The sequence below is a fragment of the Manis javanica genome, chromosome 1 (genome assembly GCF_040802235.1).
Source record: "Manis javanica isolate MJ-LG chromosome 1, MJ_LKY, whole genome shotgun sequence".
In the NCBI taxonomy this organism is placed as follows: Eukaryota; Metazoa; Chordata; class Mammalia; order Pholidota; family Manidae; genus Manis; species Manis javanica.
In genome coordinates, this window is record NC_133156.1 from 118,567,534 (window position 1) to 118,639,622 (window position 72,089).

Genomic DNA, 72,089 nt, shown 5'->3' on the forward strand with positions numbered 1-72,089 from the left:
GTGGTCAGACCCACTCTCAGAAGTATTGCTGTTGGCAGTTGCCTCTTCCTCACATGGAATCTTTGGTCTTGACTCCCACCTGCTGGAGAGATGAAACTGGGTTCTTTCATTTCTTCCTGCCCGCCCGTTACAAAGGGTAAAATTCACCCCAAGGGTACTAGTGGAAGAGGAGTATTTAGAATGAAGAGTCCAGTGTCACAGAATTTCTTTTTCCTACTGTTCAGATTTTATTTCTGCCAATTTTCTCAAAGATACACCTGGAAAAAGGTAGCCCCACATCTTTCCAGGCCCAAAGAAACCAACTGTTAGCCACCTGCTTTTCAGCTCCTAAGAGACCTGAGTGAGTTTGGGAGGTGGGGTAGAAAGGTCCATCACCCTGCCATCACTGCTTAATGGACAAATTCCTGTACTCACCCGCATCCTCCAAGTCAGCCAATTTTCTAGGCTCCTGTCAAATATCTCCTTCCTCTAACCCTTACTAGCAACCCAGGTCCCTCTTCCAGTCTTGCAGGGGCCATTAAATCATGACCTCCTGTAGTTTTCTTGGAGTCTTAGTACAGAAGGGAAGCCACCTTGACTGGGTCTGGGATGATAGATTTCACACTTTGCAAAAGCTGTTAAAAATATTATCTAAATACTTGTTTAATCCCTGTTTTTTTCTCCCATCAGAAGTTTAACGTGGCATCAGGGTTCTTAACATAGATTTTATAAATTAACTTCAGAAGCCTGTAGCCCTTAGAATTATGTGTGATAGTGCACGTGTAGCTCTATTTTTTTTTTCCTCCAGGAGAAGATTCAGATTCTCAAAGGGATTCAGAGACTCTCAGCCCCATGAATTGCTGATTTTTAATACTCGTAGATTTGACTTAAACAGAAAATTCTGTACCTTTTTCTGTCTTTTGGCTGTTGTCATGCATGATCCAGAGTCTATTTTCACAAAGATAGCCTTGGTAGAAACACACATGGAACTGCTACATTGGGTGCAGTATTATGGTATTAACACATATGTTTCAAATCATTAATATAACAGACTAAAAATTTCTTTTGGTATTTGTTATTTTTAAATAGTTCCCATGGATCACCAGATGATCCTTTGATGAATTTTAGTTCTATTGAAAAAAAAAAAGTATTTTCTTACCAGTATCCTTTGATAGGACTCCAGGCCTGTCACCAAGATGAAAAGTCTATCTGAAAGAGTCATTCGGGGAGAAGCTGACTCATTTTATAAGGATTTTTAGGGTATTTTCCAATAATCAAGTTTCTGTTTGGCTTTTCTTTCATTCTCTGCTTACAAAGCAACTGACCCTAGATTTTGTAGGGATTTTTTTTAAAGGATGTATATTTGTAATTTCTTCTGATGTGCATCATCACCAGACTCCCAGTTATTTTTAAACTGTACCGAACACTGACTACACAGCTCTGTATATTATTTTATTTTCTCAGAATTGTTCTAAGCACATGCATCTTGTCTAAATGAAACTAGCCATTATAATTTAGGTATAGCAAGGGGCAATGAGAAAATTACAGATGGCTGTTAGGACCTTGGCTGGCTTTCACGGAAGAAGATTCATCAAACTGTGTTGGTGGTAGCATCAAATGGAATAGCAGGTTACTTAATCAAACATTGTATCAGAACTATTGGCATCATTTATGGATCTCTGGTAACTTTCTTTGTTTTGGTTTGATTTCAAAGGTAAATGATTTTATTACTATAGTTATAATAAATCATGAGTTGAATGTTAAAGAGATTGGAATACAGTTTTAACCTTGGTCATCCCTCAAATTCAGTCTCTTTTCAGAAATACAAGCCTTGCTGTCCTTCACTTATATAGAGGAGGAAGTTGAGATGGATAAGGCAAGTAGAGCAGGGAATTTAGTGTGATTGGGTGCTCAGTGGGTTTTCTTAGTAAGCCCTTATTCTTTCCCAATCTACAAATATCCATTAGTTCAGGGATTGAGCAATCTCTTAGGGGAAGGAACTATGAGGAAATTGTAAGGGATGATCCTTGTCCTTCCCTTCATCTGGGATTAATCTCTCCAGACAGTGTGTTTAAATGAGCAACCCCAGAGAGTATGTTCAAATAGTTAACTGCTCTCTTTTGAGTCCTGTGAGAAGAGAGAAAGTGTTGTCTGGATGGAACCTCTTCTCTGTCTGACTGTGACTATGGATGGGAAGTGGATGGGCTAGAGAGGCAGGGAGAGGCTGTGGAGGAAACACACGCCTTGGTTCCTCTCGCCTGACCCAGACCAGGTGAGCCGCAGGTTTCAAGCATGCTGTCGAGGCCCCTCCACATGGCCACCCACAGCCCTTCTTTTTAAGAATGTCCCCAGGCCTCCCTATTTCTTCACTTAAACAGCAGAATCCAGGTATGTTCATACCATCTCTGTGGTTTTCTCTACTCCCTGTCCTCACCTCTGTTCTTCTAGAGTTCTCTTTTCTTAATTCTGACTCCTAATTCTTACCAGTTTTCCCGCCTTGCTGTTCTGAGTTTTCCCTTTTTGCAGCATCTATCACTTACTGGGAAAGTCCTGTAAAAGACTTAGGAACATCTGGGAGTTGGGCAGCAGGAATCCCAGCAGAGAGAGATTATATCTCCCAACTGTGTGAAGACAGATGAAAACCATCCCACTAACTGTGCAGCATTAACACAGACCGAACAGAACAAAGTGTCCCATCACTGTGTCAGCTGTATGAGTGGAGCCTGAGCTGGGCCAGCTTGGTTGGTTTTTAAAATTGACTTGACGTATCATGTTCATGAAGCCTTCTAGTTTAGCAAAACAAAATACAGAGAGAGATTATAAACTGTCATTCATGCATATATAGATTTTATTTTTCAATGTTGAAATAGGACTCCTTGAAGATTCCCATGTAAACATTACATTGTCTGAATGCCTGTTTGTTGTTTAGTGCTGAAATTTTAGATAAGATGTTGTTGAATTTTAGATAAGAGATTTGAATACTTAATAAAGATGGCAGATGTAAGGTGGGAATAAACAGCAACTGACTTGGCATAATTTAGGAGGAATTGGCCAAATCATATGTGTTCATCACAAGTCACTGAACAGGAGACCTGGATGGCATTCTGGCTGGTTTTGGGTAAATTTCCTCACTCTGGGCTTTAATTTCCTAACCATAAAAAGAGGGCTTAAGGGAGAGGTAAAAGCACCGGTTTCTAATTTGAGCTCTAAAATCCTGATTCTAGGACAATTTTGTCAAAATTCCTTCCTTCATTGGTGGTGATGAAGAGATCATTTTGTAAAACTTAAGCTGAAAACATTTTTCTCTGGGGAAGGACAATAAATTATGACAATATGAGATGTCATACTTAGCAAAATATTAATTTACTGTTAACTACTTAGCAAAATAATAATTTACCAGATAGCTAGCTAAGAATGCAGCAAGGTACAGGTGAAGCTTGTGAGAGAATTAGAGTTTATAGAGGACATTAGCAGGGATTCATTCCTCCATAATAACTTGGGCCTCAAGGTTCTGGGTCCTAAGGAAGGTAGAGAAGGCTGAGAGATATGATGGTCCCAAGAACAAACCTGCTTTATAGTTTTTCAAAAAGCTGACTGATGCTGGAAGAAAATGGTTCCTTCTCTGAAAGATTCGACATGATGGTTTGGCATAGATGATTCACTTCAGAAATACAATGATCAGTTTCAGCTGGGTTTATGTTACTTCCTGGAAGGGTGATATTTTTGTACAAGAAAGATGAGGATTTAAAGATGTGTGTTACAAATCCAATAAAGGAAGGAAGCAAAGATGCTAATGTCCCTGCAAAATGATCTTTTAAGTTCCAGAGATCTGAAATTCGAATCCACATTAAAGGGGCTGTAAATAAAAAAATTAATCAAGATAGATAAACAGATCATGCAGGACCTATGCCAGCAGCAACAGAAAATGAGGAACAATTCAAAGTGGAGCAGGGGAGGAAATTGCTTCAGTGGGAGTCAAACAGGAGAAGAGCCAAGTCCACTGTTAGACTGGAAGTTAGACTGGCTCTCTCCCTCCTAGCTGTGCATTTGGGCAGGTTGCTTAACTTCTGTGAGTCTCAGTTCATTCTCTGTAAAACTGGGGTCACCATCTACCTCTTAGAGCTGGGGAATGAAGTGAAACAACTTGTAAAAAATGAGACATCACTCATTGTCAGTACAGAGTTGTTATTAGTATCATTACCAGTAGAACTCTGTCCTTAGTGGACACATCAAATTTAAAAAAATAATAGCAAATTCTTCCCAATTATACTAGGTTAATAAGAGACTACCTTCTGAAGATCAGCTTTGCTAGTTCCAGTTTGATCTTCTTGCCCTCTTGCTGCTTGAATAGGTAGGTGATCCATGACTAAGATTTGCCAGTGTCTAGTCCCTGATAAGAACCCAGGGTCTGCAAGTTTCCAGAAAGATCAGGAAGATGTTTCACCATTTCACCAGACCCCTGAGAACAGGATTCTCTCTCCCTTTATGTGAATTAATGTATCTAAATTATGATCTAATGTCTGATACATAGGAAATTATTTCCTGTGATGTATTTAATTTGAAGCAGCAGAATTCTGAAGAACTTTATATTAGGCTGTGGACTGTTGGCTATGAGTGAGTCGTGTGTGACCAAGCAATAATGCATGACTTGCCATTTGTATCTTATAGTGACTTCCTGTGCATTGACATGTTTTTTTGGAAACAGTATTTCAGTGGCATCTTCTAAAGTTCCTTGTATCTTAGATGTAAAATAGATTGTGACTTCTTATATTTCTGAAGCAATTTACCCCACTCAAAAATAATCTATGCCAAGTGTTATTGTCTCATTGCAAATAGGACATAAGATTTGCACACTGAGATTTTACTGCCTGGCTTACATGATTTTAGTATGCTTTGTATGGAATACATTTTCCAAGACTAAAGGATTTGGCAAGTATAAGAGGTTGATGTTTTCAGTTTAGGTACTCCCCCAAGTGTCCCTGAGGATGAGGGAAATGGTTGGTACTCTGACAGATGGTTTGTTACTATGTGGACATCACATTTCCAGAACTCTTCTTACTCAGGCTAATAACACTGTATTTGATTAGTTGTACTTACCCTTTTCAGCATGTAATTTCCCTTTGACCAAATTATTACTGACCTCAAGAGGAGCTGAACTGTGGAACACAGAAGCATGCTAATGAAGAGGCAGGACAAAGAGAGATATTTTCTACCAACTTAAATTTCACTTTCTGTTGGCACCAGGGTATCACTGCAATCCAAGTACACACACACACACAGACACACACACACATACATGCACACACACCCCATCTTCCTGGATAAATATGCCTTGGGCAGGGAAGCACTGTCTTCTCTCCTGTTCCTTTCTCCCTCTTTGTTACTATAATAGCTAAAACGGAGTCTGCAAACACAAGTCCATGTCCTGATCCCCAGAACTTGTGAGTGTGACCTTATTTTAAAAAAGGACCTTTGCAGTTGTGATGAAGTTCAGGATCTTCAGAGGAGGATCTTGCCCTGGATGATTCAGGTGAACCCAAAGTTCAATCACAAGTATCCTCATAGAGAGAGGCACTAAGGATAAGACACACAGAGAAGAGGAGGAGGCGGTGTGACCACAGGGCAGAGACTAGAGCCATGTGCCTGTAAATCAGTGACTGACCAGAACCACCGGAAGCTCTAGAGAGCTGCTGGAGGGAACAGGCTCTGCAAGCACCTTGATTTGGTCATCTGGCTTCCAGAACTGTGAGAGAATAAATTTCTATTGTTTTAAGCCTCCCAGTTTGTGGTGATTTGTTACAGTGACTGCAGGAATCTACTACGGCTTCCTTGTGACTTTGTCTTTTGCCCCATTTTAATTCTTCTATCCTTTAGTGCACTTGACTGATTATGGCCTCCATCAAAATAATCTCAGCCTTTCTCTCTTGCTCTCTCTCTCATTGTTATATCATTGCCACAATAAAGTATATACCGAAAATCAATGCATATGGTTATTATTGCACTTTAGCAAAGTTGTTTTGACTGTTCAGCCAATTAATTGCATTTTAAACTTTAAAAGACATACAATCACTTGGGAATTCTGTTAAAAATAAAGATTCCTAAGCTCCACTCTAAGACATTTCTGATTTTATTGGTCTGGGATGGGACCTGGGAACCTTCTTTTTAAACAAGTGATCCTGAGGGATGCTTATATAGAAGGTCATCAGTTCACACTTTGGAAAACATTAAAGTAAGGCACTGCTCCCTTAATCTGCTACCAAAAACTGATGTAGATTTGTGGTATGGGATCGGTGGTCCAAAGGCCCATTACAATCTTGTAAGTGGTGTCTTGGTGTCTACAGTGTGCTGAACCTGAAGCCTCTGTGAAAATGTAGGTAAACATCAAAAGGATTTAGTTAGAGTCACATTTAACAATGCATAATGGGCAATTCAAGGAACCTTGAGTGTTTCCTTACCACTGAGTTGAAAGCCAAGAGCAATTGGCAGGACATTTTCTGACACATCCCTACTGCCTCTCCCAGGGGAGGGGACTGGGCAGGGCTGGGGGGGGCCATGTCCTCACACACTGGGCCAATCTTTGGTTCTGCCCCATGGCTGTGCCACTTGATGGGGGCTAGAGGGGGTGGCTTTGTTAGTTTTCTCCAACAGTAGGAACTTCTCCCCATCTGTTGAGGAACTCTAAACACAGTACAAAGGAAGCTTAGCTGTGGAATTCTCAAAGGGCCCTGAATGCAAGCAGCCTCAGCCTCCCCATAGTCCTCCTCAGGCCTGGCCATTTTCTGAGTTGACTTGGTTTTTCAGGCTGTTGCCTGAGACCACCCAGCCAGGAGGGTGCTCAGCTCCCATTCCTTGACTGGCAGTAAACTACACTGTACCTGAGACTGAAAGTGGAGGCTGAAGAGGGCCAGCAGTTTATGTCCAGTGGAGGGCATGGTCTGCCCCTTTTTCTGTGTTAGGGAGCAAGCACAGTCTCCCCCCACTCTCCCTCTCTCCCTCCCTTTCTCCCTTCCTCCTTTCCTCCCTTCTTTTTCTTGGATAAGTAGAACAAGCATTCAGTCATGAATTAGAAATGCTGGTCTATTAGGCAATCTCCTTCAAGGACCCTATCACCTCCGGTCTTTACTCTTTCTGAATGCCTCCAGCTCACACTGCCTTTACCTCCTTCTGGAGTCCTCACAGCACACCTCAGGCATTTGATTTGGTTCCCGATGACACCCTGGCTTGACCAGCTCTTTTTTTTCCTACGATGTTATGAAGGTTTCACATGAGCAACATTGTGGTTACTACATTCACCCATATTATCAAGTCCCCCCACTGACCCCACCACATAGCAGTCACTGTCCATTGGCATAGTAAGATGCTATAGAGTCAATAGCTGTCTTCACTGTGCTTACTGCCTTCCCTGTGCCACCCCCTACATTATGTGTGCTAATAATAATACCCCTTAATCCCCTTCTCCCTCCCTTCCTGCCAGCCCTCCAAACCCCCTTTCTCTTTAGTAACCATTACTCTCTTCTTGGAGTCTCTGTGTCTGCTGCTCTTTTATTCCTTTAGTTTTTGCTTTGTTCTTATAGTCCACAAATGAGTGAAATCATTTGGTACTTGTCTTTCTCTGTCTGGCTTATTTCCCTGAGCATAATACCCTCCAGCTCCATGCATGTTGTTGCAAATGGTAGGATTTGTTTCCATCATGTATATGTACCACATATTCTTTATCCATTCATCTATTGATGGACACTTAGTTTGCTTCCATGTCTTGGCTATTGTAAATAGTGCTGTGATAAATGTAGGGGTGCCTATGTCTTTTTGAATCTGGGACCTTGTTTTCTTTGGGTAAATTCCTAGGAGTGGAATTTCTGGGTCAAATTATATTTCTGTCTTTAGTTTTTTTGAAGAACCTCCATATTGCTTTCCACAATGGTTGAACTAATTTACATTCCTACCAACAGTGTAGGAGGGTTCCCCTTTCTCCACATCCTTGCCAGCATTTGTTGTTCCTTGTCTTTTGCATGTTGGTTATCCTAACTTGTGTGAGGTGATATCTCATTGCAGTTTTAATTTGCATTGCCCTGATGATTAGCGATGTGGAGAATCTGTTCATGTGCCTGTTGGCCATCTGAATTTCTTCTTTGGAGAAGTGTCTGTTCAGATCCTCTGCCCATTTTTTAATCAGGTTATTTGCTTTTTTGGTGGTTGAGGTGCATGAGCTCTTTATATATTGTGGATGTTAATCCCTTATTGGATAAGTTGTTTATGAATATATTCTTCCATACTATTGGGTGCCTATTCTACTGATGGTGTCCATTTGTCCGTTTTTGCTTTCGTTTCCCTTGCCCAAGGAGATGAATCCAGGAAAAAGTTGCTTATGTTTATATTTAAGAGATTTTTGCCTATGTTTTCTTCAAAGAGTTTTATGGTTCTGTGACTTGCATTCAGGTCTTTGATCCATTTTGAATTTACTTTTGTGTATAGAGTTAGACAGTTTCCTTCTTTTACATGTAGCTTTCCAGTTTTGCCAACACCAGTTGTTGAAGAGGCTATCATTGTATATCCATAGCTCCATTATTGTATATTAATTGACTATATATGCTTAGGTTTATATCTGGGCTTTCTGTTCTGTTCCTTTGATCTTTGGGTCTGTTCTTGTGCCAGTACCAAGTTGTCTTGATTACTGTGGCTTTGTAGTAGAGCTTGAAGTCAGGGTCCCACCTACTTCATTCTTCATTCTCAGAAATGCTTTGGCATTCGGGGTCTTTTGTGGTTCCATATGAATTTTAGGACTATTTGTTCCAGTTCATTGAAGGAAGAATGCTGCTGGTATTTTGATAGGGATTGCATTGAATCTGTAGATTGCTTTAGGCAGGGTGGCCATTTTGACAATATTAATTCTTCCTATCCATGAGCACGGGATGTGTTTTCATTTATTGGTGTCCTCTTTAATTTCTCTCATGAGTGTCTTGTAGTTTTCAGGGCATAGGTCTTTCACCTCCTTGGTTAGGTTTATTCCTAGGTATTTCATTCTTTTTGCTGCAATTGTGAATGGAATTGTTTTCCTGATTTCTCTTTCTGCTAGTTCATCATTAGTGTATAGGAATGCAGCAGATTTCTGTGTATTAATTTTGTATCCTGCAACTTTGCTGAATTCAGATATTACATCTAGTAGTTTTGGAGTGGATTCTTTAGGGTTTTTATGTACAATATCATGTCACCTGCAAACAGTGACAGTTTAACTCCTTCCTTACCCATCTGGATGCCTGTTATTTCTTTGTGTTGTCTGATTGCCGTGGCTAGGACCTCTAGTACTATGTTCAATAAAAGTGAGAAGAGTGGGCATCCTTGCCTTGTTCCCAATCTTAGAGGAAAAGCTTTTAGCTTTTCTCTGTTTAGTATGATGTTGACTGTGGGTTTGTCATATATGGCCTTCATTATGTTGAGGTACTTGCCCTCCATACCTATTTTGTTGCAAGTTTTTATCATGAATGGTTGTTGAATTTTGTCAAATGCTTTTTCAGCATCTATGGAGATGATCGTGTGGTTTTTGTCCTTCTTTTTGTTGATGTGGTGTATGATGCTGATGGATTTTTGAATATTATACCATCCTTGCATCCCTGGAATAAATCCTACTTGATCATGACGGATAATCTTTTTGATGTCTTTTTAAATTTGATTTGATAATATTTTGTTGAGTATTTTTGCACCTATGTTCATCATGGATCTTGGTTTGTAATCTTTTTTTGTGCTGTCTTTGACTGGCTTTGGTATTAGAGTAATGCTGGGTTCATAGAATGAATTTGGAAGTATTCCTTCCCTTTCTACTTTTTGGAAAACTTTAAGGAGAATGGGTATTAGATCTTCTCTAAATGTCTGATAAAATTCAGTGGTGAAGCCATATGGTCTGGGGGTGTTGTTCTCAGTTATTGTTTTTGATTACCAGTTCAATTTTATTGCTGGTAATAGGTCTGCTCAGATTTTCTGGTTCTTCCTGGGTCAGTCCTGGAAGGTTATATTTTTCTAGAAAGTTGTCCATTTCTTCTAGATTATCCAGTTTGTTAGCATATAATTTTTCATAGTATTCTCTAATAATTCTTTGTATTTCTATGGTGTCCCTAGTGAATTTTCATTTCTCATTATGATTCTGTTTATGTGTGTAGACTCTCTTTTTCTCTTGATAAGTCTGGCTAGGGGTTTATTTATTTTGATAATTTTCTCAAAGAACCAGCTCCTGATTTCATTAATTCTTTCTGTTATTTCATTCTTCTCATTTTTATTTGTTTCTTCTCTGATCTTTGTTATGTCCCTCCTACTACTGACTTTGGACCTTATTTGTTCTTTGTTTTCTAGTTTCATTAATTGTTAGTTTAGACTGTTCATTTGGAATTGCTCTTTCTTGAGATAAGCCTGATTGCTATATAGTTTCCTCTTTAGAACTGCCTTTGCTCTGTCCCACAGAAATTGGGATTTTTGGGTGTTATTTTCATTTGTATCCATATATTGCTTGATCTCTGTTTTAACTGGTCATTGATCCTTTGATTATTTAGGAAGGAACATGTTGTTAAGCCTCCATGTGTTTGTGGGCTTTTTTATTTTCCACAATTTATTTCTAGTTTCATACTTTTGTAGTCTGAGAAGTTAGTTGGTACAATTTCAATCCTTCTGAATTTACTGACACTCTTTTATTGTAGCCTAGTATGTGATCTATTCTGGAAAACATTCCATGTGCATTTGAGAAAAATGTGTATCAAGCTGCTTTTAGGTGGTGTGTTCTATAGATGTCTCTTAGGTTGTCTGCTTGAATGTGTTGTTCAGTGCCTCTGTCTCCTTACTTATTTTCTGTCTGGTTGATCCGTCCTTTTGAGTGAATGATGTGTTCAAGTCTTCTAAAATGAATGCGTTACCTTCTAGTTCCCCCATTAATTCTTTTAGTATTTGTTTCACATAATTAGGTGTTCATATGTTGGGTGCATAGGTATTTATAATAGTTATTTCCTCTTATTGCCTGACCCCATTATTATGTAATATCCTTCTTTGTCTCTTGTGACTTTCTTTGTTTTGAAGTCTATTTTGTCTGATATGAGTACTGCAACTCCTACTTTTTTCTCTCTATTATTTTTGTATGAAAAAATATCTTTTTCCATCCTTTCACTTTTAGTTTGTGTACTTCCTTGGGTTTAAAATTAATTTCTTGTAGGCAGCATATAGATGAGTCTTGCTTTTTAATCCATTCTGTAACTGTTTCTTTTGATTAGTCCATTCAGTCCATTTACATTTATTGTGATTATTGATAGATATGTATTTATTACCATTGCAGGCCTTAGGTTCGTGGTTACCAAATGTTGAAGGGCAGCTTTTTACTATATAACAGTCTAACTTAACTCACTTATGCCGTTCCAAACACAATCTAAAGCTTCTTTTTTTCCGCTCCCTTCTTTTTCTTCCTCCTCCACTCTCTGTATGTTACAGATCATGTTCTGTACTCTTTGTGTATCCATTGACTGACTTTGTGGGTAGTAGATTTAAGTTTGCATTTGCTAAGTAATTAATTGGTCCTCTTCCTTTACTGTGGTTTTATTTTCTCTGGTGACAGCTGTGTAATCTTAGGAGCACTTCCATCTAGAGCAGTTCTCTTTAAAATACACTGTAGAGATGGTTTGTGGGTGGTAAATTTCCTCAACTTTTGCTTTTCTGGAAATTGTTTAATCCCTGCTTCAATTTTAAATGATACTCTTGCTAGGTAAAATATTCTTGGTTAGGGGACCTTTTGTTTCATTGCATTAAATATATCATGTCACTTCCTTCTGTCCTGTAAGGTTTCTGCTGAGATGTCTGATGATAGCCTGATGGGTTTTCCTTTGTATGTGATCTTTTTTCTCTCTCTGGCTCCTTTTAATACTCTGTCCTTGTCCTTGGTCTTTGCCATTTTAATTATTATATGGAAAAATCTTGGTGTTGTCTTCCTTCATTCCCTTGTGTTGGGAGATTTGTATACTTCCATGGCCTGAGAGACTATTTCCTTCCCCAGATTGGGGATGTTTTCAGCAATTATTTCCTCAAAGACACTTTCTATCCCTTTTTCGCTCTCTTCTTCTGGTACCCCTATAATGCAAATATTTTTCTGTTTAGATTGGTCACAGTTCTCTTAATATTCTCTCATTCCTAGAGATCCTTTTTTCTCTTTGTGCCTTAGCTTCTGTGTATTCCTGTTCTCTACTTCCTGTTCCATTTACCATGTCCTCTACCTCTTCTAATCTGCTTTTAAAACCCTCCATTGTATGTTTCCTTTCAGATATTGTGTTTTTCAAAGTTTCTCTTCCTTGCAGTTGTCCTTGAGATCTTGTGTATTTTTCTGTAGCTTTGTCAGCATGTTTATGATTTTTATTTAGAAATCTTTATCATTAAGATTGGTGATTTCAGTTTCACTTAGCTCTCTTTCTGGTGTTTGAGGAATTTTGGTTTGAACAAGGTTCTTTTGCCACTTCATATTCCCTTTTCCATGAGGTCTTCTTTTTTCCCCAGATGCAGTCTGTCTATTTTAGTATTCTTTCTGGTCACTCTTTCAGGATTAGTTGTGTTTGCTCTATATTTACATTATACGTGGTTTTGGAAGGAGGTTTCTGCCTCACTTCTCATGCTGCCAGGTTTTTACCAACCATTCTTGACCTGTTCTTTAATTGTTTTGTATCCACTGCTGAAACTGTTCTTTTAAGCCAAGGTTTATGCTTTGTACAGCAAAAGAGTAAATGATCAGCAAATTCTTGCAAAGGGTTGATAAAATATTGGTTTCTTAAATGTTGAACTTTTAAGTATGCTGTCTTCTACCTCATTGAGCAATGAGTGATTCTCAAATCTTAGGTGAAGGGTTTGTTGTTGTAGAGGCTGTGGTCTCAACCCCAAAGTTTCTGCTTCTGACTGTTAAAATTTTCATTTTTAACATGTTCTCAGTTGACACTGCTGATGCAGGGACCACCCTTGGATAACCACTGCTCTTGAGAATATACCTTTTTTTCTTTGTTTCCTACTGTGATACGAAAGTCTGTATTTTGTACTTTTTGAGAGAAAAAGTGGTGTCTTTGTTGCAACCTAAGTACCTTACTTCAAAATTAGTTAGTAACTCAAGCAAATGTGATAAGAACTTCTGTGTTATGATGCTTTAAAAATAGGCAACCATGATAGAGTGCTAAGTTGTAAACTACCATCTCTGGTTTGTTTTAAACTTGGTAGGTTGCCTCATGTATCACACTCAGCTTTCCAACTTATGCTTTTGACCTACAACCATTTCCCTACATACAGCCTTTTAATCCCATCTTAGATATCCTGATCATGTTTCTCCTTGTTTCACTCCCATTTTCAGAGAGTTATCTTCAGGATTCCAGGTCCAAGAAATCTCATGGCTTTGGGAAAAAGTAAAAATGGCCTTCTTCTCACCCACTACCTGTTGTAAAGCACATCAGTATAATAGATATTGTCGTGGTTATTGTGCCCTTTAAGTTCAGTGGACTTTGAGGATGATGAGCTACACTGCACAACTTCTGTCATTTGTAAGCCCTTGCTCTTTGAAAGAGAAAAATGTATTCTATGCTGGGATAACACACCTTCATTTAAATAAATAGTGCAGAATTGGATCAGATAAAAAGTTGTGGTTAGTCTATTGTGGAACCTTCACACAGCTCTCAAAGTTTCAGGACTAACATTCTGAAGTCCTTTTTCCTTATTTGGCTTTCTGGGACAATCTTGATTTCATGATGAGTCTGTCCCCTGGACTTTAAAAATATCTGCATAATAGATCAGATATTGTGAGTTTTCTTTTTATCCCCTGCACTTCTATTGAACTTACTTTCTTTGCATGATGGAGGCTTACTGGCCCAGCTCTCTGCACATAGTAGGTTTCATAAGGATCAGTTGGCAGAATTTTCATTGTCCACCCCCATCATGAGACTAAAACCAGCAAATCATGAGACTAAAAGAAATCAAAGAAAATAAGAAAAATAGATAGCAGAGAAAAACTAATATTATAAATAGCAAGTAGAAAAGAAGCAAAACTCTTTTTTTTATTAAAGTATCATTGATATAAAATCTTATGAAGGTTTTACATGAACAACATTGTGGTTTCAACATTTACCCATGTCATCAAGTCCTCCCCACCTCCCCCCCCATTGCAGTCACTGTCTGTCAGTGTAGTCAGATGCTATAGAGTCATTACTTGTCTTCTCCGAAGAAGCAAAACTCTTTAAAGAAGAAAACTTGTTTGGCATAGGTTATGAAAACAGCCATTACAAAAACTATCACCCTTATACCCAGAACTAATAAAACAGTTCTGTGGCTGTTTTTCATTGAATAGATGAAAGGAAGAAATTGCAAAAGAAAAAAGGAAAAAGAGAAAACAAAAGCCAAAACTGTGTACAAGTAACTAGCACCGGACAAAGCTCCTGGCATTCTAAGTTCTTCAGAGCGGTATACTATGGAAGTGTTATAAACAGACAAAATCTCCTCTTCTTGCCCTTTCTCAAATGCTTTATACCTGAGGATGTGGTAATACGAATTTCAGGGTTCTATGCGGGTTTTTGTTTTTTTTTAAATTTTTAATTAGGCAGATTTCTTTGTTTACTATAATCTGTCCAGCTTGTAGTTTACATTTGCCAAGAGTAGCATGGCGTCCTTGGGTCTTGCAATAGGGAGTAGTAATTAGAACTGGATGAATCCCATTTAATACAGTGGTCTGATGTCAGGCCAACACCCTTGTTCTCCAAATTCAGAGAAAAGTTAAATTGGTACAAAAATAAATTCTCATGAAACATTGCTCCCCAAATTTGGCATTTTGGTGCTTTGGTTCTTTTGATGTTTAGCATTGAATACAGGAGTAAATAACAATGGGAGATTTTTTGAGAAGATCACATGAACATGGTAATTTTTAAAGGAGAAGCTGCCAGATTTCCAGGAGTCTCTATTTTAAGGCTCTTGGGCTGCAAATTCAACATCCATTACCCTGCTCTGTTAACCATAGGTTTCAATTGGTGAAGGTACATCCCATTAATTGTGAAGGTGTCTTCACATTTAGCAGTGGATGGACAGTCCACTAACAGAGAGATTGAAACTTTGTGTGTGTGTATATCACTGTGTGTGTGTGTGTGTGTGTGTGTGTGTGTGTGTGTGTGTGAGTGTGGTTTAAAAATAATTACAAATGGCAATGCACTTGAGAACTTTAGAGTAAAATCCCTGTACAATTAAAAGAAAAGATAAAATGTTGGACTAAAGGTGGTCTTACAGTTATTTTTTTCTTCCAGTCACTCATTATATGTTAAAAATGTCAAGAAAGGGGAACTGATTTGTTTAGGACCCCCGCAGTTTTCTGCCACTTTCTGTTTAGATTTCTCAGTGTGATTTCAATAACTTTCACTCAATGTACTATTATCAACACTTTTTAAAAATGCAAGCAGAAAGAGTGCTGGGAATCAGGCCGAAGAGTACAAATGAAGAAAATAAGTTCCTCCAGAAAGAGCTCCATTTTTCATGGAGAACACACATGGGAGCAGAAAGAATGCTCTTTAGCTGGTTGACCTCCACTTCCATCCTGTCTCTGCAGCTAGACTGCAGAAGTGACTGCTGGTAGAGACAGTCTCTACTGTGTCCAGGGAAGCAGTGCTTTTTGATCTGATCCTCATACTCATTCCCATTCATCAAGGGCACATGTTTTGTTTCCTCCCAAGGATCAGAAATGTTCACTCCCATTTAAGATTTTTTTTTTTTGAGGTTGGCAACTGCTTATCTGAGACTACCTAACAAAAATGCCTTTATAAGGGCCAACAAAGTAGAAAGGTGAACTTAACTGATGACACAGGGAGGAATTCTGACTGATTTTCCAATGACAGTGGACCAAGATAAAGTGGAGGTTGGAGTCATGAAAACCAAGTGTGTACATGAAGAAATAAAGACTGTCAGAAAGCATTCTGAACCTTGGCCTTCATTCAGCACTTTTCTCTATCTTTGGGACCTTTGACAAATAGTTCCCACCAAATGTAAGAAATTAAAGATAGTTTTTCAGAACAGAGAACAAAATATCACTTCCAAAACATTAGATTATGCAGACTGACTGGGGATCAAAGCAGTTTTTAATGGGACACTGGATCGATGATAAACCTCCCTAGTAATATTTGGGATTAGATAGCCAAAAGAACTTCTTTTTGGCTCCAAAATATCTAACTGAATTTCCACTTAGAGTTGAACTCAAGGTCAAGATAACCCAGCATCATCCTGGAATAAGTTAGTTTACTTCCTCAATCAGCTTTTATCTGGAAAGCTTTGGATAAACTAATAATAAATAATAGAGAGCATATAATTAGTAAATAGATCTTTTGGGAAATCTTAAAAGATTTGGGGGACATGAAGTTTCTTGAAAGTGGAAATTTAGGAAATGAAAATGAAATCAAATACTTTCACTTGTAAAGAACTATAATACTATTCAGTGGTGGGAAAATAAGAACTGTGTAGAAGAAATATTCTTAAATTTGGAAAATTATGGTATGATGGCAAAAGATAAATTAAGCTTGATAAGGCAATGGGAGAAACTATAATAAAAGAGAATATTTTTCTAGGATTACAGTGCACAAAATACAACAAGCATCTGGGAATATCTTCCAGAAAGAATTCAGGCCAACTATGTATGCAAAACTGAAGTTACAGTAGAAACTCTCATTTACTTGGTACCTGCTTTGGACCAGGTTATGGGTTAAGGGTTTGACAAATAATACCTAATTTCATCCTTAAAACAATCCAGTGAATCGGGTGTTTTTACTACTATTATACAGATAAAGGAAATGGAGGGTTAGAAAGGTTAAGTAACATGTCAAGTCTTAGAGTTAATAACTATAGAAACTAGAATTTTAGCCCATCTCTCTCCAATTCTAAACCTTTTACTTTAACCATTGGTGTGCTGTTTCTGTATCCACTGTCTCCTTTTACTGTCTTTTAAGGAAGTTCAATCAAAACACCTGCCAGAAATCTCTGTAAATCTTGGAAATTAAATCAGTTCTCCTTTTTCATTTGTGTGGGTTCAGCCCAATAGTTACTAATAAAAACACTGTAATCCTGAAATCAGACTGAGATTTAAAATCACTTTAAATTAGATGAAATTTTGCATATTATATATGAAAATAAGCATAGGTTACCTTTAAAAAATGCTCTCCATCTAAATTTTAGCATTTTCTATTAAGTATATTGTGGATGAGTGGGAATGGTGAGGAGGAGAGAGGGGTACAAAAATTCTCCATCATAATATAAGTTGGTTACAAGGATGGCCTAGTACAGCATGGAGAATATAGCCAGTGATTCTGTAACATCTTTCTGTGTTAACAGATAGCAACTGTACTAGTGGGGGTGAGGATTTAATAATGTGCATAACCAGTGAACCACTGTGTTGTATGCTTGAAACCAATAAAAGATTGTATATCAACTACAATAAAAAATGTGCTTTTCATCTAGATTTAGTGTTTGCTAGCATAAGCATATTTATATTAGATTAGCATTCCATTGGGTTCAAATATTTGCTTTTTGCTTCAATGAATTCCTGTTAGTCACATTAGAAATCTGTTTTTGACATTTTATATTTAACAAGCCATTATTTGGCACCTAATTTCTTCAAAGAGACCAGTTCAGAACTGAATGTGACTTGGGTAGTTCTTCTGAACAAATGAGGTTATTATATTCCCTGAAACTGGCTCAAAATGAAATTTATGTTTTATTTACAAGGTGGAGGTTGACACCAGTTGTTTGATAAATGTCAGTCTGATGAAAAAACAGCTGCCACCTGAAAAATATAGATCAACTCAAATGGAAGCACTGCTTTTTATGTGTCCCATAAGGAGGCTACAGCTTGAACCAGGGAGCTCCTTTAATTTCTGGTTATGAGGTTCATGGTTCACTTTTAAAAATGAGAAGGTCTTAACCAATTGCCCCTTCTTTAAGAAATCTTTTACAAATTTGCAAATTCATTGCCTACTCAAGCACACTGGTAAACAGACAGGCACACAAGTGTTATAGTGGAGTAAATGTTAGAAAGATGGGCGATGATTTGGGGGGGGTCCAGAGCAGAGGGTGACTGAGTCTTCTATCGAGGCACTTCGGGAAGGATCAAAAAAGAGTTGGTATTTGCTTTGGGTTTGATGACCCTGGTGAAACATTGGGAGAGCAAGGTTGCTCTGTAACAAAAGAAATTGCTATTGAGAAATTTGAATTGATAGCCATTTTATTTTTTAGTTTTCTAGTGGAAATTAACTTTTATTTTTCCTTTCTACATAGAGAGCAGTTGCATTTGCTTTTATCCAACTTATCCTCATTGAATGTATGTTAAGCATACACAGGGCTTGGCTCTTAGTTGTCTGTCATTCCACAGATATCCCAAGACCCCTGGGAATCAAATGAGGGGACCAGGGAGCATGAGCGCTCTGTGCCAGGGGCAACATCTCCTCTGCATGTGCTCATTATGGAAGAAAAGCAAGATATAGTGGGAAACTAACCTCAGAAGTCAGCATAATTCTAGTGAAAATGATATTAAGTCCACTGAGAACAATTTAGGTCTTTGCTAGCTCACTGATCATTCAGTAAGTCATTTCTTACTCCAAACCAGGCCACCTGCCTGGATTATAAAAAAAAAAAACAACTGTAATTTACCCCTTGGTCATCTGGGTCTCAGTGGGTTTAGAGCAAAGAAACTAGAACATGGGTACTAGGTTACCCCGTTTGTCTGGCTTAGCATCAAAATCAAGCGAGGACTGTCTGCTTTTACCCCAACATCTTGGCTAGGGGTGTCTTGTAGGCACACACTGTCCTCATTGCTTAGATTAGCACAGTAAATTCTGGCCTATGATTTAAAAGAGAGATTGCTTTATCTCAATAGCCATGAACTTCATTTTTTGAGGAATTGAGAGTTATATAACAGAGGGAAATAAGGCAGTTATTGGTAACCTATGTAATAAACTGATAATTTGACATTTTCTAAGATAGAGGGAGAAACATTTTACTGATGGGTCAACTTTTCCTGGTGGAACCACACCAAGAGATGTTTAGAAGCAATTGAAATGTACTTAATGACTCATTTTTCACCTCATTTATAATGTGGTACATATGCTTACATGTGAAAGCTTATGAGTAAATGTAGATTTGGAAGTTTAATTACTGCTTAGATACAATCAATTTTGGATAACACACTAATCATGTGCTTTAGTCTCTGCTCTTTTGTTAAAACTAATTTGCTACACACCTGTATATATCAGCATCCCAGTTAAGAGAACTGAAAGCTAAACAGTAAAGATTTTGTTCTTTGTCCCCCTAGTGTTTCTGGTCTAGATTAACAAGGTGAATTTAAAGATCTAAGAGATGTGTCCAATGGTATGAGTAGAAGGGATGGAGCAAGGAGCAAATAGTGGGACACAGTATGTGTTTTCTGCTTTTGCCATAAAAAAGTTCTTGAGAATTTTTAATTCATCTCATAAAATGTGAGATGGAGGGTATATCATGGTATGCCTCTTGTTAGGTGTATCCTTGGAAGTAATATTGTACATATTTACAATGAGTTATAGCAGAACACAAAAAAGGTAGAAAACCACCACCAAATGGGTTATCTGTAAAAAGATCATAGGCTAGGAATGTAATGGTGTATTAGATGAGACCTCTTTTCCAGCCATCATCTGTATATATAGTCATGCCCCAAATCTAGGGGTCAACTTGTCATCTCCCTACCCCCAACATAAATCCAATTTTATGCCCAGTTAATTTACAAATAGATGTTAATTCTGTAATATCTCTCTGTCCCAGTCTGTTTATATCATCAGAACCTTGGTTCAAATGGCTGTTTTTTCTTGCTTGTACTGCTATAGTTATGCCTCGCCATCATCACTAAATATATGTTTAACACGATGGGCAATGGGACTTTTCTAATGGTTTTGGGGTTTTTGCCAAAACCCCAAAGCTGAGATAAATAGGCGAAAGCTATTCGATAATTCTAGTATGCTGCTGGTTATCTCTGTAATTTGTTAGACATTCAACTACATGACACCATTCAGCTTACATAAGAGAACTTTCAAGTTTATTAAAGAAATTCAGAGATGAAGAGCATGTTTCTAGGATCTAGATACTCTCAGCATGAGGATATTTCCTTAATTTTCAGGGTTCATAAATTCTTTGTTATTCAATCTTGGAGTGATATTACAGATTATTGAACAATCTCATGGCTATTATAGACCTAATTTTATTTACTTCTCCCCTTAGACTCTTGCTCATCCCTTTGACTGTAGCCTTTATTGTCACTTTGATTGGAGGTTTTACTGCTTTTCCAGCTTCAGATTTGCTAGACATTTCTTTACAGAGATTAGCATATCTTTACAGGCAAAAATCTGCAGCTCTTCACTCTTTCTCTTGAGGTTCCCAAGCATATCTTTGCAGGCAAAAATCTGCAGCCCTTCACTCTTTATCTTGAGGTTCCCACACCTTCCAAAAATGATGTCAGGTATTCACCTTCTAACCATAATATGTATGTGAGCTCATGAAAGCAGCCAGTGGGGAAGATTTCCTCCTGAGATTTCAGTTCCTCTATTCATAAGCTACCTTTGGCACTTTGATCATAGGAAGTACCAATTCAGCTTTTTTTGTTGTAAACTAATTTCTCAGAATTATCCAATAATCATACAGTTTTAAAAGTCATGTAGAAATGCATCTCTTCTGTTCTTAATTGCATTTTTGTTTTGGTTACTGATTGTTGACAACATCAGGGCATTCTTTTGTCATCCACCTTCCCAGAATGGCCTTCATAGTGAAACTATGTTCTCAATTCCACAAAACTCACCTGGATAAAAGGAGAAAATGCAATACAGTGAGCAAGGACAAGAGATAGGAATTTAATGCTATCTTTGAGATAGCCTGATCTTTTTGCTCTTCTGTACTAGGCCAAATGGTATTTGGTAGCTGAATTTTTCAAAATGTGCTAGTATCAAAGACATCTGCAGATGTGGGAGGTTGTAAAATTACTGTTCATGTAATTTTTTCCAACTATAGATGGTTCATAAATTACAGTAAGATACATCATGGAGTGTATTTTCCTAAGATACATCACATTTATGAGGTTTATTTTTTTAATGAATTGGATTATATAGAGTGCATTGCAAGGGACAGTGGAGGGTATTTTGCAAGTGTTGCAATGGTTACATGAAGGTTTTGTAGGAGGGACACGAAAATTAAAACTCTTAAAGAATTATTTTTCTTTCCATTAAACTCACCATAAGATAGCTTTAAGTAGAATAGGGTAGGGAGGTAAAGAAGAGAAGGTACTGGTGCATTTCCTGGCATAAATGTTGCCAGAATAAGATGCATCAAATTATAACTTATTTAATTTAAAGTAATTCAAAGATAAGTCAGTATGAAATGTAGCATATTTATTATTTCAACAAATAATTTTATTGAGGTCTCATTACTTAAAAGTACCATTTAAAATCAGAATACTGGATTTTTTAGGACAAAGAAAACCATTCCATCAGTTAGGTTTTATTCCTATTGAAAAAAGAACTATATAGACAATTTCTATTAGTATTTTGAAATAATATTTATATTCTTGTTTTTGTAACTTCAAAGAAATTACATTTCAAATGCAATCTCAATAAACTATGTAACTTGTGCCAGGTGTACATTTAGCTATTAGAGATTTCAGGCAGCATAATCAATCAGAATAATCATATCTAGAAGGGTAGGAATAATCTTTTTATTGATCATCAAAGAAATTTACTGTGGGGCCATAATTTTTTACTAAATTATTTGGATAATTGGAGATTTTTAAATTGATTTGTAGGACTTGAATGAAAATGGCAGATTAAAGTCTTGAAATAAAGTCTTGGAAAATTCTCTTATCCGTAATAGCAATAAGAAAACTGCAAAATTTGCCACAATCATTCTTTTTCCAGAAATGTAGAAATTAATAAGAGGCTTGTAGAAATCTGGAGTGTATTTATTCAAGAAAAATAGCTGAATCTCAGTAAGAGAAGAGGTTTTGTGATGTTTTAATTTACCATAGTCTCATCCTCTAGTCTCCTTGTAGTAGCCTAAAAAATGAAGTGTTCAATTGCAGTGACAATCAGTAGCCTGGCAACGCTGGAAGGGGTAGAATGTGGTTGGAGCTCCTTTGAAGACCTGTTGTCAAAGTACTGTCATTATTTGTCTTGCTTGGTGGTTCATTGGGAGACCCCACTGGCATGATTGTCTTTATTTGAACTCAACTAGAGATCACCTGTTCAAAAAAAGCCTCTTCTAGAGGGTGTTTGTCAAAATAACTACAGGAAATTGCTTAACTTCACAGCTGCCTGAGGCAGTTGATACTTTTGGGGCAAATGATAGACTAACTACCAAAATGGAAGGGAAAATTGGGGAAATAAGATTTCCATAGGAGCTTTGAAAAGTGCTAACATATTCCTTGGCGTCTAGAAGGCCATGTACATACATAGGAGTATGAGCATGTTCAGAAAAGTCTCAAGGAGGCTCTAGCTGTCACCTTTGGTTCATTTTTGAGACTCTTTGCCAGCAGAAAATGAAGGTTAAGGTAGAGTTATCAACTGCCTGGCTAAGTGCTCTAAATGTTACTGGAGTCTGGTGAGACTGGAGCCATGTAGAAGTGGTCCTCCAGAGGAGCTTTCATCTCCCATTCTGCCAAGCCCAGCGGGAAACCAGTTGGTAAGGAGATTGAAGACAGGTTCAAATCTAAGACAATACAACCTGTGGAGGTAGATTTAGCTCTTGCCTGAGGGAATTTTTCAATTAAGAGGAAATAGTGCCAGTTCTTCTTTTGGAAGATACTAGAGGCCCACAGAAAAAGAAGAGTCCACAGAGAAACAAAATGATTAAATGGTCGTCAGAGACTGGAGAGAGGGTCAGGGATTGGCTGCAAATGGACACAAGGAATTTTTGGAATCAGGAAAATTTTATATGTTTTAATCGCTGGTTAAATAATTGCATAGATGTCAAAATTCATTGAAATGTCCACTTTAAAAACATGAATTTTCTTGTATGTAAATGTACCTACATAACCTAGACCTAAAAAGCAAGTGCCTCCTAAATAATAAGATGAAGGCAAAAAACCTAACTGAAAATGAGCAAAGAACATAAAATGGCAATTTACAGAGAACTTTATAGTCCTCCACACCCACCAGAAATAAGAAGGTGTTCAACTCTAGAAAAAATAATGAAATGTGACTTTATACAATACCCACATAACATTTCACATCCTATTGACAAAAGTTTTAAACAACACAGTGTGTATAAAATGTGGAGAAAGTAAGACCTCAGAGATCTTGAAAATTATATACATGCATTCCATATGACCCAACAATCCCATTTTTAGACATATGCTATGAAAACTTCTGTATCTTCACAGTATTAGCCTGAATAAAGAGCTTATATTAAGTTTGCAGTTTTTGTACTTTCTCTTTCCTGAATCTGCAAATATTTTCATATGGCTGGTTTTGTCACCAATGTTAATGAAAACATTGCATCTACTTTGGGGCCTTCCCTAAACTATCCATCTAAATTAGCCCTTCTTCCCATCCATAGTCCCTATCACATTAATGTTTCATTTGGCTCATAGTTACATCACTCTCTGCAATTACATTGCTTATTTATTTGTAGGTATTTGTTTTTCTCTTTCTTCTAAAGAGAATGAAACAGCAGAAGAGCAATAACTTTGTCTAAATTCCTCCATGTGTAAATAGGGCCTCAAACAGAGCCTGGCATATTAGACACTTAAATCCTTAATGAGTCACATTACTGCATGTTAAACTATTGGAAACACCCAAAATGCACACTAATATTGGATATTCTTATATCAAATATAAAAATAACTAGAAATTAAAGTGAATGTACTAGGTAAAAAACACTGCTAAGTAAAAAATAAAACCCTGTTAAATTGTATATTTAATATTAAGCCATGAATTTAATTAAAAACCAACATCCTCTGGACATTGTTACTCAAAGAATTTTCTGAGTATCAGTGTGGGCTTGTGAACTGTTCATCATGGTCCATTAGGAGAAATAACAAATATGTGCAGAAATTTTATAGCTATTTGATATTGCCATAACATTCAAGTGTGTGATCCATGCATTTATCTCAATGAACAATGTGGGTATAGAGTAGTGAGGTACATGTGGTTCAAGCTATGTTTGAGATGCATAATAGCATCGTACATGGTCTGCAACAGATTGTAGTAAACACAAAATTAAGCTTAAACACCTGTCCCTTTACTACTTGTCGATTGAGAACATGGTTTCAGACAATTTTTTTATATTGTTAATGCTAACATATGTATATATATATATATATGAGAAGTATGAACACTAATTGGAAAAATAGACACTAAATTCATTTCAATGGTTGTGGGTATGTGCAGGATGGGTAGAAGAATGGAATGAAGGATTGGAAACAAATGTGCTTTTATGTTTAGTATGCTTTAAACTATTTATCGAAAGTAGGAAAATGTGACAAATAGTTATTAATTCTGGGTGCAGGCGATGTGGGGGTTTTGTATTGTTACTTATACTTATGTGCATTTTTCTCAAAATAAAACCTAATTTAAAAAAAAGAATTCTTCCAAATTAGGACAGGAAGCCAGTTGGCTCCAAAAACAATGTCTTCAACAAGAGGAGTGGAATGGATCCTAGCAACAAAAAAATCAACAAAAAACTGGAAGACATTAATGATATGATGAAATAGCATCTGCTTCTTATCTCACAAAGTGACATGATCTTAAAGATCTGCTAATGTGTAAGGAAAGAGCAATGGTTTTACCAGTATGTTAGGAATATCTTTACATGGTGTAGAGATTGTGACATTTGAGACAAATTGGAAAAGGTTACTCAGAAAATTACTGAGTTCTGTAGTAAATATTTACATAGTTATGATAATGGATATACAACTTACTGGGTTTTAATGTTTACTGTCACCTATAAAATAAATATGGACTATTTAAATATGGTGACAAATAGAATGTAATATACAACCTATGTGACGTAAGAGTACAGATATGACCTGTTCTTTATGTAGTTCAGTGTTACAGATAGGTGGTCCAATAAGTCCCTGAAATATTTGGGGAACTAAGCTGGATGTCATTTGAATATGTATAAAAACTGTGACCCTACCATATATAGAAACCATTTGAAAATCAGCATAAAATTAGATAAAAAGTAGGTTAGCTAAATCCATTGAGTAAGAAAGCAATCTGAGAGGAGGATTAGAGACTGAAATAAAAAACCAAAGTAGTTAAGTTGTAAGTTGAATCCATGGTAAATGGGCTGTAAGACCACCTTAACTGGAGGACATGGTCTGAGAATCCCTACTGACTTAGTGACTATACAGTCAGGCTTTGTTGTTGACTAGCATGAGGAAAATCAACCTGCTTGTCTGAGCTCTATATCTAATGCTGTGTCAAAAATATCTTTTTGATGAACAATTATATCCAAATAAGAAAATTTCTCTATATGCATTTGGGAAGACCATTTTTCTTAAGTGGCTAGTAAATTTAACCCTGGAAAGATTTAACATTAAGGATGGAGATGATAAAATAAATTAAATCATTTTATTAATATTTTAAAAATTGGAAAATATTCTATTCATTATTTTTTTCAATTGCTTATATTTTAAGAATTAAGGCCTTAGGCAAGTATTGTTTGATGGCCACTCATTGACAGTCCTTAAAAAATAAAATTGAATCTATTAAATTAATTTAAAATTGTTTAGGGAAATTAACCAAATGCCAATAGCCTTCTTTAAAAAATTTTTTTAAATAGCTAGATTTATAAATGTAATAATGTGTCCTTGTATTGGGTTAAAAATCCATTAAGAACTGGGGCTTTTAATTTGTATTTTTGATAAATCAAGTATAATTTTTTAAAAAACTGCAGTGGTTGTGTTCAAATGCAGCAATTAGGGATATAAAAAATGCCTTGTGCCAAAGCTGATGTTGGATGGGAGGTAGAAGCAGAATAGGAGGTGTGGAAAGACAGGGTAGAAGCACTGATTTTCATATAATATATTGAAGCATTAAAAATACTGCATAAAAAGTTTGGAGACAAATATGCATAAAGGTGAGAGAATTAGAAATATACATCTATGAATATTATGTAAGGCAAAAAGATAACAATTTCTGGTACTGGTAATGGCAGACTAGGTAATTTGGAACAAACCTCCCACTGAGGACAGTGGGAAAATTTGGTCAAAACACATTTAAAAGTCTACTTGAAGTGATTAATATGCACAAGATGGAAGAATTGCCAGTCCAGTACTGGAACTGGATATTTGGAGGATAGGGGCCATACATGTGGGGATGTTTTTCTCCTGGGGATGGTTGCTTATTTTGTGGTGCGCAAACATAAGATTCAGCAGTACTTTTGACAGTGAAGTTAATAAGGGACACGTTGGAGTCCAGGTTTTCCAAGTGCGAGTGAAAACTGATGAATTTACCTTCAGTGGGTTGAGATTCTAAATATGCATCAAAGAAGTAAGATGGGGTGGGGGTTGGGGTGGGGGATGGACAGGAGGGTCTTGCAAAGATAGACAAGTAGACCAGTGGAATAGAACAGAGAGCATGGAAGCAGACCAGTGTACATAAGGACACTTGGCTTATGGTAAAGGCCCAAAGGATCAGTCTTCTCAACATGTATTACTGGGAAAATTGGATATTCATTAAAAAAAAACTCCAACATAGCAATCTGGTCCTTACCTCATACCGTACACAAAGCTTCCACATGGATTTTAAATCTAAACATAAAATTGTAAAGTGATAAAATTTTAGAAAATAGTATATTATTTTCATGAACTTGTAGTGGGAAAATACTAAGTAAAATATGAAACATCCTTAATGAACAAGATGATAAACTTGTCCACACTAAAAGGGAAAACTTCTGTTAATCAAGAGGCATTAATAAGTGAAAAAATCATGATACAGAATTGGAAAAGGTATTTTCAACACATGTAACTGACAAAACTTTAGATCCAATATATAGGCCTTTCGTGTTTACCCTGAAGGGAACCCTGAAAAGGATGAATTGTGAGTAGTTTATTTGTGGAGTAACCCTAAGAAGTACTTGTAAAGGTCTGAGGAAATGAGAGAGGGAAGGGAGGAAGGGCAATACAGGGCACATTAATACGCAGATTATTACTGTTTTGCACTGTCAACATTGTCATTTTCTATTGGAGTCCTTAAAGCTCAAAAGTAGGAGGACTGCCTGGGGTTGAGGGTCAGCAATTCATATTTCACAATTCTGCCAGTGCATCTATGTGCAAAGCAAGCATAAAGTAAAACATAAGTGATAAAAGTCAAGAAGGAAGAAATGAAAAACGAAAAGAGAAAAGCACTTATTTCAGGTTTGAAAATCAATGGTAGTGGGTGAAAGTATCTTGGTTTCTTGGTAGAAGCGAGAGCTCTGAAAGGTGATGTGTAATCCATTTCCTTCAATTTACGTGTAATCATTAACCACAAACATACCTTAGAACTACTGGGAATAACATTATTGTCAGGCATTGAGGAATTTTAATGTGCATCTCTAGATTTGGGGAAAAAGTTTCTCCTAGGTTTTACCATTATTATAAAATATTTTGCTGTGAATATTATATATAGCTAATTATAATATTGACTAGATGTACTTACAAGTTCAAGATCTTCAGCTGGGAATGCATGTTTATTGCCACTCAGACTCATATTTTCTGACAAGTCACAAGTTCCTAACAAAGGTTTTCATTACAAGAAGTCAAACAATGTAGATACTAGGTTTAGGTAGTTCAAGCATGATGCCATACCCAGCAGCTAAGAACAAACATGGTAAACATAAAAAGGGAGATTTTCTTTCTAATGTACAGTTATAAATAGGCAGTTGAATAGCATGGGAGGCTACTTTTTTGCCGCAGTTACAATTACAATCTTCCATCCTTGTGTGAAGCCGCAGGGACTCAAGAGTTGATGCAGAGAACGCTGCGTGGGTGGCTGGCTGATGTTCTGACCGATGACTCAGGCCCAGAGTCTAATGTACATTTAGCTAATAGATGCAACCCGACTCCCATTCACATTTGCAAAAAGGACTGTCTCATGAGTTATGCAGTGACTTCCAACCTGTTTAAAGAACTTTATAAAAGAGATTCTTGAAAAAAACATCATTTTTATCTGCTATTGTTTAAATGCCCTCAGGAACTGAATGCTCTAGAGGCATCAATGCTGAAAAAAAATGTTGTGAATGACATTTAAGTGAGTCATATGTGTGTATCATTGACCAATTAGCAGAAACTACTTCTTATGTGCCTGGACACAGTGAATCTTAGTTAAAGGACAATGAGTCTACTGCAAAGATTAGCTGTTCTAAAATAAATTTCCCAAGGGGCCTGTGAGCCCCAGCTGGAGAAACATGACAATCTCACTTTATTGTGAAATACTATCCTATTAATTAAGGACTGAACAAAAATCAGTGAACAGTCATCCAGCCATCTCCAAGCTAAACATATTGAATAAATCAGTAGACTAACTTGTCCAAAATGCAACACTTGTTTTTAAAATATTTTACTTTTACAAAGTTGTCAGGAAGTCAAAGCACGATCTGTGAGCAGAAGACAGTGGACACACGTCAGAAGGTCTGATTCTCAGAGCTAAGTCTGGCCACAAGTGACTGGGTGGCTTTGGCAAACTGTTTACCCTGATAAGCTTTAGCTTCCAATAGGAATTTGGTTGCACCATATACTTTCTAAAATCCCATTTAGCTTTCAAATTCTATTAAAGTGCATGGTATGAAATTGCAATGTTTGACTAATTTTGTCTCCAGAAATGGCTACATCATGTGGTTCAACCTGAATTATTCTGATCTTGAGAGGATTCATAAAGCCATTGGTTCTAGTCACTGCACTGACAGATTATGTGGTACAAAATATCTGACCCACATTATGTACTAAAAGATATGCATAGAGTAAGTCTCAATAGGTTATTTATCTACTCATTATATTGCTGTAGAAGTTGTATGTTTTATTGTTATACTTAAAAATGTGAAGAAACATTTTTAAATGAATATGTCATTTTTTTTCCTGACTGGACTAAAGACTAATATGTATTAATGGAGTTCTTTTTTTATCAATTTATAGCAAGTGGTGTTCCTCAAGGGAGCCTCAAGAGTAGCAGTGATTTGTCTGGAGTCTGTATTTTCCGCCCATTTAAAATCATCCTACCATCAGATTAAATATGTAAGCTTATTCCTAGAAGCATGTTTTAAAAATATATACTTTTGAGGGTTGAGAAAAGGTAATCCATTTAGTTCCTAAAGCCTTGGTCTGGTTTAGTTGTGGAAAAATGAGATCTATAAGGCACTACTGTGAGCCAAGCTTCACCCTAAGAATCAAAATCATCTTCCCCCACATTGCTTGTATAATCAGGACTGAAATTTACTCCCTTCCCCACCAAAAAAGCCTTTTTTGCCTTCATTACTAGATTATTCTTTGAATTCCTTGTGTTAAAATCCTCACCATGCTGATTCTACTGGTGCATGAGAGTTGCCCAGTTCCTACTCAGTTCTAATCAAGTCCTTCTTTTCACCATTCCTCTATTGAAAGATCCAACTTACACAAAATTTCCAATCCTTCATAAATTCTAATCTTGCCTTATCCCCACAAGATACTATGAAAGCTCTGTGGAGGCATTATTTTCCATTATGGCAGTAAACAATAAATTCAGCTTTGTCTTATCAACAGGTTGTATTGGTGATCTTTGTTTTCTTTTTTCTTTTGTTCTTGTTTTTACTGAAGTATAATTGATACACAATATTATATTGGTTTCAAGTATACACATAGTGATTTGACAGTTACCTACATTATTAATGCTTGTCCCAACTAGTGTAGTTATTATCTGTCAACATAGAAAGATGTTATAGAACTATTGACTATATTCTCTATGCTGTGCTTTCATCTCCATGACTAATTTATATTATGATTGAGATTTTGTGCTTCTTTATCTCCTTCACCTATTTCACCCACCCACCTCAAACCCTTCCCCCACAATAACCATCAGTCACTTCTCTGTGTCTATGAGTCTATTGTTGATTTGTTCATTTTGTTTGTTTGTTTTTAGATTCCACATGTAAGTGAAATCATACGGTATTTGCCTTTCACAACTTGGCTTATTTCACTTAGCATAATAGCCTCTAAATACATCCATGTTGTCAAAAATGGTGGGATTTCTTTCTTTTTTATGACTGAATAATATTCCATTGTCTATATGTACCACATTTTTTTTATCCATACATCTATTGATGGACACTTTGGTTGCTCAAACCATTTTTCCTGAAGTGTTCTCTAATTCTTACTTCTCCACTTCCAGACAGCTGTAATCTCTCACTGTTTAAATACCACCGCCTGTTCTCCTGTGGCACTAACATGCCTTACATTTGATTTTGATGATTTTGGTACATGTTTTACTCATTTTGTATTTCCCACCTTGCCTAACTCAATGCCTTGAACATGTTCAATATATGTTTATAGAATAAAACTATTGAGTCCAATGGTTCTCAACCATTTTAGGTCACAAACCTCTGTAAAAATCTGATTAAATCTTCTTAGAATAAAAAGAAAAGTACAATTTAAAAGTCCTACTACATTCCCAGATGTTTACAGTATTCTTTTCCATCATTACCACCTCCCCAAGTTCACAGATTATTTGCTTAAAATGTCTGGTTCACTCCATTTTCCTCAGAGTGACAATGAAAAGTTGCATGTCACTGAAGTCAGGTAATTTGCCCCAGGCTAATGGAAAAGGAAGGACAGGAGTGGAGCTGAAGTTTTGTGATTTCTAAGTTAGAGGTATTTCTGTGTGGATGCCTTACTCTGGACCATAGAGTATATTCCTGCTACCTCCAAATGGGGAAACAGTCACTTCAAGAAAATTTTGTTCACTTTTAGCATAGTGCTGGTGGATATCATTGATATCAACAGAGATGTAAGTACCTACAGACAGAAAGCAGTGACAAAGAGGCAGAAAACTGGTTAGAACCCCAAACCTGCCATTTATTATTTCTGGATCTTTAGCTCAGCCAAACATTCTGGGAACTCAAGAAGATAATCACTGCAGGGGACCTACACCTGTTCTTCACAGGAGGTCTAGGACCAAACACCAACCTAGCCGGTTTTATCCTGTAGCAGGAAATCTGGTGAAGTCATGAGGCTCAATATCTTGAGGTGCAGAATATTGAAGGCTTTTTGTATTTCAAATACTGACTCATTTTTACTTCCTTTGGAGAAAATTTTCAAATTTTGTACACCTGGTTTCTCTGTAGAAATATGATGAAGATTAGTTCTCTGGAAACTTTCATATTGCAAAATTCCCTGAGACTTTCAAGTGAACAAACGTTGTATAATATATTTAACAATAAATGTTCCTAATCCTGTCTGAAAGATTACAGAAAGCTGGTCTGTGCTTTGCTGTTCTTAAGCTGGTAGCAAGACTGAATTCTTCCTTAACTTACCATGTCAGCTGACCCTTGGTTCTCACCAAGTCTTTCTAAGAGATAAGTCATACCTGCCTCCCTTTCCAGGCTTTGCTGTGAGGACATGACATCTTTTCATCTCAATGAAAAGGATGAAATCTTGCCACTTGCAACAGCATGAATGGACCCTGAGGGCATCATGCTAAGTGAAATAAGAAAGATGAATACCATACGATCTCAGGCGGAATCTAAAAATCAAAAACAAACAAAAAACCAAGCTCATAGATACAGACAACAGATTGGTGGTTGCCGAAGGTGGAGAGTGGGTGGTAGGAAAATAGGTGAAGGGAGTCAAAAGCTACAAACTTTCAGTTATAAAATAAGTAAGTCTCAGGAATATAATGTACAGCATGGTGATCGCAGTAAATAATACTGTATTGAATATTTGAAAGTTGCTAAGCAAGAAAGCAATCTTTAAAAGTTCTCATCACAAGAAAATAATCTGTAGGTATGGAAAAAAATTATGTATGTATAGTGATGGATGTTAACTAGACTTATTGTGGTGGTCATTTTGCAATATATACAAATATTGAGTCATTATGTTATACACTTGAAATTTTTTTAAAAAGTAAATACATAATTGCACTTCTGAAAAAAGAATATAAATGTATATATTAGATGTTTCCTTATCAGCTTCAGAAAAAGAATAGATTCAAAGTGCTTAGCATAAGAGAACTTTTGTGATTTGTCTCTACTGTTTTACTGTCTTCTTTAGCCTTCTTTCATTCCCAAACTTCCCTCCTACCCTAATTCAACAGTAATGCTAAAGCCACTTGCTACTATCTAGAATGCCATGTTCCCCTCTATCTTCATTTGTGAGCTCTACCCCTTTGTCTAAATTCCTTCATGTGTTTTAGGAACCAGTTAGAGTCTGTCTCCACCAGGTATTCTCCCCTAACCTCACAGTCTGTTTCTACAGCACTTAGCATGCTATAGTGGAATTGTCTTCTTCATATCCTGTTTGCTGCACTAGACTGTGAGTTTCCTAAGGGTCTGGACAATGTTATTAATCTTTGTTTTTCTGGAAGCCAGTTCTCAATGACTGGTACAAGTTTCTATAAATGTTTTTTAAAAAGAGAAAGAAAAAAAGAAGGTACAGTTTTTTATGATCTGATCTTGGAGGTGACATACCATCACTTCTCCTAAATGCTATGGGTCACAGAGACTGATGCTAGAAAAATGTAGGAAGAGACTAAACAAGGGTGCAAACACCAGGAGGCAAGAATCATGGAGGAATTCTTGGAGGCTGGTTATAATAGGCATGTAGCTCAGGATCCAAACAGTAAAAGATAGACTTTCATTTTGCTTTTATGCCACATTTAAAGGCCCATCCATGCTCTCTTAAATTAAAAGAGGCAGTCCTTCTTGAGAAGATACATAGGCTCACAGGACAAACAGACTGACCACTGGCTGCACAAGTTCTGTGTCACATGCTGGATTCATGCCTATGGGTTAAGTGAAATCTATATGTGCCCTAAGCAACTACTCTCTTAAACACACCATGACTGGCAAATGTCCAATGTCCTGATCGGGAAGAGAAAATATAATGAAACTTGCAACAGTGTTCCAAAAAGTATTGCAGAAGTTATTTCATTATGTCCATGCAAAGAAAAGAAAGTAGATTGAAATGACACTTTTCATACATAACAAAAGTATCAGCTTATAAAAGATAGAAAAGTTAAAGAAAAGGGTGTATGTTATTGATAATTAGGTGTGGAAGGGACATTAAAGGATACAGAACAGTTCCATCACTTCCAAAATCCACTATGCTGCCTCTTTGTGGTTAAACTGTTTCCCACCCTCAAACCCCTGGCAATCATGGATCTCTTCTCTGTCCCTATAATTTTGCTTTTTTCAGAATGACGCATAAAAGAAATCTCACAATATACAGTATATTATGACTGGTTTCTTCTACTTTGAAAAACACATTTGAAATTCTTCAATTTTTTGGGTGAATGAATAGTTCCTTTTTGTTATCAATTAATGTTTCATTTTATCGATTTTCCATAAAGGACACCTAGTGGAAGAACATGTAGAGTGTTTCTAGTTTTTGATGCTTTTAACAAAACAGTTATAAATATTTGTGTATAGGTGTTTTTGTGAACATAAGCTTTTATGGAATGAGTTGCTGAGTCATATGCTAAATGTATGTTTAATAAGCCACCAAACTTCCCAAGTGGTTGTATCACTTTACATTCCTAACAATGCGTGACAGTTCCAGTTGTTTCATATTCTCATCAGCACTTGTTATAAGGTTTTTTTTTAAATTTTAGTCATTCTGATAGGTATGGTATCTCCACATTATCTTTTGTTGTGCAAAAACTTTATTTTAGTTGTTTGTTAATTTTTAAAATAGATTATGTTTTGTTATCATCCTTAAAAAATTGTTTGCCTACACCAAGGCCACAGAAATTTCTTATGTTTTCTTCTAGAAGTTATATGATTTTATGTTTTTAGATGTAGGTCTATGGTCTATTTAGAATTTCTTTTTGTAAAAGATGTGAGGTAAGAGCAAGGTCTAACCCCACTTTATACATGAATAATTGAGGAATGGACTTCAGAAAAATGTATTGATTTGCTGAGATTACAAGATTTCTGGTGGGCTGGGACTTTGGTCCTGGTCTCTGAGCCTCCACTGCATCTCATTGTGGCGTAAGTAGTTTTTAGTTTGCCTATTTTTAGTCATTTTGACATTTTTTAGTACATTTGTACTAAAAGCAGAGATGGATAGTTCCTGCCCTGGAAATTAGAAGCATGTGTTTTGTTTCAAAGCTACAGTTTATTGACCAGGTATTACCACAATAATGCTAATGTTGTTAATAAACCAATTGAAAAGAACGGTGGCTTTCTGCAATAGTGTGCCTTCTTACGCTCCAGGACCTGTGGGTCAGCTAGAGTTTGGCTGATCTAGACTCTATTCAGCGAGGTGGTTCTGCTTCAGGCTGAAGGCTGGATGGGTTTATGCCAGGCTATGGGTTGGGTTCAGTTCTGTTCCTCATATGTTTTCTTCTGTCTAGGCCATGCTCTACTCCAGGCTGGGCACTGAAAAGTCAAGCCAAGTTATGTAAACACATGCGAGGGCTCTGCTTGCACCCTGCCTCCTCGTGGTATTGGTTATGTAAGTAATTATTATGGTCAAGCCTAACATCACTATGGCAGAGAAGTGTAAGAGTGAAAAGGAGAGGTAGAACTAATTTCTATTGAACAATAACCCAGACTACTGTATGTGCTCAACAGTTTACCCAATCAAATTGACCGAAGACTGACATTAGAATTCTGTATTACTCCTTGAGAAAACTGGTCTTTTTCCAGATATACCATTGACTTGACAGGTCACATGGCAAATTCCTAACTGAAGACTGAAATATCACACAATTATATTCCAACAGATTTTGTTTGATCCAGTGGCTACTACCTCACACCAAAGCAGTGACTAGCAGACATGATGAGGCAGTATAAATAAGAGCTCAATCCTGAAACCAGTAGTGTCTGAGAACCATCCTTACGTATGTACTGGACTTCCACATGCTGCCTGACTCCAGTTAGGTGTTGTGATATATAATTTAGGTTGGGAGTCATTACTTCAGAGCAGATGAACATACTATTTAATCACATAGATTAAATATAAGTAGAAAATAGTAATGTAAAGCTGGAAGAAATTTAAAACACTACCCTCACTTTGAAGATCAGAAATCTCTGGTCCAAAAGGATTAAAAATTTTTCTAAAGGACATAAGAAGTTGGTGAAATATTCAAGTCTAGAATCCAGAATTCTTATTCATGGTCAGATGCTGAAAAGAGTACTCACAGATAGCAGAACTTATTGAAGGGGAGGGAGTTCCACATCCTTAGTTATTTTTCCTAGTAGAATAAAGTTTGCAGCAGCTAAAGTAGAATCTAGTGCAAAGATAGAATATGTCTGACAGGGGAGACACATTTGAACAATTCATAGGGCCATTTGCTGAATGGGGGATGGTTAGTCTGGAGCCATACTTTTAATCTCAATGCTAATCCCTGGGATATAGCTTGAAGGCAGATCACCTTTCATCACAGTCATAATAGAGAGAAATTGAGATCTGCAGTATTTGTTACAGGAATCAGACGTTTTTCCCCTGGTCATGAGGCATTCTTGGTTTACAGATATTTGTGATGAGCCTGGGGCACTGTCATCCTCAGTTGGATATGGTCAACACCCAGGTCCTTCCTTCTTCCTCGTTTCCGCTAACTGTGGGCCTGTGCAGAGGAACGACGGAGCAAAGCCAGAGTAACTTCACACTGAGAAAGACCAGGTGGAGAGACTGCGAAGCTACTCTCCTTAAGCTGGGTTGCACTTCATTCTGGATAAACTCCAGTCCAATCAGAAGGTCATAAATAAGTTCTGAAATCCACAGGGTAAAAAATTAAAAGTGATAAATAATTGCACACACTTTTGGGGGCTCTGTATCAGCTATTTATCATGGTAAATAGTTGCTTCAGTCTTGTTGCTGACCATTCACAGTCTGCTTTTTTAAAAAGCACCAGTCTCTTGTGTCATTTTTTCTGAAGAGAAAACTGTGTAGGAAATCATGAATGTGTAATAAATTAGTCATTTTCTCCTTGCTTTCCTCTTAGCATTTTCCCTGATGTTTTTATACATTGTAACTCACAAGTTTAGTTCTCTACTTCATCGGAGATAGGAATTCTGAAATTTACATATCAGAATTAAAAAGAGATTGTGCATTAAGTTAAAATGTTCTTAAGGAGCATTTATTCCTCATGTGTGCCCTTTTGCTTTTGTTGTTCATATGCTGCATTGGTGACTTGTTTCTGCTGTGAAATCTTTTACATATGATCTTTTAAATATTATGTGATCATGTCTTGATGTCTTGTGGTAGATATACGGAATACAGAAATGGAAGCATATACCAAATTGAATGAATGGTCCCTCACTTATTCACAGAAATTACTTCAGAGTGAAACTAACTGAGAGTTTGCTTGAAGTTTGGCTTGGCAAATCAAAAGACACTTTCAAAAAGAGGAGACAACAGGAGGGGTATGGAATCCTAAGAATGGAGAGAAACAGATGAGAGCCCCGGTTCAGGCATGTGCACATACACACACTGAAAAGAAGCCAAACCAAAATACAAGGACATAGAGTGATGACGACTTCCAACAAAACAATTACGTGACTATCAAAAACAATAGAATTCCCATTCTCAAATCCAAGGCTGTTCTTAACTATCTTAATAATAGCATCTGAATGCTGGTTAAAGTGAAATAAATACAAAGTTGTTTGGGAAGACTGTGAGGACAAACCCCAGGATGATTCATTTATGTTTACGTATGGGACTTCCCTCACCACAGCACAACTCCAGGATTTACCAGAAATGTTCTTAGTATTTTATAGTTTTTGGCTACTGTAATTTAAAAAAAGGCTTTGTTTTCAGCGTGGGATAGGCACTGTCTACCTTGCCACTTTGAAAGAATACTAACTTGATGATCATTGCTGATTTATCCAACTGAAGGAAATGTGTGTGGGCCTCTAGTAGATAAGCACCATGTGGTTTTGCAGAATTAGAACTGAGAGGGAAATGGTGGGCTTAGTCTGGCATTTCCTGTCTTGAACCCGTTGATCTAGGACTCCAAAGGTTAAGATAGAGGTCACTTGAGTTTAAATATCTTAATACAAAACTCAACCTAAGAAGCAATATATGCCCAAAGAAATCTAGGAAAATTATTGCACTGTTCCCTTAAGATCTAAGGTTAGTAAATGAAATTCCTAAGGCCGCATGGTTTAGACAACAATATGGCCTTTACTGCTGTAATGAACGCCATCAGAGAACCTCAGAGTCATAGAGCAACATACCAGAAAGTCTGTTCAGAGCTAAGGACATTGTTTGTTGTAAGTTCTTTATAGCTAATTTGTGTTGATCACTTGCCTTTCTGTGTCATTGAATATAAATAGGGAGGAATGTTCTAGGGATTTAGTTCTCAGTTTTCTGAAAGTACCAAAGGGAGTTGAGCAGAAATAACTATGCTTCAGCTACGGGTGAAAAGGAGAAGTTGCCTTCTGTGAGCACACATGCTGCAGACTTTACCTTTTGCCTGTCCTCTCCTTCTTCCATCAGATCTGGAAGTTAGTGGAAGGGTGTTGGGGTGGGGAGGGCACTGGGCTGCTCAGGCTCACTGGCCCTCAAGTGGGCAAGAGATTTGTTTCACGTAGGTTGGGGTGAGGGTGGGGGGCATCTAAGTTCAGACCTACCTCAGAATTGAATGATTCACTCTGTAGAAACTGGGATTTTTTAAATTTTTTGCCAAATTCTACAATAGTACTGTCTAATACAACTTGTTGCTCTGGTGGAAGAAATGTTCTAGAATCTTCTCTGTCCCATAAGGCAGTCACTAGTTACATGTAGCTATTGAATACTTGAAATGTGTGTCAACAGAACTGAATTTTAATTATATTTAACTTTAATTAATTTAAATTTTAAATGTCTATATTTGGCTATTGGTTCCCATATTGAAACAGGCAGAATTTTCATAGCATCTTGACATGCATATGACCCCGACTGAACTTATTGAATATCATATATGCTGAAACATTGTGTTTTTATTAAAAGTACTAGTGAGATAGCAAGATTTGTAGAGTGACTTGAGCATTGGTATGAAAAGATTATTTCTTTGGGAAACAAAACCTTACCAAGGACAAGAACAGATCTCAAACATTAATTAGTTAATTTAATATTTATTGGACGGTCATTAAACAGGTTGCAGTGGGCTATGTGTTAGGAATACAAAGATGAGAGAGTTTCTGCTATTAATAAGCTTAACATCTAGTGGGAGGAAGGGGACCAAGCAGTATGTAAAATATAATGTGATAAGTGCTTGGATGGAGGAATTAACTATACAGCTAAGGCATCATAAGGTACTTTTATGAGGTAGGATGTTCAAATCATTGTTTAATTGTTAACATTTTGGACATGCGGTATTAATAATGCAGGGTGTTAGGTACTATGAGGAATAAAAGGATGACTGAGAAAACCTCTGCCTTCAAGAATTTTTGTTCTAAACTTCTGCACTAATTGCCCCATTTGTCCTCCCCAAAATATAAATCTCTTTTGAAAATACCGGTGTGAGGTTCTTCGATTCCTCAGCTCTAAGTATCACTAGTGTTGTTTGTTGGGTTCTTTGTGTTGAGCAAACATTCCTAAAGAACATTTTGTCGTTGCTCCAGATCAAAGTCTTTGGCTCGTAACCTGTCGAGTGGGTCCTGTATTAGGTCTTGCGTACTATTCATTCACCTGTAAGTCAAGGGCATAGGAGGGAGAATGTGGAGGACAGGCAGAACGCTGTGTAGCTTATGCCTTGGGGGCCTTACCTCTGCATCGGTGACGGACACTCACATCTGATGATAGTCTGGCTCATGCGCCAGCTCTCCTACTCTGCCCCTGGGCCGTTTCTCAAGCTGGGGAGCACACACTCAGCTCACTGAGCATGTTAATATCCCTGGGAGCTATCCTCAGGAATGGCAGACAGAATCAGTGTCTAAATGCCCCAGTGCCCATCTTCTGGATCAACATTTCTGAGAAATACTTTGTTCACTTCTTCGAGGCCCTGTAAGATTTTCTAAACCAAAACCAAATGCAAAGCCGGAACAAACAAAAGAGAAAAGCAAAGGCAGAGGCGTGCCATCAGCCTGTCGCACGAGTTCTGACAACCCCCCTCACCTTGGGTTTTTTTCCTTCCTGTCTCACTCTCCTGGATTCCTCAGTCCTACTTTTTACTTTCTGAGATAACCTTGCAGTAAACTATCTGTACTCAAGTCCTTCTCTGTGAGTTGAGTAGGTTAGATAGTTTAAGCTCTGGTTCACAGTTAAATTGTAGGTGTGTCTGTGTGTCTGTGTGTGTGTGTGTGTGTGTGTGTTATCTATGCTCAGAAAGACTTAAGAATACATTATTTGTCAATTTCAGAATATGTCCTAAATTCTTTCACTTGTCAGTGTTCTAGGATGTTCATTGTTTTCCCCCAAGTCCATTGCATTTTTAAAAAAGCAAAAATCCCCTTCACTGGGTATTCCCTCTATCTGGGTTGATAGCATTCTAAGGCTGTTTAGACTGTTATCTTTGGAAACTAAAGAAAAAGTCAGTTAAGTGTGAATTTGTCATGACCTCATTTATTCATGAGAACAGCTGACCAGAAAGGAAAGCAGCAAAACTTACCTTTGTGGCCCCTTTTATTCTTTTTTAAAAGATTATCATGCTTTCATTTTGAAAGAACATGATGTTTCTCTCTCTCTTTTCCTTTATTATTATTATTTTTTGACACTATCCTCCCAGATTTTTGTTATTATTGTTCATACTGCTTTCTGGTGATTATAATACCCTCTTTCCTTTAAAAATTCTTAGTGACTCCCACACTGATAGGTAACCATGTTTCTACTTACTGACAGCAACCTGCATGTCACAGTTCAGAAACTCTGGCCAGGGCTCATTTTGTTCTTTTCCCGATTGGATTCCCGTTGCTTTTGAACAGGAAGGGGTGTTGGCCAAAGCTGAATGTAGTGATTCTAGTCATCATCCCCAGAAGGCAAGATCATGTAGGCTTTTCCTTCTGTCCACTTCTTATATTAAGCTGCTCAGAACTTATTTATTTCTGCTCAACTTGAAATTTGCATTTCAAAATAACTTTCTCTTGGGCAGGGTCAAGAGCTATCCACTGAGATAAAAACACTGTAGCAATAAGGTTTCTGGACCAGCTTTATTGCAATAATCCACAAATGCATAACATTTGTGTACATTTCTAACAGCAAATAATCCGCATACCTTTATTTTCCTTTCAAAAGCCATAATTCACTGGAATATTTTATAAAAGATAATTAATAAATTGCCTTTTAGCCAATATTTTAAATCATCCTGATGTTTTTCCCTATGAAAATTAAAGAATCCATTTTATAACTTATTTTCTCTATTATTTTATGAGTTTTAATTTGCAGACATCTGGTAGCTTTTAAAAAATAACTATAGTGAAAAATTTCATCTAAGGAAGTGGCATGCCAGTATTATAACTGCAGATATAATCTAAGTGTTAAGTCCTGACCCTTATATTAATTTTAGAGATATAAAGGGATGTGTAATACTCAAACTAAATGACAGCTTTCTGAAAATTCAACAAGAGCTCTTCTTTAGTAAAATTTTCTCAGATGGAATCAAAGGAAAGAGAAAAGAAGAAAGTATCTATGTTCATTTATGGAAACATTGTTTTTCAGGTTATCCAGATAACAATAAATAAAAAATTACATTCCTGGAATATCATCACTAGAGATAATAACTTTCAAGTCTTTTATGTATACAAAATTAGGATCATATATAATATTTTTACATGCTATCATTTTTGCTTAACATTACATAGAACCTATATTTTTTTCATGCTATTATTTCTATCATATAGTATTTATAAATATGTGGTCTTTTTTAATCTTTAAAAATATGCCTATTATTTATTTATGTTATGTAATCTTTAAAAAAATATTTTTTCTAGTCTGAAAAATGTTTCATGGAATCGTTTTGTTATATTTCATTATATAATACCCTGAGTGGACAGAAGGCTCTTTCCTTCCTTCCATTTTTTTCTCTATTATTAATTATATTCCTATGATACTTCTTTACATGAATGTTTGACTCCATCCGTGGGATAAATTCAAGTTTCCACCCAGAATTTCCCACCTGACTTTGATAGTGGTGTGCAGATGAGGGCTTGTTTCCATATCAGTGAGCCATTCTTTCCTCCCTCCATTCCCAGTTAATTGGTCTGGTGCCTGCCAGTCACCAGGGACCTGCCCACGGAGTTCCTCCCAGAAGGGGTGGGCAGTGGGAAGGGAGTGCACGCCCGCAGCAGCAGGGATAGACCAAGTGAGGGCTTGCTAGCAGAGCTGAGCGAGAGACTGAGTTGTGAGCAATAAAACCCTTTTCCCCCAGCCTACCCTTTCCCTTGTCTTCCTTTACTTTCATCTGATTTATAGGAAACTTGCCCAGGTGGGGGAACCCCCTTCTTCCCAGAGCCACAACATCTCAGATTATTTCATTATGAAAGATTTCTGGAAGGGGGCTAAGGAATCAAATTATTGCCCTTTTTATGGTAGTTGACACATTGTCAAATAATGCTCTAGAAATTTGCTACCAAAAACCTATTAGTCTGTTCATGTCACTACATTTCACCAGTATTTCATTTTATTCCTTCTTTATCATTGCCAACTTGTTAGGGTACCCTCTTAATCATTTCTCACTGGGTAATTTACATTTCTTTAATTACCAGTGGAGTTTTTTTTTTATGTTCAAATTTCTATTTCTGTGAATTTGTTTATGGTTTCAGTCCTTTATTGTGAAACTCCTAATATACCTCTGACTAACTCAGGGCTTTATTACAGGTCTAAGGAAACTGTTAAAAACATTTTAATCATGTGTCATGATTTCTCATTCTTTAGTTTTTTTTATTCCTCATTGCTGAGTGATATTTGATGATATATCCCTTTAACAACTATGGTGTTTTGCTACTCCCTAATCAGGAACAAATCAGCAATCTGTAGTGCCAACACAAGAAGTACAACTGACTACTGACTACCCTTACTGGCTACCAGAAAATTAAACAATATATGCCAAGATATATAGGTAGATTAGAGTGGAATTTAAGGCTAATATTCATCCTCTTAATCACCTTTGCTCATGTGTTGGTAGAAGATACTAAGAAACTTCTTAAGCAGATCCTGCAGTTCATGAAAGAAAATAATGTCAGGTATGAATAGGTCAAGAAAATACTCCTGTAGTACAGAGATTAGCTCAATTCCAGAAGTGTATCTTACCTTTTTATACTAAGAAAAGTAATCATTATTTTTTTATTTTACTTAAACTGTTTGAAATGGAGTGCTGTGTATAAAAACTATTGGGAAATCTTCATACAGTACTGGTTTTCAGGACTGAATTTAGCTATGAGTATTTATCTGTTAGCATTAATTACCAATTCCTGTGTAAAAAATTATCCCCAAAACTTAGCAGCTTGAAATAAAAAGAAAAAAAAAATTACTATCACACAGTTTCTATGGATTAGGAATCTGAATACGTAGTAGATGGTTGCTTCAAGGTCTTTCATGACACTGTGGTCAGTGTTAAAAGAACATGGCTCAGTATTGTAATAAAATGTCCTGTTGAAAGTTATGAGTTATAATGTGATATGTTTATTTTTGTGAAAATAATAGTTATTTAGGTGAATTTGAGAGGTATGTTTGTTTTCTATCCTTTCCATTAAGGACAGGTGTTAACAGAACTGGCTTGGAAGTTGGGACAGGAGAGGGGGGTAGGGGAGAGTTGTTAACATTACCTGTGCTCCAGTGACCATGATGTGCTACTAGTAGGTGGTGAGACTACTCATAGGAGCACAGGAAAACAGATTATGAGAAATTGGGAAATCCTAATGGTTTTAATACCTAGATCAATTGGGGTTTAATAGACAGAATTTCAGGAATTCACAGATGTCCCTTGGGAGTCTAGGCAATTTGAGAAACTCCAAATTGGAATTATATGGAGCCTTCAAAGTGGGCATTAGGAGTAGTGCGAAGGACTGAATAATGACTTACCAAACTTGTCCATGCCCTAATGTCTGGAATCTGTGAATATGTTACTTTACAAGCTGTAGGAGACTTTAGAGATCTAATGAAATTTACATACCTTAAACTAGGAAGATTATCTTGGATTATTCAGGTGAGTCCAATAGAATTCTTAAAAGCCTAGAACTTTATCCTGCAGAAGCAGGAAAGATACAATGGGAAGGGAGATCAGAGAGATTCTAAGCAGGACAAGATTTGGTTTTGAGATGTAGAGGTCCATGGGCAAGACCTAGAGAGAGGCCTCTAAGAGCTGAGGACAGCCCCAGATAACAGCCAGCAAGGAAAGAGAACCTCTGTTCTACAACTGAAAGAAGTTGGATTCTGCCAACAATCATTGTAAGCTCAGAAGCAGATCCTTCCACAGAGCGTCCAATAATGGACAAAGCCCTGGTGACACTTTGATTGATTTTATCCTGCCAAGGCCTGTGCTGGACTTCTAACTTACAAAACTTTGATAATAAGTGGATATTGTTTCAAGCTGCTAAATTTGTGGTAATTTGTTATGACAACGGTAGAAAACTAATAACAGAGTGTGAGATGCGTATCTCTTGAGGTTTTTCAATAGTAGATGCAAGAGCAAAGCAAGGCAGCTGGGTAAGGGTAGGATGTGGCATGCCCCATAGTGTACTGACATTTGAGGGGAATAAGGAGTCTAGGTTGTCCACAAGGTTCTGTCTGCCTCAGGATTTCAGTGCGCACAGGAGAGATGAAAGACACCCAGAGAAGGAAGTAACTCATCTGCCATGCAGTGCAAGGCCAATTTTCTGAAATGAGCAGGCTGCTTACGGAGCCTAGTTTATGCTGGCCTCCTGCCTTCTCATTGACTTTTGGGAGAATTTCAGCCCTGCCCAGCCCTCAGGCCCCTACAAGGATATTGAGAGCAGCTGGGCAGTGGATGGGATGAATAAAAGGCTGACATTTAATTAATAAAAGAAGGTAGACATAGAAGACAACCCAACAAGAGTAAACTTAACACCCACAAAATCAGGGTCATAGCATGAAAACAAACTCTTCACAGGGGTATAACTAATGAGACATGCAGAAAACATTCAATGAAATAAAGTAGAAGCAAAAATGTTCCACCCGCTATTAAAGCAGCAGGTGCTTCAAATTAGTGATTTAACCAACATATTGCTTAGTGAGATGATGATTTCTCTCTGTTATTGTGCCTTATGTTTAGTGGTACATCAACAAAGAAATGTCTGTCCAGAAAATTCGTATTAAGCTGGTGTTTGTCTCTACCACATGGCAGGGGAACTTGGAAATTTCTGTTGTGATGGTTCTGCAGTATATAGAGTCATGAAGACAAATGGCTCAACAATGCTTGTATTTGAAATATTGCTCCTGAAAACTTGGTTGGTTTTTATCTCATGGCCATTGTGAGTCTTGCAATAATCATATTGTCTCAGTAGGCCCCTAAGATGCTCAGAGTCAAAATACCAACCTATCAATGAGGCTTGCATTACTTTTCCTAATGTTACCATGTTTTCCTACCACCACTTTGATATTGTGCTTATTTCTTCATGCATTTATTTCTGTTCTGTTGTATTTTGTGTATCTGACCACCAATTTCAGATTCCTCTTCAGAAGGGGACTGAGGAGGAAAAAGTGAAGGAGAAATGGAAAAGAATGAGAAAAAAATACGGGCATTTATTTCCCTGAACAAATGACTGGGCACAGCCTTAATCTGTATACATGTCTGTTGCTTTAGATGTAACAAGAAAAAGTCTGAGGAAATTAACTTCCAGATGCACAGCCCTTTGTAAATGTTAAGCATCATTGATTGGTTTGGAAATTTCAGCTGTGGTATTTAAGTCCCTTTGGGTGACTGGATTCTTGGTTGTTCATCTTATTTGTTCATGGTGAAAAGTCTTGCTTGACAAAGCAACTGCTCATATTGGCTTCCTTCCCATGTTCTTCTGTGTTTTGAAAGTGCTCTAATTTTTGTAGTAAATCAGGCAGATCAGTCACCCCACAAATACTCATGTGTTGAGGTGAGGTACCATCTTTTAAAAACAACATAATTAGCATATGATAACACTCGTGAAAACAGCAATGATTTTCCCTTTTGTGACATTTTATAGCCAATGGCATACTCTCAAATATATTACTTTGATTCAAACATGCTTAGAATGAAATATGTTTAACAACTCATAAATCTTGATCAAATTCTTCTCATTCTTTACATTCTGTTTCGTGAGTTGGTATAGAAATCTATTCTCTGTCTTCATTTTTGTTGTGGGAAGCATGGCCTGGGCTTCTATCCTGTCACAGACCAAAGGACTGAATTTAAGAAGGGCCTAGGTGGAGACAAGAGACTCTGGAGCAAATGCATTTTTTCTTGCTATTTATCATAGTCATCTCTCTCTTATCCTGCTGATTTGAATCAGAGTGCCCTTTCCTGAAAATGCAAGGATGAGATAGAACTCTTAGTTAATTTGGGAGGAAAAACAAGGAGAAAGCAAGACATTTCACATAGGTCTCGTATACAACCCTAGCAACACTTATGAGAAAACTCTGCTTTTAGAAGTTTAGGGCACTCATCTAATGATTTATGAGATAGAATAATATTAATTCATATCTCCTTTCCATATTTCCTCATAGCTTATGATTCTTCCCCATACCCAGAAAAGTATGGCATTCATAATTATGCCTCAGGGAATAAATTACATAGTAGAATGCAGAGAATATAAAAGGGTTTAAATATGGTTTTCAAAAAACACAAAAGACACCTGAGTTCATGATGTAAGGCACAAGACAGAGAATATATGATATGCACCCAGGCCAGAGAAATTTTCCTCACTAGGAGAAAGACAGAAATTTAAACTAGTATAAGCTAGACTGTGTTGGGTCATCGAAAGGGGACCCAATGGGCTTTCCTGTCTTGTATTGAATCTAGGGCTAGACAAAACAGATAGGAAATACACAAGACAAAATCTCACTAGATTTAGGATTTTCTACCAGAAAGCTATTTTTATCTTGCTTCCCAAGTGAAGTCAGAGAGAAGATAAGACTTGTAGAGGTTTTCATACCCAGAATGGCATAGAATCACTTAAGTAAACATAATTTTACAGAATATCTAGACGTACAAACCTGAAGAAAGAAGCTTTATAGAATTTACCCATGTCCGATTGGTTCACAGGACAACCAAGTGTTTTCACTATGTCTGTCTGAGAGAGTTCCAGCATAGCTGAGATAGAATCATACCTGGAGAGGCCTTGGGGTAGGATGAGGAGGATGCTACTGACTTATACAGACCAAGACCAATGAGTCAATGCAAATTTGGATTACCTAGTGATGACTAAGGATCATATTTCCATCCCTGCTCCCATCTTCTAAGTATAAAATCAGCCTTTCTCCCCTCAACTTGTATGCAACTCCAGGGAAAGGATGGGACCTGAATGAGATGATCCATAGTTAGCAATGCTAACTTTCTGCCATGGAGTGGAATGTGAGCATTAAAAAAAGAATGTTACATTTCTTGTATCCTGAATTCATGGATTCAAAGCAAAACAATCCCTCATGCAGAGAAAAAGCTGTTTGAAGCTGTTCTTCTCCCTAAAGATGGCTGAATAAGTGCATGAGTTTATCTCTCCATTCTCCTAAAGGGAGAAAGAAAATATACCTATTGCAGCTTTGGAATCTAAACATGTGGTCTCAGCACTCATTTGATTCTCATAATCTCTTATGGACTTCAGAGTTCAGTGAATAATTGTTCAGAACTCATCGAGTAAAAAGCTGCATTGTGATTCAGTACCTGTTGCTATCTTGGTTCTTGGTTGGAGGACTGCTTAATTAAGTTTTGAGGTATAAGGGAAGGTGACAGCTCATAAGTATCATTTAATCTGGAAAAATGAATAAGAATTATCTAGATAAGAGTGGAGGTGTGGGAGTGAGGTGGTATCCTTGGTAGAAAGTGTAGTTTATGCAAAGAACTTGGAAGTAGGAGTAATGTGTGTAATTCAGTCTGGCTGAAAATTAGATTGCAAGGCAGTAGGAGGTGGTCAAGAGATAAGGCTAGGAAGACAAGCAGGAGCAAAGTAAGAAAGACCTGGTACTCCATGTTAAGGAGATTGGCTTTGTCTTAAGGGTCATCTTGGTGAAATTAATAATCAAGATCCCTTCTAATCATTTCTTGGTCCCATAGGTCTCTTCCTCTTAATGTTCTTAGAGCTTTACTCTCTCCATGGAATTCTTTGGGGTTTGTGTTTCCAACCTATGCTTGCTGCCTCTAGTTCCAGAAACCAGATGATGCAGTAGTAGGTCTATATGGTCCCAAACGCAAGGTCACAGAGATTCCTAATTTATATCCACATCTTCTAAGCCCTTAGTATTAGGAAATGTGTGTGTGTGTGTGTGTGTGTATACACAGCATACATGTATATGTATATTTTTCCAAATTCCAGAGTAGGTCCTAGAATCTAAGTATTGTCATAAATGAGCCAGGAAACAGGTAACACTAAAAATCCACATACTTGGAAATACAGTAAATACAGTTTACTCATCCCATCCTGGTATCCTTAGAAAGAGAAGAGAAACTGCAGAGGAGTGAGCCTCTTGGGATAGGAGGGAGTTCTTAGTTGCTTAGCAACATGACTCAGAAGTAGAGTTAAGCCTTCCAAATTGCACCTGTGACTTAACTGTGGGCATGACGCAGGGGCTCTGCTGAGAGAAAAGGAAGCAGAAAATTAAATCTCTGGTCAAATATTTAATAAAATGTAATTTTCAAAAGGAAGATATAAAATACATACAGGATCTTAGAGTATAAAGCCAAAAAAAATCAAAATTACCCAAATCATATGGTTGGATATCTTTGAAAGTGTAGGAGTATTATTCCTCCTATTTAGTGCATAGGATGTGTTTTGAGTGAATTATGTGTGTAGGCCTGAATTGAGGGGCACTCCTTATAGAGATTTCAGGGAAATGACCATGCAAGTGAATTACTGGACATGTGCTGGCATTCTCTTCTCTCAGCTGCTTAAAAGCACATTAAATTGATGAGATGTGAGTCACCCTTGTATATAGCTGATAATCGGAAGACATTACACAACAGAAGCAATGGCAGACTGAGGTTGTTTCGGAGTCAGTCCCTAAATGGGATGGGGCGCTCTACCTGCAGTATGGTCAAATGCTCCATTAGCCTCATACACTCAAGCCTCAGCTAGGATGGCTAGGAAGTGGGCAGGCTGTTAATTTGTATTTTGTGGTCAGCTGTGGCTAACATGGAAAACCCCTTTTTGTTTCATAACTGTTATTCAAAGTCCCTCTGAAATGGCACAAAACCACTCTTCTGTCTTTGGAGTCTGCGGATTTAACCCAAAGTACTGTAATACAAAAGCTTGGGACACCGGATTGAGTGTTTTATGCTGAGAATTGCTTTGTTTATGAACTTCTTAATATAGTCTAGTTTTCTCACTTTCTCATGCCCCCCTTATAAAAAGTAGACTACTAAAAATACTGTTAATAGTTGAAGGATCCAGCAGTTTACATTCAGTTAACTGAGTTTTGACTCTCAATGTATATTTTGAGATGTTTGCAATTATTATGTAGCTCTGGCTTGTAGGGTTGCTTTTAAAATTTTTATTATTTTATTATATTATTTTCTAACTCTGGCTTGCAATTATTTTAAGACATTCACCAGTTTTAGGCTAATAACTTGGCTGTATTCTCCTAGACTTACCAACCAGATTTCCCAAAGGTAAGCAAGTGAGAGTTAAAAAAAGCAAGTTTGCCCATATGACTACACTTAAAAAAAGGTAACATTATGACATTTCATTAAAATACTGAGGCATAAACATCAAAGAAGGCTATAAATGGAGAGCAAGATTTAGAAAAGTGCTATGACCGGAGATCATCAATAACTTACTTCTTTATGTCAACTTTAAGAAATGTTACTTGATCTAAGTCCCACCCCTTTCCTCCTCAGGAGTAAGCAGAAACATGTATTTCCTGGTAGTGAAGGTAGGGGAGAGGAGATTTTTTAATCTAATATGAAACCTGTTCATGTGCCTTTTTGGCCAATAACCCCCTGATTTTTCTTATTATACATGTATGCTTTCAGTGTGTTTCCCAATTACATAGTTAATATTTAACAGAGGGTATACCTGGAATTCCCATTCAGAAATGTCCTGTTCAGGTGGTGCTTTTTGTTAAAATCCTTTTAAATATTTCCTATCCTATAATATCTGTCCTGAGTTCTATTTTCATAACATGAGTTCTCTGCTAGTTATAGCTAATTAAAACACCAAATTGCAAACAAAACTTGGAGACATCCAAGTTAGAATATTAATAGGGGCTGATGTCCTAAGGTTTTATTAGGGTCTGGTATGACTCATAGTAGCAACAGACTTTTTTGGGCAACTCAAAACTAGCAATATTGAATTAAGAAATTAAAAGCTAGGCTGGGACAGAGAAGAAGTTTGAGGGTGATGGATCCTTGCAGTGCCCATTATTCCATTGCTTTGTATGTTGTTGACTTCCAAACTCTACTCTTGGTTTTCCATGAGGAAACTATTAGAGAAAAATGCATAACTCCAAAGCACATCTTCTCCCATATGTGTACAAAATCAGTCTTTATACTTAATGAGGATAAAATTAAAAGTTTGCTTTCTGATTTGAAGTCCCAAAATCTCTTTGCTTTGGAGTCGCACATAAAAGCAGACACTGGAGGGGGGTTGGGGGGTGGGGTTTGTGGTGGCTTATATAAGACCAAAGTAAAGGAGTTGAGAAAGCTTACTGGAGTGGAGAACTTGGCTTCAGGAGTGCCTCCCTCCAGGGTAAAAATGGAGGGCAGAGTTCTATAAAAAGAAAGAAGAGTAAAGAGGCTTTTTGGAGATTTTCCCAAGTAACAACCACAGCCAGTTATGTCATCCCTTTGCAATTTCAATACCACCATCAAAGAAAAATGATTCACTGTGAGATAATAACATTTCTGGCATTCATGGTTCCATGTAAGACCTGAGGAATTAGTACAGGAGTCCTGGGGAAAAGAATTTCTCAGGGAAGTGGTTAAACAGAGCAATGGGTTAAATACCCAGAATGGGCTTAAGGAATACCTAGATGGCTTTGCCCCACCTCTTTACTTGGTTGATTAACTCCCATTTATCCTCTAAGTGTCTGGGACCTCTAAGAAGCCATTCCTGACCCTCAGCACTGTGATTCTGGTATTTTGGTATTCTGGTATTCTGGGCTTACATCTACTCTCACATTACATCTTACATCATTTACTCTCTGTATAATTTTGTTTCTACCAATAGGCTCTGTGCTCTTTGATGATATGGTGTATGCCCCTTTTTTACAATTGATCTTCAGCAAAGATCACAGTATCTGCCACATAGTAGATGCATAATAAATGCCTATTAACTGAACAAACCATTCAAGTAAAATGAGACCATTCCAACCCAATGATGGCTTTTAAGACTTCATATCACATGTCCACAACTGATTCACAGTGGCTACTCAAAGGGATGGGTTGAGAAGGGCTCTGAGGATTCAGTAGGCTTAATAGTAAATAGAACTTGCATCAAGTAGCAACAAATGTTGATGTAACTACTGGGCCAAATCAGAGGCAGACTTTCCTTCTAGCCAGCGTACCTGGGCTAATTCATCTGCTTCATCATTTCCTGGGGATACCAGCAGAAAATGGCCTGTCATATGTTATACTGTAACTGTTTTAGCCTGACCATAAGTGCCCTGACCTCTTGCCCCCAAAGGGGTCAGTGAACAATCAACCAGTTGGCATGGTACCATGTTGGTAGACACAGAGTTAAGCTCTGATAGATGGCCCTGCTGTCAGTGCAGAAAAGTAGTTGGGAGGGCTCCTGGCTGATCACAGGCCATATTGCCCACAACTCTGCCCATTGACTGCTCTTCCCCCCACCATTTTCCACCCACATTGTCTCAGTCTTAGGATGGAAAGATACAGCCCTGCCTTTTGGGGATTACTCATGGCTGGAGCCAACTGTGTACCACGCATCTTCAGGTATAGGGGTTCTTCCCTCCTGATGAGGGCTCTCTGCTACTAGTGGTTCTGAAGCAGGGTTTTCCTGCCTTTCACTGGTATATGTCACTAGCCCCAGTAAGTTGGACTTCTTCACTCAAGGGGCTAGTAGAAAGGGCACTGTGTTGCTGTAGGTATGTACCCCACTTGGCCAGTGTAGGCCTCTGTGTCATCACGCCACTCCACGGCTTTTGGGTCCCATCTCGTTTCCAACCCACAAGGGGATAGGTGGTTATTACCTTTATCAGGGCCATTTGGTGATGGGCTCTGTAGCCAGCAAGGCATGGTACATGGCAGTCAATTGGTTCTCTGTTAAGGGGTCCCATACTTCTGCTCCTTTCCAGAGTTGTGACCACACACATTGGCAATGAGTTATTATTGTCTGTTGCTATATAAAGACCTCTGCCCAAGACTCCATGAGGATTGTGGATTTCAAACATGCTGCATAAGGATGCAGTGGATGTAATCTAATTGCCTGACTGGCTGGCACAAGAATAAAGCTGGGTATGAACACTTTTCCCAGTGCTCTGCTGTCATTTTTTGGCCTTAATGAATTCAGAGTAAAATTACCAGGAACTGAAAACCTGCATTACAATTGGCATAGTTGGCAGGATTCTTTGCTGACTGGAAAATGGAACAAGCTGCGCTCATGGGAGGGGCGACTCAGGAGGCTGCCCCTGTGGCTGGGGAGAGACTCAGATGTCCCCCAGTGGCCATGTTCTCTGATGTGGTGATCCTTGTAGAGGTGTGGGCCCCTCCCCAGGACTGGAGAAAAGTGGAGGTGATGCCTAAGGCAGTGGTGGTGGCCCTCCACAAAATAGGGGAATCCTTGGAGAAACAGTGCCTGAATGGAGTGAGAGCAATGTATTGGCTATTTCTCACCATGTTAAAAAAGACTATAAATGAGAAAGACATGATTCTGTGAGAAGCAAGAGAGAAGAGGCAGCAGCAGAATGCCGGCTGTGAGGTATTAAGGAAAAGGTAGGAGAGTAGTTGAAGACAGATAGCAGCGCTCTGCATAGCAGTGAGAGGGCTGCTGTTATCCCTGGAGGTGGTGAAGGATGAGTCAGAGGAGGACACGAAGTGGAGGTGGGGGCTGGAGGCTCCAACCCCTCCTCTGTTGAAATCGTGCTTGGTTGTAGTCAAGAAAATAAAGACACTGCAGTCATGGGTTCCCCCTGGAGAGGTGCAGTCCCCTCCCCAGGTTGTGGAACATTCCATGTTCCACCTCTATACACAGGTGGAGCTGGTGGGGTTGGGCTCCCAGTTTTCATAGAAACCCTCAGAGTCCACATCAGCTTAGCTCCTGTGCCTTTGGGATGTAGGGGTAGTTGAGACACTTCTGTCTGGATCAAAGGTGGGAAAGCTGGCTTCCCTGACAACTCATCCTGCTCTGTGGCAGCGACTACAGAATGAACATCAGACCCGAGGTAACCATTCATTTCTAGGGTGGTTGATGGCTGCCTTTTTTACTGCATGGTCCAATTAGGGTAACTTACCGTCTTTCTCTGCTAGATGGCAGACATATGCTGAGCTCCAAAAGGTGTTAATGGGAGTTGGGCATGAAAAATGCCACTTATAACCCAGTAAATAATGGCCTGGACAAGGAGCTGTTAATCACAGGGAAGAGGGATACCGTGCTGCAAATGGCTCTCCTGTCCTTCTTTGGGTCCCCAGTGGCCATTCTTGACCTTCACATCATGCAACCCATAAATGTGGTTACCCATACTGTGGCAGAGTTGGAGGAGGCTGAAGCAGAAGGGAATGCAGTTTGCTACTGAGAGGAAGAGCTTACAGAGCTTATAGGACCCAGTAATGGGTTGATTTCATAGAGGCAAGAGCAGACAAAGAGAGATTGGATGAGAAACCACATAAAATCTTACTGGAGCTGTGGAAATAGTTGAAACCAGAGCAGCAATTTTGGCCACTGACTAGGGCAAGGACCAAGGAACAGAAGCCAGAGACAAAGCCACAAGTCCAGCCTGTGTGCCTGCAAGACTTCCTGCTGGAGAGTGAGCCAGCCTCTCCTGGACCCTCACAGGAAACCAACTGGGTGATATGATTTGACTGAGGGGAGGGTCGAGGTTCCTGTCTTGAGGGACTAGGTGGGGACTATTGGCCACATGTTGAAATATCAATCCATTGGTCCCCAGTGAATGTACAGCATGTCCTGGCTCTGGTAGACACAGGGGCCAAATGCTCACTGATTTATGGCAACCCTGAGTGGTTTCCCAGGACCCCTCTATTATAGATGGATACAGGGGTAAGGCTACCAGAGTAAAACAAGCCCAAATCCTGTTGGGAATAGGGTGTCTACCCCCAAGGAGCATATTGTGTATATCTCCCCAACCCCAAATATACTTTGGGGATGGTAGCAGACCATTGCAGGTAAGTTCAGACTGAAGATATGTGTGGTAAAGGCAGTTCTGAGGGGATATGCTAAGCACCCACCTGTGCCTCAGTGGGTGACTTATACCAAACAATACAAATTGCCTGGAGCGTGTAAAGAAATTGGAGTACTGGAGAGGGTGGCTATTATAAAGCCTACCCATAGCCCTTTTAATTTCCCAGTGTGGCCAGTAAAAAAGCTGGGTGACTCCTGGCATATGACTATGGGTTACAGGGAATTAAAATGAAGTCCAGACCTTTCTTACCCCCACAACTGTAGCACTATTGCTAGAGTTTTTGGTCCTTTTAGGCTACTGGAGAGTGTTTCTCCCCTACTTGGCATAAATTCTGAAACCTTTATGCTGTTTGGTACAAAAGGGCATCAGGTGGGACTGGGATGAGACATGTGTATCTGTCTTTACAGCTACGAAATGGGCAGTCAAGCCTGTACAGGCCTTGAGTGCGATAGACCCATCAAGGCCCTGTGAGCTGGATGTTCAAGTGTCTGAAGATGGTTATGGCTGGGGCCTCTGGCAGAGGCTTGAACAAACTTTCCAACCTTTTAGATTCTGGTCACAACTCTGGAAAGGAGCAGAAGTATGGTACCCTTTAACAGAGAACCAATTGACTGCCATGTACCATGCCTTGCTGGCTACAGAGCCCATCACCAAATGGCCCTGATAAAGGTAATAACCACCTATCCCCTTGTGGGCTGGGAACAAGATGGGACCCAAAAGCCGTGGAGTGGCATGGCACAGAGGTCTACACTGGCCAAGTGGGGTACATACCTACAGCAACACAGTGCCCTTTCTACTAGCCCCTTGAGTGGAGAAGTCCAACTTACTGGGGCTAGTGACATATACCAGTGAAAGGCAGGAAAACCCTGCTTCAGAACCACTAGTAGCAGAGAGCCCTCATCAGGAGGGAAGAACCCCTATACCTGAAGATGCGTGGTACACAGTTGGCTCCAGCCATGAGTAATCCCCAAAAGGTAGGGCTGTATCTTTCCATCCTAAGACTGAGACAATGTGGGTGGAAAATGGTGGGGGGAAGAGCAGTCAATGGGCAGAGTTGTGGGCAATATGGCCTGTGATCAGCCAGGAGCCCTCCCAACTACTTTTCTGCACTGACAGCAGGGCCATCTATCAGAGCTTAACTCTGTGTCTACCAACATGGTACCATGCCAACTGGTTGATTGTTCACTGACCCCTTTGGGGGCAAGAGGTCAGGGCACTTATGGTCAGGCTAAAACAGTTACAGTATAACATATGACAGGCCATTTTCTGCTGGTATCCCCAGGAAATGATGAAGCAGATGAATTAGCCCAGGTATGGTGGCTAGAAGGAAAGCTTGCCTCTGATGTGGACCAGTCATTACATCAACATTTGTTGCATGTGGGGCAAAAGACAATGTGGGCTGTAGTCCGTCAGTGGGGCGTGCCTTTAACCTTTGAAGAAGTCAGCAGAGCCCAGCAAGAGTGTATTGTATGCTCTAAAAGGGACTTACACCAAGTCTCACAAGAACCTGGGATGATAGCTAAGGGGCTGATATCCCTTGTCAGGTGGCAGATAGACTATATTGGGCCTCTGCTCATATCAGAAGAGTATTGATATGTCAAGACTTGTGTGGACACAGCTACTAGACTTCTGGTTGCTTTTCCTGCTTGTTGTGTGGCCCAGCGAATGACCAAAAGAGGCCTAGAACGACTCTTTTTGGCCTAAGTCTGACTCCAGGTAATTGAAAGTGATCAAGGTACCCACCTTACTGGACGCACACTAGAAGAATGGGTGCAACAATTAGGGATAAAGTTGAAGTTGCATGTATCATATAATCCTACCAGGGAAGGTCTGATAGGTACAATGTTTTTTCTAAAATCCAGCCTGAAATCAGATATGAGTAGTCTATGGGGGATAGTCAGTCTGCTTATAGACAGTGCTATGGCCTTTAAATGAGAAGCCCCATAAGAAGGCATTGAGCCCTGTAGACATGCTAGCACACATTGCTGCCTCCCCTATACAGCTGCAAATATGAACTAAGGAATTGCTGGTATCAGGGTTTGGCCATCATAGTAATATCTTGCTGCCAGCATCCACGGTGATAAGCTCTGGAGACTCTGTTCAGCGGATGTGGCCTTGGATGTTTCAAAAGCCAACCAGTGATGGCTGGCCCTCCTGGCATGGTGGGGACAAGGCCAGAAGGCTAGCTTCCTATGTATTCCTGGAGTAATGGCAGAGTGGCCCCCACGAATCATGTAGTGTACCCTAAATGGCCAGAAGGTAAGAGTATCTTATGCAATACTTGGCTTACTGTGTAGGCACATGCTCACACACTTGTTGGCAAAGAGCCATTATTGTCTGTGTTGCTATATAAAGACCTTTGCCCAGTGCTCCATGAGGACTGTGGATTGCAGACTTGCTTCGTGCTGATGCAGTGGATGTAGCCTAAGTGCTTGACTGGCCACTGAGAGAATAAAACTGGGTATGAACCCTTTTTCCAGCACTCTGTTGTAATTTTCTGGTCTCATTGAATCCAGAGTGAACTTGCCAGGAGCTGAAATCCTCTGGCACTGCACCTTCTGTGATTAGTACACCTTACTAGATCATTTCTGTTAGCTATCAGAGATCAAGCAGAGGTTAAGGAGGTGTTAGGGATCTCCTCATGGACCTGATTATCTATTGTTAGATCTAGTTAATCCATTATGTATTACCCCAAATGTTAGTGGTTCACAACAACCATATTTATTATATCATGATGTGTGCCAGAAATTAAGGCAGTTATTCGTTAAGTGATTCTTCTTCATGTAGCATCAATAGGAGTAACTCAGTGCTATTTAGCTTGTAATTTGGTTTGGTCTGGAGTCAAAGAGCACTTAAATTGTATGCCTGGAACGTATGAAGTGATGCCTGGAAGGTTGGGCTCAGATGGCATAATTTCAATGGCTAGGGCCTGGGGTATCTGGGAGCAGGGTATTTCTCATGCCCTATCCACAGGGCTAGCCTGGGCTTCCTCAGAGTCTGTCAACCTCAACAGAGTCTTACTTCTTACATGGTGGCTCAGGACTCCAAGAGACAAAGAAAGATGCTGCCAGTCCTCTTAAACCTAGGCTCAGAACTGGCATAACATCACTTGGCCATTGCCGTCACAGTCCAGTCCAGATTCAAGGAGAGAGAAAACAGACCCAACCTCTTGATGGGAAGAATTTCAATGAATTCGTGATCATTTTCAATCTACCACATTTGGATAGATATTCCTGTATTTAAGGATGAGTAAGCAGAAAAAAAATGTATAGGAAGAAGTCCCATGAAGACGCAAAGAATACAACAGAGAAAATTTCAGAGGTTTGTTTCTCTATAAAAATGAAAGAAAACCGTTTCTATGAAGTTTAAGCAGGGAGTAATAAAAGGGAACTGACAGAAAGAAAAAGAAGAAAGAATAGGAAAGAAGATGTGGAATGCAATAGCATGTTTAATATCCACATTATTCACAGTGAGTATTAAAAATGTAATAAGGAATATGTAAATACTTCAGAAAAGTTAGAAGAACAGGTTCTATTATCTGCTTTTAAGCCAACAACATAATTCATTTCTGAGTCTTTCAGGCACATTGTTCCTTGTTTCTAAGAATTTCATTTCTTGTAAGATCGGTTGGGCTCTTCCTCTGGCCACCTCTTCCCTCATCTCTCTGTGTCTCACACACACACAGACACACATACACCAAAATATAATAATCTTGCTTAATATGACATCTTTTCCTTTATTACTTGTAGACTATAGTACTCACATGTGGCTAAAACTTGAAATCTGACCTGTTATGTGGTGACACAATATTCTTTGTCCCCGTGAACCCTTTCTGATGAGTGAGGATTAAATGATTGTATTATTCTGTTATAGAAAAGGGTTTATTTAAAAAATAAGTCTGGAAGCAGATAGACTTTATGATTTTTGTAATGAAAGTTAAAATGAATAAGCATAACAGCTACCTAGATGTGGATATTCATTCTACAGATTGTCCATGTCCCTAGCTGATATTCCCATTTTGTTTTTCTTAGGAGCACTTTAATTTAACCACTGATAGTACTACTTGTGTCTTGAACTCTACAAAAAAATACTTGAAGGAATGTATCATTCCATATAGAGTTTGAGTATATATACTTTTGTAATGTTTTCTAAATGTTTTTATTTTGTTTCTCCAAGTAAATTGAAAGGGAAAGGTTTTGTGAATTATCAACACTTGTTACAATGTTGGGCATTCAATAACATTGAAGAATAATTAAGAATCAAACAGCAAATGTCTAGTTGCAGGTCTTGTAAAAGGTGTACTTGTGATATTTGATATTTTTTATGAAAATGAGGTTTGGTGACGTGTGTGTTTCAATTTTCCACACTATTTTTATTTTCAAAGAGGTAGTATGGTCTAGAGGTAAAAGATGGGGTTCTTGAGCCTAGGTAGCTTTGTATATCAGCTCCACCATTTCCTAGAAATGCAACCTCTATACTTCAGTTTTCTCATCTTTCAAACAAGGAATAATAAAAATAGTAGCTACTTTTACTACCTAATATGCTATTGTACAGATTAGTTGAATTAATACATGTGAAGAGATTTAGAAGAGTACCCAGCAATTATAAAGTATTTGTGACAGGCAGAATAACAGCCCCCCAAAGATGTCCACATCCTGATCCTGGGAACCTGTAAATATATTACCTCACATGGCAAAGGGGACTTTGCAGGTATGATTAATTAAGCATCTTCAAATGGGGAGATTATTCTGAATCATGCAGATGGGCCCAGTGTAACCACAGGGTCCTTATAAATAAAAGAGGGAGGCAGAAGAGTCAGAACCAGAGAAGGAGATGTGACCAGGGGGGCAGAGGTTACAGCAATCCAAGGCCAGGAGTCAAGGAATGAGGGAAGCATCTAGAAGCTGGAAAAGGCAAGGAAAGGGATTCAGGACTGCAGCCCTACTGACACCTGGATTTTAGGCCAGTGAGTCCCATGATAGACTTCTGACCTCCTGAGCTGTAAGATAGATAATAAATTTGTGTTATTTAAGCCACTAAGTTTGTGGTAAGCTGTTTTGGCATCAAGAGAAAACTAAAATAGTACTCATAAATGTTGCTATTATTATTATTCACAACCACAAATAAGTGGGAAAGTTGACCTGAATAAGACAAATATACAAAACTAAATCAGAGCAGATTACAAAGTACATAATTTTAATTACGCCTTTCTCTGAAAACTGCAGCCTCTTATACAAAGGCAAAAAGATGACAACTGTAATAAATATTCCAGTTTTTCTGCTTTACTTTTGAAAAAAATGTGTTTCCAAATGTCTGAAAAAAAAGGAGAGACATTTAAAATTCCCTCAGTTTCCACTGTTAGGCAGAGAATGGCCATTGGTGAACTTGTGGTTATATTCTTTGAATATTCTCCCCCTCTTGCTAAGAATCTTCTGGTTCCCACGAGAACCCAGAGGTACCCAAGTCCCATGGTGTTCTTCCCGTAATACTTTGTCCTGTATAAACAATAAGATGCCAATTATCCAGGCTTAACATGACAAACAATAAGAAACTATGACAATTTTATTTTTTGGGGAACTGATCTTATAAAATTAGACTTTAGAAAGAACCACATGCCTAAACATCATCTTGTTTATCCTTTCTTTTCAAGAGGGTGTGTCTCTACACTGTCATAAGCACCAAAGAAATACTTTGTTTTCTTTGAAAGGCAATGCTATAATCTCCTTCAGAAAAATCTCTTTTCCCTCCATTCTCCCTATCTTCCTAAAATAAAAAAACCGTTTTTTTTTTTTTGCATAGACCCAACCAATTTGCATGATGCTATGGCTTAAATATAGTTATTTCACTTCATCTTAGTTTCTTCTTCCTCAGTCCTCAAAAGAGAAATAACATTGGCATCTTTTCTTCTTGTTCTGTTGTAGATACATGTGCTGTGATACAAAATATATGATAATTAGGGAAAGTGGCAGGTAACTGATGGAAATTTTCACTTCACTGCCTGATGCATAAGTAGAGGGATTTTAGCTGTCCTTTAATTAAATGTTTTTCTTCCTTTGTTTTCAGCTGGTTAACTGTGACTCCCCTGGAAAATATTTCCACTATATCTACATATCTACATATATATATATATATACACACACACACACACACACAAATACATATGTGTATGAGCATATGTATGTATTCTAATTATGCTTCTATTTACTTGGAGATGATTCAGGCTAAATATCTGTGGTCTGGGAAGCTATCAAGGAGAGCAAAGATCATTTTATCAATAGGGATCAAGAACCAACTGAAAGGCTTCCATTGACTGGTGTATCAAATGGGGTATAAATAAAATGGATTAGACACATCAAATGCATTTAAATCCATTAATTTATAATGGTACTTAAAATATACACAGTCACTTTGGAAAGATGCTGGTGAACCAACTTAGTATTTTGAAAACATGTAACTAAAAGAAAAAAGCATTCATGTATGGTGTCTTTTCAATATGAAAACAGTTCTCAATTAAATTTTCCATTTTGTTTTATATTCTTACAAAAACATTAGGCACAGTTTGTTTTTTTTATCTTACACGTAGCATTCTTTATTATGTTTATTATTTGTAATGATAGGGTGAAAAACAATGAAACTGCTGCCTCCCTGCTTTAGGAAAGTGACTGAGGCCTTTTTTTTAAAAATTTGATTCAGTGCTTTCCTTAGGTAAACAGTTAACTTTTAAACCTTTATACCAGTTTGCATTTTAAATTGATTTAGGTACTTCTATTTCATTTTATTTTTTTGTTGAAGTATCATTGATATATAATCTTACATTAGTTTCAAATACAAAACACAGTGGTTCAACACTTACCCATATTGTTAAATCTTCACCCCCACTAGTGTAGTTACTATCTGTCAACATAGGAAGATGTTACAGAATCATTGACTATATTCTCTATGCTGTACTACCATACCCATGATCTACTTATATTATGATAGAGAATTTTGTGCCCCTTTATCCCCCACCTGATGGTAACCACCAGTCACTTCTCAATGTCTATATGAGTCTACTGCTCTTTTGTTCATTTTGTTTTGCTTTGTTTTTATAGTCTACAAATAAGTAAAATCATATGGTGTTTGTCTTTCTGTGCTGGCATATTTTACTGAGCATAATACCCTCTAAGTCCATCCATGTTGTTGCAAATGGCATGATTTCTTTTTTTCTTTATTGCTAAATAATGTTCCATGTGTATATTTACCACATCTTCTTTATCCATTCATCTATTGATGGATGCTTAGGTTGTTTCCATATCTTGGCTATTGTAAATAATGTGGCAATAAACATAGGGGTGCATATATCTTTTCAAATCAGGGATTTTGTTTTCTTCAGGTAAAGTCCTACAAGTGGAATTACTGGGTAGTGTGGTATATTTCTATTTTTAGTTTTTTGAGGAGTGGCCATACTGCTTTCCATAGTGGCTGCACCAATTTACATTCCCACCAATAGTATACAAGGGTTCTCATTTCTCCACATCCTCACCAACAGTTATTTCTTGTCTTTTGGATAGTGGCCATTCTGACTGGTGTGAGATGATATCTCATTGTGGTTTTGATTTATATTTTCCTGATGATGAGTGATGTGGAGCATTTTTTCATGTGCCTATTGTCTATCTTCTTTGGAGAAATGTCTGTTCAGGTCCTCTGCCCATTTTTTAATTGGGTTATTTGTTTTTTTAGTGTTGAGGAGTATGAGTTCTTTATATATTTTGATGTTAATGGCTTATCAGATTAATCATTTATGATATATTCTCCCACATGGTAGGTTGCCTTTTTGTTCTGCTGATGGTGTCCTTTGCTGTACAGCAGCTTTTTAATTTGTTCATTTTTTATTTTGTTTCCCTTGTCCATGAAAAATTACTCATACTTATGTTCAAGAGTTTTTTGCCTATGTTCTAAAATTTTTATGATTTCTGGCTTACATTCAGGTCTTTGATCCATTTTGAGTTTACTTTTGTGTGTGGAGTTAGACAGTAATCCAGTTTCATTCTCTTGCATGTGGCTGTCAGTTTTCCTAATACCAGTTATTGAAGAGGCCATCTTTTCCCCTCCTTTATCTCATACTAATTGACCATGTATGCATGGGTTTATATCTGGGCTCTCAATTCTGTTCATTGATATATGGGTCTGTTCTTGTACCAGTACTATACTGTTTTAATTACCATACCTTTGTAGTCAGGGAGCATAACACCCCCAGCTTTGTTGTTCTTTCTCTAGATGGCTTTGGCTACTCTGGGTCTTTTGTGGTTCCATTTGAATTTTGGGATTATTTTCTCTAGTTCATTGAAAAATACTTTTGGTATTTTGATAGGGATTGCACTGGATCTGTAAATTGATTTGGGCAGGATGGCCATTTTTACAGTACTAATATTTCATATGCTTAAGCACAGGATAGATTTCCATTTAATTGTATCTTCTTTAATTTCTTTCATGAGTGTCTTATAGTTTTCAGAGTACAGATCTTTCACCTCCATTACATTTGTTTCTGGATATTTTATTCTTTTTGATGAAATTGTGTATGGAATTGTTTTTCTGATTTCTCTTTCTGCTAGTTCACTGTTATTATATAGGAATGCAACATATTACTGTGTATTAATTTTGTATCCTGTAACTTTACTGAATTCATTTATTAGTTTTTTGGTGGAGTGTTTAAGTTTCTCTATGCATAATATAATGTCATCTGCAAATAGTGACAGTTTAGGTTTTTCCTTATCAATTTGGATACCTTTTACCTCTTTGTGTTGTCTGCCATGGCTAGGATCTCCAGTATTACATTGAATAAAATGATAAGAGTGCATATCCTTTTCTTGTTCTTGATCTTAGAGGAAAAGCTTTCAGCTTTTCACCATTGAGTATGATGTTAGCTTGGGATTGTTTATATGGCATTTATTGCATTGAGGTATGTGCCTTTTATATCCATTTTGTTGAGGTTTTTATCATGAATGGGTGTTGAATTTTGTAAACCTCTTTCAGCATCTATTGAGATGATCATGTGGTTTTTGTTAATGTGGTGTATGATGTTTGATTTATGAGTATTATACCATCCTTGCATCCTGGAATAAATCCCACTTGGTCCTTGATGGATCATCCTTTTGATGTATTTTTGAATCTGGTTTGCTAATATTTTATTGAGAATTTTTGCATCTATGTTTATCAGGGATATTGGTCTATAATTTTCTTTTTTTTTTGTAGTGTCTTTGGTTTTGGTATTAGAGTGATGCTGGCCTCATAGAATGAGTTTGGAAGTAGTCCCTCTTCTACTTTTTGAACTACTTTAAGAAGGATGGGTATTAGCTCTTCTTTAAATATTTGCTAGAATTCAGCTGTGAAGCCATCTGGTCCTAGAATTTTGTTTGTAGGGAGTTTTTGATTACCAGTTCAAATTCATTGCTGGTAACTGGTCTGTTCAGATTTTCCAGAGTCAGTCTTGGAACGTTGTATTTTTCTAGGAATTTGTCCATTTCTTCTAGGTTGTCTAATTTATGGGCATATAACTTTTCATAGAATTTGTTAATAATTCTTTGTATTTCTATGGTATCTGTTGTGACTGTTCCTTTTTCATTTCTGATTTGTTCATTTATGCAGTCTCTCTTTTTCTCTTGACAAGTCTGGCTAGAGGTTTTTCTATTTTGTTTATTGTCTCAAAGAACCAGCTCTTGGTTTCACTGATTTTTTTCTATTGTTTATTTTTCTCTATTTTATTTATTTCTGCTCTAATCTTTATTATGTCCCTCCTTCTACTAACTTTGGGTTTCATTTGTTCTTCTTTTTCCAGTTTCTTTACTTGTGAGTTTAGACTGTTTATTTGTGATTTTTCTTGTTTCTTGAGGTAAGCCTATATTGCTGTGGACTTCCCTCTTAGAACTGTCTTAGCAGTGTCAGTGTCCCACAGATTTTGAACTGTTGAATATTTTTTTAAATTTGTTCCATGTATTGCTTGATTTCTGTTTTAATTTGTTCATTGATCCATTGGTTATTTAGAAGCATGTTTTTAGCCTCAATGTGTTTGTAGGCTTTTTTGTTTTCTTCATGTAATTTATTTCTAGTTTCATACTAGTGTGGTCTAAGAAGCTGTTTGATACAATTTCAATCATTTTGAATTTATTGAGTCTCTTCTTGTGGTCTAGTATGTGTCATGTACACTTGAAAAAATTTTGTATCCTACTGCTTTTGGGTGTTCTGTAGATATCTGTTAAGTCCATTTGATCTAATGTATTGTTCAGTGCCTCTGTGTCCTTATTTATTTTGTGTCTGGTGATCTGTCCTTTGGGGTGAGTGGTGTGTTGAAGTCTCCTAAAATGAATGCATTGCATTTTATTTCCACCTTTAATTCTGTTAGTATTTGTTTCACACATGTAGGTGCTCTTGTGTTGGGTGCATAGATATTTTATAATGGTTATATCATCTTGTTGGACTAACCCCTTTATCATTATGTAATGTCCTTCTTTGTCTCTTGTTCCTTTCTTTGGTTTGAAATCAATTTTGTTTGATATAAGTACTGCTACTCTGGCTTTTCTCTCCCTTTTATTTGCAAGAAATATCTTTTTCCATCCTTTCACTATGTCTTTAGGTCTGAAATGAGTCTTTTGTAGGCAGCATATGGATGGGTCTTGTGTCTTTAATCATTTTGCTACTTTATGTCTTTTGATTAGTGCATTCAGTCCATTTACATTTAAAATGATTTTTGATCTGTATGTACTTATTGCCATTTTATTAATTGTTTTCTAGTTGTTTTTATAGTTCTTCTCTGTTCCTTTCTTCCTCACTTACACTTTTCTTTTGTATTTTGATGGTTTTCTTTGGTATTGTTATGGGATTTCTCTTCTTCAATTTTTTGTGTATCTGTTACAGGCTTGAGGTTTGTGGTTACCATTAGCATCAGGTTTAAGGTTAGCTTCCTGACTATATTGCAATCTGTATTAAGTTGATGATTACTCTATTTCAGACACAGTCTAAAAGTACTTCTTATTTCTCCTTCTTCCTCTTCCACCTTTATGTATTAGTTGTCATAATCTGTACTTTTTGTGTATCCACTGAGTGATTTTCTGTATAGGTTGTTTTGCTACTTTTTTTTGTTTCAATTTCATGCTTGTTTGGTATTTATCTGGTCTACTACCTTTACTGGTGAAAACTATGTGACCTTAGGAACATTTATCTACAGTAGTCGCTTTAACATATTCTGAATGCTGATTTAGTGGTAGTAAATTCCTTGACCCTTCTTTTATCTGGGAAATGTTTAATCTCTCCTTTGAATTGGAATAATAGTCTTTCTGGGTAGATTATTATTGGTCAAAGGACCCTATGTTTCAGCACATTAAATATTTCATGCCACACCTTTCTGGCCTATAAAGTTTCTACTGTGAAGTCTGCTGATAGCCTGATGGGATTTCCCTTTTAAGGAATCTTTTTCTCTCTCTGGCTGTTTTCAATACTTTCTCCTTATCCTTAATCTTTATCAGTTTAATTATAATATGTCTTGGTGTTATCTTCCTGAGGATCTCTGTGTTTCCATGACCTGAGTGTCTGTGTCCTTCCCCAGGTTGGGGAAGTTTTTAACACTTATTTCCTCAAAGAGACTTTCTATCCCTTTATCTCTCCCTTCTTCTGGTACCCCTGTTATACAAATATTGTTTCATCTGGATTGACCACACAGCTCTCTTATCATTCTTTAATTCCTAGTGATTCTTTTTTTATCTCTGTTCCTCAGCTTTGTTGTGTTCCTGTTTTCTAATTTCCATCTAAACTCAAATGTTTCTGCCCAAATCTTGAGTTTACCTGAAAGATAGGAATATGACACGTCTATCCATCCCTAGAATAGCAAACCAGGACAATTGTCCAGCACAATCCTCTAGGGACCTCATGCCCTTTACTACTAAGAGATGGATGAGCAGACCCTGAAAGAAGCAAACAGTGAGGAGAGCAGTATTTCACCCAGCTTATTCTGTGCAGCCTCATGGAAGTCCATCAATGCTTGTTTTAATCCAATTTTCTTTGGTACCATGTGATGGAGACCTGTATAAAGTGAAAACAACAGGATTTGCATTGAGTTCCATATCACTCCTTGGCATTTTTTAATCTTTAAAATCCAATAGGAACATGCTATAAAGTATAAAATTTGTTTATAAGAAATAAAAGCAATGCTGTAATTTTTCTAATTGTAATATCAAAAGTTAAGTATAATCTTGGACTGTGACTAAATTATCAGTTAATCTAGCATGGGAACTACACTCCATGCTATCCTTTCTTGACTCATGGTGTTGCCTGTGAGGACCTCAGTAAACTAGAACTAAAACTCATCCCTGTGCTTCTCTACTCAACCTAGGTTGAGTAGAACCTGAGAAAAAAAAATTACTGCTGCCTGAACTCAGTAATTTGTGCTTTCTCCTAAGTCTCAGCACATGTTGTCTCCCATCACCTCAGTATATTATTATGTTTGTCATAGATTTCCCTTAATTTCAGCTAACATTTTGAGTTTGTATGGATTCTTTTGGCCAGATAGAAATTATTTGAGTCTGGGAAAAAATTGAAGCTATTTACAGTTTACTATTTTTCAGTTGTCTCTCTTTAGTTTTTAATTCTATTTAATTTTATTATTGTATGAGTGTCAATAAAATTACAGTGCAAAGCCTGTTATTTTTGTAGTCATATTTCAGATGGGGATTATCATAATTCAAACCTGAAATGACTCTAAGAGGATTTAGCTAGTATTCTAAGCTTCAGAATGAAAAGAGGGTACATTAGCTAACTGAAAATACATTATTTGAATGTACTCAATACACTGATTGAATGAGTTGTTTGAATTTCTCAAGGCATTTCTAGTTCCATTAAGTGGCAAGAGATAACTATAGTAAAATGTAAATTTCTGTCTTTCCATATGTGCATATATAATACATATACATATGTACATATAATATATAGTAGTTTGGACATTTGTTTACATTTTAACAAACAAGTGTACAAAAGGTCCATCTACTGATAAGGGGGAATATATACTAGTAATTTATATGACTTAAGAGATCATGTCTTTGGTACATCTTTGGCAATAACTGAAGGTATCCAGAAGGTAGCAGTTGGTGGTACTTAAATGTCAGCAGCCCTTGATTCTATTGTAAACCCTGTCACTAACAAGTAGTATGATCTTAATCAAGTGGATGCACTCTCTCTGCTTCAATTTTCTTATCTGCAAAATAAGTTAGATTAAATCTTCTCTTAAGTTTGTTTATCTTGAAATTATATGATTTTGTAATGTGTCATCAGTGATTTTAATGAAATAACTATATGTTTCCCTGTAACTATAAAATAGTCCCACAGAGTAGTGCAGGTTTTGGCAGAAAAATTAAGGTACATTGTACAACACTGATACTAGTTACTGTTAGTGTTCAGCAATAATAATAATGGAAAATTATCTAGTCCTTATTGTATGATTACCATATATTAGACACTGGGGTATATGCTTTATACACTCATTTTACTTACATCTTACATCTTTATGGAGTAGATACTATTATTGTTACTCTCACTTTACAGAGAGGAATACTGAAAAAAGAGAGGCTATGTAGTTTTATCTGTAGTCACTCAGCCATCATATGGTAGAGCTGGGATTTGAACCAAAGTAGATTGTCTCCAGATCCCATGCTCATTAATTGTAACTCTTCATTGCCACCCTATTGTATTTTGCTATCCATGGCCTTTTATTACTTTCTCAGATATGTTATGAATACTTAACCCATGGTTATAGGTAAAAACATTGAATAAAAGGGTTTTTGTATTTTCAGTGTGCTTTAAGATACATAAAATATTGTCATATTCACTATCTTGTCATATAGTCAAAGCAATCCTGGAAGTGAGAGTGGGTACGTTATCATTATTTTTTGTATATGAGAAAACAGAGACAGAGAAACTAGGCATTTATCAGGCTTTCAGAAATAAATTTTAGGTCTCCACATTTAGGGTTCTATCTCCTTAATGTGTTTTCTATTGTACTACTTAAACATGAACAATATTTTTTACAGTGAAGATGAAAACATAAGCATCAAATCCATAAATGAATACTATAATTGCATTTCTCAGATAATACATTTGAGCTGTGGGACAGTTTCCAGTCAAGTTGAAAGAAACAAGATTATCTCTCTTGATTTCAGAAGATCAAATCATCTGCATGAGTTATCTTCAGGGACATTGAAATGTGCTCAGCAGATGATAAAACTGCAATGCTACTTATGTGCTTGTGTTTTCATTATCAATTTATATAAAATGGAAGACTCATAGATCAAGAAGGGTATTGAATGATTTTCTACACATCAGTTCAAACAAATATGTCATAGGCAGTAGCTCTATGTTATCCAAATAACATGTCAATTCAATAAGGGGAGTTGCCAGTCTGTGCTGACACATGAGGCAAAGTCCCAAATCTGGGAGCCCCTGTCACTACTCTATATTTTATATAGAGAGAATATAAAGTATTTCTCTGTGGTCAGTTGACTGGAGTATTCCAGAGTAAGTAGCTCAGTCACACAGCCTCTTCACCATTTGCTTTCCTCTTGTAGTACAGTCATCATTTATTTAGTAATTTACTGAAGGTTCACAATATGCAAGTCACTATGCTGGCAGTAGAGCTTCAAAGACATAAAAAATGCAATCTTTGACCTAGAGGATCATTTAGTCACCGGAGTAGGCAGTCAGCCAAAACAGAAGTCATAAGAGTTTAGGAGAGGTTTCTTCAAAATTGTAAAATTGATAGAATAAGTAGTGTGGTTAAATATATGGAAGAGGGTATTTAAGCACTTTGGGGAGATATTGAGTCTGAATTATAAAAACATGCAAAGCATTTTCAACAAATGAAAACCTAAGGCAATTATTCTGCTCAGTTTTGCTGTGAGCTTAAAACTGCTTTAAAAAATCATTTTCTTTTAATTAAGACAATTACATTCTCCAGAGAAAAATAAAATATATAAGAAAAGAAAGGTAATCTGGAGGTATTATGTGGCTCAGCTGTGAATCATTTCCATATCCAAAAAAATGTAGAAAGTGAATATTTATCTATCCAAAATTGTAAAATGAATATTTTGGGAACATAGAGAGACAGGAAGAATGTGTCCTTATAAGGGGAAAATTGAAATCCTATTAAACACATAGTGAACCTTATGCAATAAGATTTTAAAAACCATCTTCAGCATGCACTCCTTTTCTTTGTTTGCATTCTCTATCGCTGTACTATTAATTAGAATTGTAATGTGTTAAGTGTGACCATATACTAGGGAGTGTTAGGAAAACATTGGACTCCCACTAATCAAATCTTTTAAGGTTTTGACTAGGTCAATAGTGTTGAAAAATATGAAAAGAAATAATATTTTTGTAAGACTGACTACTCAAAAGCAAGTAGCAAAGTATTAATATCACTGTTATTTTCCAAGATGCTTTTGAATTAAAATAAGTAATTTCCCATATGTAATAAAAAGCTTGGCCCTGTGTGTAGGTAGTAATGATCCTAAGAAGGATGGGCTACTACTATGCAAGAGGTTCTCACAGAGTGTGCAGAAAAATCAGAAGAGAGATAAAACCTTCTGAGGGTTAGGTGATTAGAGGAGATTAAATGGAGTAGATGGAATTTGCGTGACTTTGCACTCATACATTGACTATATAGTAAGCCTTTCTACCCTTGTGACATTGCCTGCTTTTAGAAATCTTTCTTCTCTTTCTATCTGCTTTAAATATATTTTATTTTTGATATTTTACTGTTTTACTTTAATCTATCCAGATACAGATTCCTTTTATTCTGCTAATGGGTAGGTTGGCATTTCTCACCATCACTTCTGCCACAGCCTATTGGCCAAAGCCATTCATGAAGCAATCTAAGACCAAGACTTTGGAAATAGAGTCCATCATTTGATGGGAAGACCTGAAAGGTTGCCTTGAGAACAGTGTGATTCTCGGGAGGGACAAATAACTGAGTCTATTTTGTAATCAATTTATGAAAACAATTCTTTCTATAAATTTAATCTATGTAAATCTGCTATTTTGTTTCTTGCTTGATGTTTTTTGCTTGAGTTTTTATTATCTTCTCTTGTTTCTCCAGACATTTAAAACATACTTACTTTGTATTTTAGTTCTAATAATTCCTAAAGTGCTTACAAATTTAATTGTGCTGTTTCTGTTTCTGCTAGCTTCTGCTCCTGGGGACTTCTTTTGTATGGTTTGGCAACTTTACTTTGGTGGTATGTTCTGTTTGCCTTTGCCAGATGCCCAGGATATTAAACTTAGAGCCGTGTGAAGTTTATTTCTCAGTTTGGAGTTTTTTGGTCATACACTGACCAAGTAGATAATATGCATTCAACTGCCAGTCCACAAGGGTACACCTAATCCTATCCTCATGGGAGATGTTTTCCCTCACCTGGAGCTGAGGCAGAGACAAATTTTCTTTGCCATCTTACTCTTCTTAGAAACATGTAATTTTTCCTTTGGCTTGTCCAAAGGGCCCTAGGCCTTTTTTTTTCCCTCCTTCCCTGAATGATCCTATAAAACAAAACTTGAAGTTTGGCTACTGATAAAGGCTGCTGGGTAAACCTATCTCTCCTGAGCTTGCCCCCTATTATAATTTCAGCATTTTCTTCTTCTTTTTTGTCTGCGGGATAGTACTCTAGTTTCCTATGAGCTTGTTTTTTCATTTAAAAAAAAATGTCTTATCATGTCTATCATTTTTAGGTATTTTGTAGTTGGATGGCTTTAAAAATATATAGTCTACCACAATGCCACAAATGCAAGTCAGCTTTACCTGTTTTGAAATACACACAAATAAAAATCAGCAGACAGATTCTGCAAGCTGCAAGATGGACTTGAAAATAGGAAGTGTACTAGAGACCCAAAGAAGCTTTTGCTAGAAACTTAGCTAAAGTGCTCCTTGACTTCTTTGGAGACTTAAATCTCTCTCCTCTCCTGCTCTGCTTTAATCTTTCCACACATACTAGGATAGTCACTGTCATCATTTTTTTCCATCTACCTGCCTGTGTTCCAGCTAGGTCTGCTTCCTTGTACAAAGTAAATTTTGGAAACATTATGCCCCATTAAGTATTATTTGGCCTTCATCTTAGTCTCCCAGAATTTTGCTTTGTCTTAGCCTGATAAAAATTAAAAATAAAGGAAATTTCTTTTTATTGCTTATAGTTGAAGTTGGCTTAGGAAAAGATATGAGTTTGGGTTCTTTATCTGACATTTAATTGCATGTGACTCTGAAGTCATCATTTGTTTTCTCTAGGTTTTCAATTTTTTATTTATACCATAAAACCTTTCCTGTCTGCTACAAAAGTCCTATTATAGGACATATATAAAAGTACTTTGTAAATTCTCATGTGCCAAGTAAGAGGATAGTATTGCTATTCACCACTATCAATTTCAATTCCATGGAGGTACAGAAAATAAAAAATAATGACAAAAACAACACAACAAAATATGACCCTTACTCTCAGGTATTTCACTTTGGAGAATATAAGATGTAAACGCACAAATGACCAGGCATGGGGTAGATGTGCTAGAGGTGGAGAATGAGATCTGATGCTGGCACAAAGGGAGAATTATCACATTGCCCCAGTGGGGAAGTGATCAAAGCTTTCACTAAGTGGCAATATAAAAAAAAGCAAAGTCCTTTGGATAAGGAGAGATTCCCTAGGCAGGCATGATTTGCAAAAGGCACAATATAACTAACAGAAATTTTATGGAAAAATAATGTCTTAAAACCAATGTCAAAGAATAAAATAAAGGCATCCTGAGCAAATCCCAATACCAGCAACAAAGCAGGAGAATTGGCCAGGCAGCAGAAAACATGACAGTGAAGAAATTTGGTTCACAAAAAGGAGAAAAATCAGGGTTCTTTTGTGTGCTGGGGAAGAGGAGTTTATAATCGCACTAAGTCTAGAAAACTAGCACTATGAAAGGGCAGGGTAAGTCTGCAGGTATGTGTATACTTGGTTAAAATAGTCCCATTTTTCAGGAAAGTGTCTTTTCTTTTCTTAGGTCCAGAAAAGATCTGGCATCCAGGTCACTCAAAGTCCAGGGAAGCTTCCGTTTAGAGGTTAATGGTGGTAAAATACAAAAATCAGTTTTAGTATCTCCTAGACAAGTGCTGCTGGAAGTGGAAAATTTGTATTCACATTGGCTTGAGGCAGATGTTATATATAAAGGGGGTATAAGCTATGCCCCTAGACTCTGGCTTATAGCTGGGAATGTGACTTGGGTATCAGGGCACAGCCATCACTTGGGTACTTGATGGAGGTAGAGAGTCTTAGATCCCACTGTAGTTCTATTGAATCAGAATCTGCATTTTAGTAAAATGCTCAAGTTTTTCATGCAAACATTAAAGAAAAACAATTTTAAAACAAAGTTCTAGAATAGTGGTTCTCCAACTTTGGTGTGTAACATGATCATCTAGAGAGCTCAATCCCAGATTCACTGTGTTGGAAAGGGCCTAGACTTCTGTATTTTTCCAAGTTCCCCGGGAGATTCTGATCTACAC